We start from the raw sequence: 72,089 nt of genomic DNA, 5'->3' as shown, positions 1-72,089 counted from the left end.
CCATTCAACAGTTTGTTCTCACCAGTTTTCTAATCATCGAAGCACAGCCCAATGTACACCGAGGGACTTCACTTTTGATGGTAATCTTTGATGCGGGACTTCATCAAACGCTTTCAGAAAATCTAAATGGACGACAACTGCTTTACTTTCATCATACAAACCCATTATATCATGGAAGAAATCGAGTATATTGATCAGACATGAACGGCCTGGTCGCAACTCATGCTGGGAATCGTTAATCAAATGTTTGATCTTGTATATCAAATTTACAATCTTGTCTCCGTTAAGTTTACCATCCATGAATAACAAGTAAATAAGGCCAGGATATCTGGGCAGAGACTTGGTTACTTTATTACACTTTTAATCATCTGGATCTTTCATTGTAGCAAGTGAATTATTGAAGAGAAAGATCGCCCATCTCTCTCTCTCTCTCTCTCTCTCTCTCTCTCTCTCTCTCTCTCTCTCTCTCTCTCTCTCTCTCTCTCTTACTTCTTTCACTACTCTTAGACAAACGTTATCTATATTCAATATCAAAATTCACAAACAACATTAACTAGGACTATTCATGACCCTATATCGATAAGAGCAAAGATTTACACACTGGGAGAAAAAAAAAGAAAACGTAAAAGGGGGAAACTAAAGTATGAATTCTCCTGAACTACAAAAAAAGGATAAAGACAAAGACGTGACAGACAGACCTAAAGAACCACCTGAGCAATGCGTGGAAGCAGTTAAAAAGGTAGACAATATCCCCGGAATCATAGGTAAGGCATTCGCATCCAAGTCTACCCACATCAACCCTGAGTGTTTACAACTCACAGGTGCTTCCTAACCTTTAATGTTGTGCTCAGTTTTGTTCATACGACAACTACTACAAAATAAAGTATATAGTGTAGAGATGTCAACATGATTCCAGGACTGAAAAACAGATTCTCAGAACCAACGAAACGACTTAAATCTTATTTATCTTAGAAAAGAGAAAGTTAAGACGCGATTCGATACATGAATACATAATCATCAAAGGTTTTTATAATCTCTTTCTAAACAGCTATTTTCGTCCGATCTGATTACTAGAGATGGACAAAAACTTGTGTGTAAACGTTTTACACCGTAACGAGACGAAGTATTTTTGCTCGTATCGTTAACATTTAGAACGAAACATTATCTAAAGGAACTAAAAAAAAAAAGCACCACAGATTAGTTTCAGAACCAACATAATTGATATTAAAAGTCTATTATTGACATCAACTATTCCTCCTTGATTACATTCAGAGTTAACCTGTACTTCTCATTAAAGCCGTCTGTTTACTTTCGAAAGGATCCAACACTCTATTTCTGTAATTCTTTTGAGCGCGAGAACACTGGGACGAGGATGAGCAGAAGGGCTTTTCATTAGGGATACCCTAAGAGCCCCTTTGAACTGAGAACGCAAGACACGCCATAAATAATTCATGGACTCATCATAATGTACATAAACATGGCGTGCGCCCTTCTGCCTCGTAAGTTGGGACCATTTGTTCAAGAGCATATTTACGTGCAAGTTTACCGAGCCCCCACACCGCCTCATTACTCTGGGTAAACTTAGTAAACGCTGGAGGCGGAGTATTACACAAGATATCAGAGATATATGTATATAACATTAAACCCAGGCTGACAAACCTCATTAGCTATATATCAGTCCATCGTACTATGAATTTATGTAGGAAATTTATATAGGAAAAATTTATATAAGAAAACTGACGCGTTACATCCATTAAAGAGACCATCCTATACACACCTGATATTCTAACCCAAATAAATTTTGATTTTAGGACAACCAGTTTGATATATGGCCATCCATGATATATGGTCATGCATGATATACGGTCATGCATGATATATGGTCATGCATGATATATGGTCATCCATGATATATGGTCATGCATGATATATGGTCATGTACGATATATGGTCATGCATGATATATGGTCATCCATGATATATGGTCATGCATGATATATGGTCATGCATGATATATGGTCATCCATGATATATGGTCATGCATGATATACGGTCATGCATGATATATGGTCACGCATATATGGTCATCCATGATATATGGTCATGCATGATATTTGGTCATGTATGATATATGGTCATGCATGATATACGGTCATGCATGATATATGGTCATGCATGATATATGGTCATGCATGATATATGGTCATGCATGATATATGGTCATGCATGATATATGGTCATCCATGATATATGGTCATGCATGATAAATGGTCATGCATGATAAATGGTATATGGTCATGCATGATAAAAGTGGTTTGGGAATGTCTTGGGAATAAAGTCAGGGGTTAGTGAGAGGACAAGAGCAAGGGAAGGAGGAGCACTACTCCTGAAACAGGAGTGGTGGGAGTATGTGATAGAGTGTAAGAAAGTAAACTCTAGATTGATATGGGTGAAACTGAAAGTGGATGGAGAGAGTTGGGTGAATATTGGTGAATATGCACCTAGGCATGAGAAGAAAGATCATGAGAGGCAAGTGTTTTGGAAGCAGCTGAATGAGTGTGTAAGAAGTTTTGATGCACGAGACCGGGTTATAGTGATGGGTGATTTGAATGCAAAGGTGAGTAATGTGGCAGTTGAGGGAATAATTGGTGTGCATGGGTTGTTCAGTGTTGTAAATGGAAATGGTGAGGAGCTTGTAGACTTATGTGCTGAAAAAGGATTGGGAACACCTGGTTCAAAAAGAGAGATACATAAGTATGCATATGTAAGCAGGGGAGATGGCCAGAGAGCCTTATTGGATTATGTGTTAATTGACAGAGGCGAGAAAGAGAGACTTTTGGATGTTAATGTGCTGAGAGGTGCAACTTGAGGGATGTCTGATCATTATCTTGTGGAGGCGAAGGTGAAGATCTGTAGAGGTTTTCAGAAAAGAAGAGAGAATGTTGGGGTGAAAAGAGTGGTGAGAGTAAGTGAGCTTGGGAAGGAGACTTGTGTAAGGAAGTACCAGGAGAGACTGAGTACAAAATGGAAAAAGGTGAGAGCAAAGGACGTAAGGGGAGTGGGGAAGGAATGGGATGTATTTGGGAAGCAGTGATGACCTGCGCAAAAGATGCTTGTGCAGCAGTGATGACTTGCGCAAAAGTTACTTGTGGCATGAAAAGTGTGGGAGGTGGGCAAATTAGAAAGGGTAGTGAGTGGTGGGATTAAGAAGTAAGATTATTAGTGAAAGGGAAGAGAGGCATTTGGACAATTTTTGCAGGGAAATAATGCAAATGACTGGGAGATATATAAAAGAAAGTGGCAGGAGGTCAAGAGAAAACTGCAAGAATTGAAAAAGAGGGCAAATGAGAGTTGGAGTGAGAGTATCATTAAATTTTAGGGAGAATAAAAAGATGTTTTGGAAGGAGGTAAAATGCGTAAGACATGGGAACAAACAGGAACATCAGTGAAGGGGGCTAATGGGGAAGTGATAACAAGTAGTGGTGATGTGAAAAGGAGATGGGGTGAGTATTTTGAAGGTTTGTTGAATGTGTTTGATGATAGAGTGGCAGATATCGGGTGTTTTGGTCGAGGTGCTGTGCAAAGAGAGAGGGTTAGGGAGAATGATTTGGTAAACAGAGAAGAGGTAGTCAAAGCTTTGCGGAAGATGAAAGCCGGCAAGGCAGCGGGTTTGGATCGTATTGCAGTGGAATTCATTAAAAAAAAGGGGGTGACTGCATTGTTGACTGGTTGGTAAGGTTATTCAATATATGTATGACCCATGATGAGGTGCCTGAGGACTAGCGGAATGCTTGCATAGTGCCAGTGTACAAAGGCAAAGGGGATAAAAGTGAGTGCTCAAATTACAGAGGCATACGTTTGCTGATTATTCCTGGGAAATTATATGGGAGGGTATTGATTGAGAGGGTGAAGGAATGTACACAGCACCAGTTTGGGCAAGAGCAGTGTGGTTTCAAAAATGGTAGAGGATGTGTGGATCAGGTGTTTGCTTTGAAGAATGTATGTGAGAAATACTTAGAAAAGCAAATGAATTTTTATGTAGCATCTATGGATCTAGAGAAGGCATATGATAGAGTTGATAGAGATGCTCTGTGGAAGGTATTAAGAACATATGGTGTGGGAGGCAAGTTCTTAGAAGCAGTGAAAAGTTTTATCGAGGATGTAAGGCATGTGTACGTGTAGGAAGAGAGGAAAGTGATTGGTTCTCAATGAATGTTGGTTTGCGGCAGGGGAGCGTAATGTCTCCATGACTGTTTAATTTCTTTATGTATGAGGTTGTTAGAGAGGTGAATGCAAGAGTTTTGGAAAGAGCGGCAAGTATGCAGTCTGTTGTGGATGAGAGCGTTTGGGAAGTGAGTCAGTTGTTGTTCGCTGATGATACAGCGCTGGTGGCTGATTCGTGTGAGAAACTGCGGAAGATGGTGACTGAGTTTGGTAAAGTGTGTGAAAGAAGAAAACTGAGAGTAAATGTGAATAAGAGCAAGGTTATTAGGAGGGACAAGTCAAATGGGAGTTAAGTTTGAATGGAGAGAAACTGGAGGAAGTGAAGTGTTTTAGATACCTGGGAGTGGATTTGGCAGCGGATGGAACCATGGAAGCGGAAGTGAATCATAGGATGGGTGAGGGGGCAAAAGTTCTGGGAGCGTTGAAAAATGTGTGGAAGTCGAGAACGTTATCTTGGAAAGCAAAAATGGGCATGTTTGAAGGAATAGTGGTTCCAACAATGTTATATGGTTGCGAGGCGTGGGCTATAGATAGAGTTGTGCGGAGGAGGGTGGATATGTTGGAAATGAGATGTTTGAGGACAATATGTGGTGTGAGGTGGTTTGATCGAGTAAGTAATGAAAGAGTAAAAGAGATGTGTGGTAATAAAAAGAGTGCGGTAGAGAGAGCAGAGGAGGGTGTTTTGAAATCGTTTGGTCACATGGAGAGAATGAGTGAGGAAAGATTGACAAAGAGGATACATGTGTCAGAGGTGGAGGAAAGGAGAAGTGGGAGACCAAATTGGAGGTGGAAAGATGGAGTGAAAAAGATTTTGAGTGATCGGGGCCTGAACATGCAGGAGGGTGAAAGGCGGGCAAGAAATAGAGTGAACTGGAACGATGTGGTATACCGGGATCGACGTGCTGTCAATGGATTGAACCAGGGCATGTGAAGCGTCTGGGGTAAACCATGGAAAGTTATGTGGGGTCTGGATGTGGAAAGGGAGCAGTGGTTTCGGTGAATTATACATGACAGCTAGACTGAGTGTGAACGAATGTGGCCTTTGTTGTCTTTTCCTAGCGCTACCTCGCGCACATGCGGGGGGAAGGAGTGCATGAAATATGGTCATTCATGATAGATGGTCATCCATGATATACGGTCATGCATGATATATGGTCATCCATGTTATATGATCATCCACGATATATGGTCATTCATGATATATGGTCATCCATGATATATTGTCATCCATGATATATGGTCATGCATGAAATATGGTCATCCATACTAGATGGTCATCCATGATATATGGTCATGCACGATATATGGTCATCCATGTTATATGGTCATCCATGATATATGGTCATGCATGATATATGGTTATTCATGATATACGGTCATCCATGATATACGGACACACATGATATATAGCCATACATGACATATGATCATCCATGATATTTGGTCATGCATGATATATGGTCATGCATGATATATGGTCATCCATGATATATGGTCATCCATGATATATGGTCAAGCATGATTTATGGTCATACATAATATATGGTCATGCATGATATATGGTCGTACAAGATATATGGTCATGCTTGATAAATGGTTATGCATGATATATGATTAAGCATAATATATGGTCATCCATGATATATGGTCATGAATGATATATGGTTATGCATAATACATGGTCATGCATCATATATGGTCATGCATGATATATGGTCATCCATGATATATGGCCATCCATGATATATGGTCATGCATGAAATATGGTCATGCGTGATATATGGTCATGCATGATATATGGTCATAAATGATATATGGTCATCCACGATATATGGTCATGCATGATATATGATCAACCATGATATATGGTCATGCATGATATATGGTCATCCATGATATATGGTCAAGCATGATATATGGTCATACATGATATATGGTCATGCATGATATATGGTCATGCATGATATATGGTCATGAATAATATATGGTCATCCATGATATATGGTCATCCATGATATATGGTCTTGCATGATATATGGTCATCCATGATATATGGTCATCCATGACATATGGTCATGCATGATATATGGTCATGCATGATACATGGTCATGAATGATATATGGTCAAGAATAATATATGGTCATCCATGATATATGGTCATCCATGATATATGGGCATACATGATATATGGTAATGCAAGATATATTTTCATCCATGATATATGGTCATGCATGATATATGGTCATGAATGACATATGGTCATGAATAATATATGGTCATCTATGATATATGGTCATGCATGATATATGTTCATCCATGATATATGGTCATGCATGATATATGGTCATGAATGACATATGGTCATGAATAATATATGGTCATCTATGATATATGGTCATCCATGATATGTGGGCATACATGATATGTGGTCATGCATGATATATGGTCATCATGATATATGGTCTTGCATGATATATGGTCTTGCATGATATATGGTCATCCATGATATATGGTCATCCATGATATATGGTCGTGCATGATATATGGTCATCCACGATAAATGGTAATGCATGATATATGATCATCCATGATATATGGTCATGCATGATATATGGTCATGCATGATATATGGTTATGCATGACTCATGCTCATCCATGATATATGGTCATCCATGATATATGGTCATCTATGATATATGTTCACGCATGATATATGGTCATGCATGATATATGGTCATCCATGATATACGGTTATGCATGATATATGGTCATGCATGATATATGGTCACGCATGATATATGGTCATGCATGATATATGGTCATCCATGATATATGGTCATACATGATATGTGGTCACGCATGATATATGGTCATGCATGATATATGGTCATCCATGACATATGGTCACGCATGATATATGGTCATCTATGATATATGGTCATGCATGTTATATGGTCATGCATGATATAAGATCATGCATGATATAAGATCATGCAAGATATATGGTCATGCATGACTTATGGCCATGCATAGTATAAGGTCATGCATTGATATCTGGTCATGCATGATATATGGTCATCCACGATACATGGTTATGCATGATATATGGTCATCCATGATATATGGTCATCCATGATATATGGTTATGCATGATATATGGTCACCATGATATATGGTCATCCATGATATATGGTCATGCATGATATATGGTCATCCATGATATATGGTCATACATGATATATGGTTTTGTATGATATATAGTCGTCCATGATATATGGTCATCCATGATATATGGTCATGCATGATATATGGTCATCCATAATATATCGTCATTCATGATATATGGTCATCCACGATATACGGTCATACATGACATAAGGTCATCCATGATATATGGTCATGCATGATATATGGTCATCCATGATATATGGTCATCCATGATATATGGTCATACATGATATATGGTCATGCATGATATATGGTCATCCATAACATATCGTCATCCATGATATATGGTCATCCATGATATACGGTCATACATGACATAAGGTCATCCATGATATATGGTCATGCATGATATATGGTCATCCATGATATACGGTCATCCATGATATATGGTCATCCATGATATATGATCATCCATGATATATGGTCATGCACGATATATGGTCATCCATGATATATAGTCATACATGATATATGGTCATGCATGCATGATATATGGTCATACATGATATATGATCATGCATGATATATGATCATACATGATATATAGTCATGCATGATATATGGTTATGCATGATACATGGCTATGCATGATATATGGTCATCCATGATATATGGTCATGCCTGGTATATGGTCATGTATGATATACGGCAATGCATGATATATTGTCATGTATGCATGATATATAGTCATGAATGATATATGGTTGTGCATGATATATGGTCATCCATGATATATGGTTATGCATGATATATGGTTATGCATGATATATGGTCATCCATGATATATGGTCATCTATGATATATGGCCATGCATGATATATTGTCATACATGATATATGGTCATGCATGATATATGGTCATCCATGATATATGGCCATGCATGATATATTGTCATACATGATATATGGTCATGCATGATATACGGTCATCCAAGATATATGGCCATGCATGATGTATAGTTATGCTTGACATATGGTCATCCATGATATATGGTCATCTATGATATATGGTCATGCATGATATATGGTCATCCATGATATATGGTCATCTATGATATATGGTCATACAAGATATATGGTCATGCATGCATGACATATGGTCATCCATGATATATGGTCATCTATGATATATGGTCATGCATGATATATGGTCATCCATGATATATGGTCATGCATGATACATGGTCATGCATGATATATGGTCAACATGATACATGGTCAAGCATGCATGATATATGGTCATACATGATATATGATCATGCATGATATATGATCATACATGATATATGGTCATGCATGATATATGGTTATGCATGATATATGGTTATTCAAGATATATGGTCATCCATGATATATGGTCATACATGATATATGGTCATGAATGATATATGGTCATCCATGATATATGGTCATCCATGATGTATGGTCATGCATATGGCGATGCACGATATATGGTAATGTATGCATAATGGTCATCCATGATAAACGGTCATGCATGGATGATATGTGGTCATCCGTGATATATGGTCATCCATGATATATAGCCATGTATGATATATGGTTATGCATGATATATGGTCATCCATGATATACGGTCATCCATGATATATGGCCATGCATGATATATGGTCATGCATGATATATGGTCATCCATGATATATGGTCATCCATAATATACGGTCATCCATGATATATGGTCGTCCATGATATATGGTTATGCATATGTGGTTATGCATGACATACGGTCATCCATGATATATGGTCATGCATGATATATTGTCATACATGATAAATGGTCATGCATGACATATGGTCATACATGATATATGGTCAAACATGATATATGGTCACGCATGATATATGGTTATTCAAGATATATGGTCATCCATGATATATGGTTATGCATATATGGTAATGCATGATATATGGTTATGCATGATACATAGTTATGCATGATATATGGTCATGCATGATATATCGTCATCCATCATATATGGTCATAAATGATATATGGTTTGCATAAGGTCATGCATGATATATGGTCATGCATGATATATGGTCATGCATGATGTATCGTCATCCATGATATATGGTCATAAATGATATATGGTTTGCATAAGGTCATGCATGATATATGGTCATGCATGATATATGGTCATCCATGATATATGGTCATACATGATATATGGTCATGCATGATATATGGTCATGCATGATATATGGTCGTACATGATGTATAGTTATGCTTAATATATGGTCATCCATGATATATGATCATCTATGATATATGATCATCTATGATATATTGTCATGCATAATATATGGTCATCCATGATATATGGCCATCTGTGATATATGGTCATGCATGATATATGGTCATGCATGATATATGGTCATCCTTGATATATGGTCATCCTTGATATATGGTCATCCATGATATATAGTCATGCATGATATATGGTCATCCATGATATATGTTCATGCATGATATATGCTCATGTATCATGCATGACCATATATCATGGGTGACCATATATCATGCATGACTATATGATATATGGTCATACATGATATATGGTCATGCATGCATGATATATGGTCATCCATGATATATGGTCATCCAAGATAAATGGTCATGCATGGTTATGTATGATATATGGTCATGCATATATGGTCATGCATGATATATGGTCATCCATGATATCTGGTCATGCATAGTTATGCATGATACATGGTCATGCATGATATATGGTCATGCATGATATATGGTCATGCATGATATATGGTCATCCATGATATATGGCAACGCATGATATATTGTCATGCATGCATGATATATGCTCATGCATTGTATATGGTTATGCATGATATATGGTCATGCATGATACATGGTCATGCATGATATATGGTCATGCATGATATATGGTCATACATGATATATGGTAATCCATGATATATGGCAACGCATGATATATTGTCATGCATGCATGATATATGCTCATGCATTGTATATGGTTATGCATGATATATGGTCATCCATGATATATGGTCACCCATGATTTATGGTCGTGCATGATATATGGCAATGCATGATATATTGTCATCCATGATGTATGGTCATGCATGCATGATATATGGTCATCAATTATATATGGTCATGCATGCATGATATATGGTCATGCATGATATATGGTCATCCAATCAGAGAACTCGTTGCTTCCCGACCCATAACCAGGTTGCCACATGTGTATATCTACGCCACACCTGAAGACCACATCAAGATATATCGACTTAGCTCAATACCAGTACAACTCTAAGCTCATGCGATCAAAGTTCACGGTCACTGAACATCATGAGGCCATTTTGACTGGGCGCTGAGAGCCTATAGTCTATAATAATCCTTTTATCGCATGTCATATACGTTGTGTCCGAGGCCACAGGGTCACAGATCAAAGCGGGTAATCACCTTGGTCGTGCTGGGCAGTTCTTTGAAAATCTCACTCGAACCCACAAACGTCAAGGAACGCTCCATTAAGGACGACGGACTGGGAAGCACCCGTGTGCAAGTCGTCACCTGTGTTGCGGTGATAAGGCATCCCGCGGGCGAAAACTGCTCTCGAGATATCGATTGCAGCTGATGTGCGCCCCCCTCCCCCCCAATTGTGCCCCCTCCTCCCGCTCTGAAAGTGTTGACAGCATTTACCTCAAAAGAAGAAGAAATAAGAAGATAACACGACTTGAGGCGCGGTACAACAGATACGTGACCTGTGAGAAGCATGCCAGTGGTTGCAACGGCGCGAGGCCTTGGGATGGGAGATCTCGCTCTCCCATGGCCAACTTCTGTGTAGGTCTCATGAGGGTTGGGTCTGCTGATACAGACTGTGTAGACCATGGCAGGTATTAACAGACCTGCACTGTTCCTCTACAGACTCTGGTTGTCCTGGGTGGAACGCACGCCTAATTTGTCACCATCTTTACCAATTCTAACTACAATCGTCTTCTTAAATTCAATGGAGATCGTACGTGAATTCCTAAGACAGTCTGGTTTACATCCGAACCTATCTTAAGATCTGATCATATAAACAGGAAGGGCGGGACTCGAAGGGTACATACATAAGATCCTGACTATACACGTATTTTGTGGGACATGTTTGCATCACACTAAACATGAGGGAGGCGGTCTTAACCAAACCTTGTCATTCAGATCCCGGCATCATCATATAACGTATCTTCAAACTCCGTTATTCAAATGGAACGTTTCCTTCAGGCACTGATGTCAAATATGTAAACCGTGTCCAACAAGCCCTGAAGCTGAAGCTGAAAGTGTTCCATAGATTCTGACCCAAGACAGAACGTGTCCTTCAGGTTCTGACACAGAAATAGAACGTATTCCTCAGACTATCACACTGAAATAGAATGTATCGTTCAGACTCTGACAGTGAAACAGAACGTGTTCTTCAGACTCTGACACTGAAACAAAACGTGTTCTTTAGTCTCTGACACAGATACACAACGTGTTCTTCAAACTGACAGTGAAACACAATGTGTTCTTCAAACTCTGACAGTGAAACAGAACGTGTTCTTCAAACTCTGACAGTGAAACAGAACGTGTTCTTCAAACTCTGACAGTGAAACAGAACGTGTTCTTCAAACTCTGACAGTGAAACAGAACGTGTTCTTCAAACTCTGACAGTGAAACAGAGCAAAGTCTTCAGATTGACACAAACTCAGAACATGGCCTATGACCACTGACATTGGCATACCTTTCCCTCAGACTCAGACATTATAACAGAGGGTACCATTCACACTCTCAAACAGAAAGTGTCCTTCAGGTTTTACTATCATAGAAGAGAATGCGTCCTTCACGTTCCGACATCAACATGGCTCGTGTCTTTTCTGGACTGACGCCAAATCAGAACGAGTTCTCGAGGTTTATATAAAAAACAACAGATCACCAACGTATGGCGTTGTCATTCGTGACGAACATCTTCAAATTCGTTCTCGATAAACATCATCTACTTAACATTATCAAGATTATCATTTCAAACACTTGAGGTCCGTAAAAAGGGGCGAATAGCGAGGATCGGAGGATTCTGACGTAACGTAGCCTAGCATACAGCGTTAAGCGTATTTAACCCCAATGGATCTTTAGCGCACCAGAACCACTTCATATAATAACACTTTCCTTTTTTCCCGAAAACGCCTTATTAAATCATTCACTATATCCAGCTGTTTTCCTTCACACGTTCTTCCCTACTTCTAAATGACCTTCAATGAATTTTTCTTCTTTTTCCTTCCAATCTTTATGTATCCATGTCTAAGTGTCCTTCACTGGCTTTCAGTGGCTGCCAGTTAAACGAAAGTCGTTCGATGTCCTCATGTACCTGTTTGCCTTTTGCCTAATATCACATTCAGAAGGTGAACACTGCTGGGCCACAGTGGGTAACACAAATAGTTTTCCTTCCCCATGTTGCCTCTGTCATTACGATCCATTGTAGGGACTCATTTTCAACCACATGGTAACGAGAGAGGATCCATAAACCCATGGCATGTGATGCCTTCACCGTCAGGTGGGTGTTTGCCTGTATTTTCACACAGTCGAATGTTTACGGCCGCTTGACTACAAATAGAGCCGGTATCAAGCGTGCGACCTCAGACATCATGGGCGTTAGGGCTTGGCTACTACTGGTGGCGCTGGTGGGAACCACGGCAGGTTAGTCTTACTCGTACCTCACTCTTAAACCTTAAATTATCAGCTGCTATATGAACTGTATCTCTATGTGGCCTGTGAGGCCAGTCAGTCACTGTTTGCTGATGACACGGCGCTGGTGGAAGATTCGAGTGAGAAATGCGTTTGGGGTGGAAGTATGTTAAAGTCGTTTTTTCATATTTTTCTTTCTTTCAATCCTGAAGGCCTCAACCCCTAATTAATCGCCGTCCAATTCTATTACGTTTAGCAACTACAAATCAACATTATAAAATTAGCTGTATAATTCAGCACTATTATTCATGCAATTAGACAATAAGTAATAAGTAATGCAAAAACAAACTGCATCGGGAATAGCACTAGGAGATTCAGAAGGGTTCACAGTGCTCCATCGGCCGCTTCAGATGTGTAAAGCGGCCATAGAAGACTCAGCAGCTACCACCTACAGCGTTACCCGCTAGCCTAGGCTCAACACAGGAGGGGAGGAGGAAGGTAAACCATCCTCTCCTCACAACCTGAAACCTTCAGGTACTGCAATGAGGCAAAGTGAAGCGTAAATAACAAAAAAAAATCGGAAAGATGGTTTGCCCGAACCAAAAAAAAAAATCGTACGAAAAGGAAATAGAATAAGTGTATACTAGTGGAAACAACCAAGCAGAAGCCATAATTATTTTTGTTCTTAAAAAACACACAGCTATTTCCAGCTTGTCTCCAGAGACAACCATTTATCGTACGAAGACGTCAGTCAGGGAGCGTACGTAGCGGGTGCCACGAGAGGTGAGGAGGCCGGGCTGGAGTGTGGGTCTTCCACACATACGACACCAAGAAGGCTTCCTCCTCCTCCTCCTATTCCTCCTCCTCATGTGATAAACACTACAGTAACAGCAATACACAAAAGGATAAACAACAATAGTAAATCAAACCTAAACTTTTTAAAACCTTGTCATATATAATCACAATCTCAAAACATCTTGCAAGGTTAGGGGAAAAAAAAAGCATATGCAATATAAAAAAAAAGGATTTTCATAATATTCAAACGCTTTACAAAGATTCCTATGTACGGACTCACACGAATTATCGAAAAAAAAAAAAAAAAGATACTTTTTCGAATTTTCCAACTTTCGCGAGGCGGAGGTAGGAACAGAACAACAAGGGATTCAATTGCTTACGTCCGACTCTCCACCTTCTATGTGTAATGAATCGAAACCAGAGCCCATCCTGAATAACCAAGCTTCATAATCATTAGTTCAGCCCACTGATACCACGCAGACCCCTATTCACCACATCAATCCAATTCACTCTGTCCTGTGCATGCCTCTCACCATCATGAACGCTCAGGTCTCAGCATTTTAAAAAGCATTTCTCACTCCATCCTGCCATCTACTCGAACTCCCACACTATCTTCCTCCTTCCTCTTCAGACACGTAAACCCTCATAGTCAATGTTCGCCCATCCTTTCTATGTTTCCAAACCACTTCACCACATTCTGGTCAGCCGTCTCTATAGCACTGTTTGCTACCATACCTCGCTCCTTACACAATCAAGCCGCCCGCCTCACACTACATATTGTCTTCAAGCATTTTAGTCACACGTCCATCTTCTACTGCTCTTTTACATGCAAAACCAAAAACTCATGTCCACACGTGTGACAGCAATGGGATCTTTCCTCCTTCAACTACACCCATCATTATCTTATCCTTCAACTACACCCATCATTATCTTAACTTGCAACTACAACCATCATTATCTTATCCTTCAACTACAACCATCATTATCTTATCCTGCAACTACAACCATCATTATCTTATCCTTCAACTACACCCATCATTATCTTAACCTGCAACTACAACCATCATTATCTTATCCTTCAACTACACCCATCATTATCTTATCCTGCAACTACAACCATCATTATCTTATCCTTCAACTACACCCATCATTATCTTATCCTTCAACTGCACCCATCATTATCTTATCCTTCAACTACAACCATCATTATCTTATCCTTCAACTACACCCATCATTACCTTATCCTTCAACTAAACCATCATTATCTTATCCTTCAACTACACCCACCATTATCTTATCTTTCAACTATACCCATCATTATCTTATCCTTCAACTACAACCATCATTATCTTATCCTTCAACTACAACCATCATTATCTTATCCTTCAACTATACCCATCATTATCTTAGTCTTCAACTACACCCATCATTATCTTATCCTTCAACTACACCCATCATTATCTTAACCTGCAACTACACCCATCATTATCTTATCCTTCAACTACACCCATCATTATCTTATCCTTCAACTATACCCATCATTATCTTAGTCTTCAACTACACCCATCATTATCTTATCCTTCAACTACAACCATCATTATCTTAACCTTCAACTACACTCATCATTATCTTATCCTTCAACTGCACCCATCATTATCTTATCCTTCAACTACACCCATCATCATCTTAACCTGCAACTACAACCATCATTATCTTATCCTTCAACTACACCCATCATTATCTTAACCTGCAACTACAACCATCATTATCTTATCCTTCACCTGCACCCATCATTATCTTATCCTTCAACTACAACCATCATTATCTTATCATTCAACTACACCCATCATTACCTTATCCTTCAACTAAAACCATCATTATCTTATCCTTCAACTACACCCATCATTATCTTATCTTTCAACTATACCCATCATTATCTTATCCTTCAACTACACCCATCATTATCTTATCTTTCAACTATACCCATCATTATCTTATCCTTCAACTACAACCATCATTATCTTATCCTTCAACTACAACCATCATTATCTTATCCTTCAACTACAACCATCATTATCTTATCCTACAACTACAACCATCATTATCTTATCCTTCAACTACACTCATCATCTTATCCTTCAACTACATTCATCATTATCTTATCCTTCAACTGCACCCATCATTATCTTATCCCTTCAAATGCATCCATCATTATCTTATCCTTCAACTACACCCATCATTATCTTAACCTGCAACTACAACCATCATTATCTTATCCTTCAACTACACCCATCATTATCTTATCCGGCAACTACAACCATCATTATCTTATCCTTCAACTACAACCATCATTATCTTATCCTTCAACTACAACCATCATTATCTTATCCTTCAACTACACCCATCATTACCTTATCCTTCAACTAAAACCATCATTATCTTATCCTTCAACTACAACCATCATTATCTTATCCTTCAACTACAACCATCATTATCTTATCCTTCAACTACACCCATCATTATCTTATCCTTCAACTACACCCATCATTATCTTATCTTTCAACTATACCCATCATTATCTTATCCTTCAACTACATCCATCATTATCTTATCCTTCAACTACAATCCATCATTATCTTATCCTTCAACTACAACCATCATTATCTTATCCTTCAATTACACCCATCATTATCTTATTCTTCAACTACACCCATCATTATCTTATCCTTCAACTACACCTATCATTATCTTATCATTCAAGTAAACCCATCATTATATTATCCTTCAACTACAACCATCATTATCTTATCTTTCAACTACACCCATCATTATCTTACCCTTCAACTACAACCATCATTACCTTATCCTTCAACTACACCCATCATTATCTTATCCTTCAACTACACCCATCATTATCTTATCTTTCAACTATACCCATCATTATCTTATCCTTCAACTACACCCATCATTATCTTATCTTTCAACTATACCCATCATTATCTTATCCTTCAACTACAACCATCATTATCTTATCCTTCAACTACAACCATCATTATCTTATCCTTCAACTACAACCAACATTATCTTATCCTTCACCTGCACCCATCATTATCTTATCCTTCAACTACAACCATCATTATCTTATCCTTCAACTACACCCATCATTACCTTATCCTTCAACTAGAACCATCATTATCTTATCCTTCAACTACACCCATCATTATCTTATCTTTCAACTATACCCATCATTATCTTATCTTTCAACTACACTCATCATTATCTTATCTTTCAACTATACCCATCATTATCTTATCCTTCAACTACAACCATCATTATCTTATCCTTCAACTACAACCATCATTATCTTATCCTTCAACGACAACCATCATTATCTTTTCCTACAACTACACCATCATTATCTTATCCTTCAACTACACTCATCATTATCTTATCCTTCAACTACATCCATCATTATCTTATCCTTCAACTACAACCATCATTATCTTATCCTTCAACTACATCCCATCATTATCTTATCCTGCAACTACAACCATCATTATCTTATCCTTCAACTACACCCATCATTATCTTATCTTCAACTACAACCATCATTATCTTATCCTTCAACTACACCCATCATTATCTTATCCTTCAACTGCACCCATCATTATCTTATCCTTCAACTACACCCATCATTACCTTATCCTTCAACTAAAACCATCATTATCTTATCCTTCAACTACACCCATCATTATCTTATCCTACAACTACAACCATCATTATCTTATCCTTCAACTACACCCATCACTATCTTATCCTTCAACTACAACCATCATTATCTTATCCTTCAACTGCACCCATCTTTATTTAAATACACACTGATCTCTCCTCCTAAACTCAACGTGCCATTGGCCTTCGTCCTATCTCCGACCCTATGACCCACCTCAGCCTTCATGGTTCCCTCCACCGTGCCCTTTTCTAAGAACATGAAGTAAACCACCTTCTCCAGATCCTTCCTTGATCAAACTCACACTCGGACCAATCCCTTCTCGCCAACCCTGCTAAACCTCACTATCTTAAGTGTATTAACTCATACCTTCCTCCATACAATCCCAGATTAAGAAACCAACTTCTGCAGTTTCTTGCTTGAATCTACCACCAGAGCCGTGTCATCTGCAAACCTCTCTTCCCTTCCGTAGGTGAGCAGTGCTACCCGCCGTACCAGCCACAGGGTGGTATGTGTGTCTATATCAACAAAGACATGCCCCTCAGCTGGCAGGAGGCGCGGGACTTTTGCGCCAGCATGGCTGGTGACGGCGCCACCTCCGACCTGGCCATCTTCCCGACATGCGATGCCTTCACGATCTTCGCTGGCTACCTCGGCTTCACTGGTGAGTCTTATTCCTAAACCTACGACTACGACTCTTTTCCTCACCTCATAACTTGAGGATTCTGTGCAGTGTAATCACATTTGCCACCTGCGACGTAAGATATCATCCTACCAGGCCTTGGAAACAGACTCGTTAAACAATCAAACGATCTTAACAAGTGTAACCCATGGTTCACCCATCCCCCCCGCCCCCTTTGCTGTCCAAGGTTAGGTTAGGTTTATTCACAAGACAACATCGATGTTTTCAATGGTAAATACACCAGACACCTACACGTTGTACGAAAACAGGTACTACTGGAAAAAATATTTATACAAAACCTGATCATGAATACATTGTACGAAAACAGGTACTATTGGAGACAATATTTATACAAAACCTGATCATGAATACATTGTACGAAAACAGGTACTATTGGAGACAATATTTATACAAAACCTGATCATGAATACATTGTACGAAAACAGGTACTATTGGAGACAATATTTATACAAAACCTGATCATGAATACATTGTACGAAAACAGGTACTATTGGAGACAATATTTATACAAAACCTGATCATGAATACAGTAATACAGTATTAGAAACATCTCTGGTCAACCAAACTTGAGTTCGTCCCGAACTGTTGTGATGAACCACCTCAGACCTTGCTAATGATCCGACAATGATTATTGCACATCCAGTACTTAAGCTTTTCATCCTTAAAACAATAGTGAGTCAAAACAAAATTTAATGATTCATATTATTCAGTCGAGTCGTCGGGTAAATGGTATAGGTTCGAAGCGTCATTCAATTTTGGCTTCAATAAGATTCCCAGACAGTCCAGAGGCTGCAAGCTCGACCTGGCTCTATCCTAGACAACACCATAAAAAAAAGTACAGCCACAAATTCCCTAACTATTTCGATAAAAATCTACTTGATACATAGAAGCAGCTCTTGCACATTTGGTTGGCTAACCTTAGGTGATGCTGGAAGGAACGTGGTTCCCTGAATCGGCTGGAGTGGACATGTCACGTTGCACATTTAGTATAGTAACTATAACCTTAAACTGTCTTAACCACCCGGCGGCGCACGACGCTCTGGTTTCCTCGCGTGGAAGATCCAGAGTTGCCAACTCAAAATTTCAGATCGCGCTAGACTCAATCGCGAAAAGCGCTAAACTTGCTAAAATGACAGCGAAACGAATGCTCTTAAAATTATTTCAGCTCTTTGACGTGCCATATTATTAATAAAAGGTACGACTGACAGCTTTAACACCAGAACACTCACTATTACTCCAGATCTGCTAAAACCGCAACTCTTCGTCCTCGGTGTCCTGCAGTTGTTGTAGTGGTGTGTGTGTGTGTGTGTGAGGGTCATGGATGCGGTTGCGATGACTCGTATGCTTTCAGTGACCCAATACTATACAGTACTTCCTAAGGCAGTTTATAATCATAACAGCTGTTTCAATTTCTTAGTCCATACTTGACAGTTATTATTGCGTTTAAGCTTTTGATCCTCAGTCTATTTCGAAGCTTTGATTTCACGATGTTCATATGACTAAAGATACGCTCTACATCAGCGTTGGAGTGAGGCAGTCAGCACAAAGCCAACTTAGAAAGGTCGACTGAAGGCATTTTTTCCTGTTGCATCCCTGGACGAGGCTGTTTCAGCCCAGAGTGCTAGGGTGACAGTGTTCTGTTTCCACAATAAATGATGAAGCTTCCACCATTGGAACTCAATGCGCTTGTGATTTCTTCGTTATCAGTGCACGTCTTTGTTAATTCCAGTATTCCAGGCTTTGTGTGTTGCAGGCATCCACTTGCACTCAGTGATGACATGAACTGTGACACTTGACTGTCTGGCAAACGTTGACGAAGCTATTTCACCAACTCCACTACAAAGTGTATGCGTCTTCCTCGAATATCCGTTTCATGAGGAAACTTACATTGTGCCACCTTTTTTTCATACTCGTACCCCAAGTACGGATGTGGGTGTAAGTAGTTCTCTACTGAATCCCCTTCCTTGAATCTTATGGAACCAATAAGTTGCATAAGGTCACTTAGCAGTTTGGTAGGATCCTGTACCTAAGCTTCAAATTTCTCATTCACACGCTGAACCTCTCCAAGAATATCCTTCAGGAATATCAGGAGGGAATAGTTTTTCCTGTCACAAAACAAGTCGTCGAAGATCTGAGCTGTGTAACACCTTTCACCATTTCTTGCCGTTTCAAAGTGAAGTCTTAAGTTTAACCCACTGCTGCAGTATTGTGACAACTGATGAATTAACTGAGAGTCATCAAGTCTGGCTTAGCTGTAGTAATTTAATGGAGTCTGACCATCATTGATCAAAGAGAAGATCTCCTTGTACCTTGACTGGCGAATGGCTGAGCGGGAGAACCATTTATAGGTCTCTGATCATAAAATCTAGGTTCTTCGGGAGACGCTCTGCTGCAGCATAAGACAAAGCTAGCTGTAGAGAATTACACACACACACACACACACACACACACACACACACACACACACTTGATCAGTATCAGATGAGGAACTTGTAATGTGAGTTTCAGCAAACACTCCATTGTTAACACCTGTCATCACAGAAGCATTGCCGGTGCCACTTGCAACAAGGTTTAGTAGCTCCAACCCATTATTTTTCAATGACTTCTTGATGGCATCACATATCCCATTAACATTACAGTCAGTCAGCTCAACAAGGTCCACGAAAGTCACTACAATCTTCTACTTACTTTCAGAACAGAACCGGATAGCGAGACCCAATAGTTTCGTTATCGTAATGTTACTACTCATCAATTAAGAGGCTAAACTTCTAATTGTCTTTATCACTTTTGAAGTCACTTAAAATGCGAGGCAATCACATTGCACAGAACTGCACTACACTTCGACCTTTTTAACTCGTAACACGTAATGAACAGATGAGATGATCAACAACACGTAATGAACAGCTGAGATGATCAACATCACGTAATGAACAGCTGAGATGATCAACAACACGTAATGAACAGCTGAGATGATCAACAACACGTAATGAACAGCTGAGATGATCAACAACACGTAATGAACAGCTGAGATGATCAACAGCACGTAATGAACAGCTGAGATGATCAACAACACGTAATGAACAGCTGAGATGATCAACAACACGTAATGAACAGCTGAGATGATCAACAACACGTAATGAACAGCTGAGATGATCAACAACACGTAATGAACAGCTGAGATGATCAACAACACGTCATGAACAGCTGAGATGATCAACAACACGTAATGAACAGCTGAGATGATCAACAACACGTAATGAACAGCTGAGATGATCAACATCACGTAATGAACAGCTGAGATGACCAACAACACGTAATGAACAGCTGAGATGATCAACACGTAATGAACAGCTGAGATGATCAACAACACGTAATGAACAGCTGAGATGATCAACAGCACGTAATGAACAGCTGAGATGATCAACAACACGTAATGAACAGCTGAGATGATCAACAACACGTCATGAACAGCTGAGATGATCAACAACACGTAATGAACAGCTGAGATGATCACAACACGTAATGAACAGCTGAGATGATCAACAACACGTAATGAACACTGAGGTGATCAACAACACGTAATGAACAGCTGAGATGATCAACAACACGTAATGAACAGCTGAGATGATCAACAACACGTAATGAACAGCTGAGATGATCAACAACACGTAATGAACACTGAGGTGATCAACAACACGTAATGAACAGCTGAGATGATCAACAACACGTAATGAACAGCTGAGATGATCAACAACACGTAATGAACAGCTGAGATGATCAACAACACGTAATGATGTATTCTGCAATGAATAGTGATACATTTCCTTCAGTCTCCCGTGCGTCATGACTCACTTTTTCAAGCGGCATTGTGGTTTGTGTTTGAGTGCTGAATGACTCTTCAGCTTTCTTGTGTTTAGCTGTTTTGCTGCGTCTTTCAATGTCACTAACTTTGGCAGACGATGAACTGTGGCAGTACTTGCAAAGACATTTTGTCTCATCCTCCTCTACTTTTCTTACCCACTTTTCATATTCAGGGTCTTTCAGCCACTCTGCTATAAAATGCTGAGTATATTTCTTACTCATTGTTAGCGGGATGCTAACAGGCCAGTTGCTGGTTCAAGCTCTGCTTACCACAATCAAGTTCCTCATCAACATCTCTCTCTAGTGTCTTGATAATGCCTAGATACTTGGCGTCTGACAAAAGATTCGAGTTACTTATCCTCATATATTGCTTCTGAAGTTGGTGGAATACAGCAAAACTAGATCGTAATTTACTCATGAAAAAAGATTCGAGTTATTTATCCTCATATATTGCTTCTGAAGTTGGTGGAACACAGCAAAATAAATCGTAATTTACTCATGAAAACGAGAGCGCCAGACTTTTAGGGTGATGAGAATGAATATTTGGAGGTTAAGAGGAAAGGTGCAATGCAGGTTTTAGTGGAGTTGTTTCAACGTTCTGAGGAAAGTGCTCGGCAGCAGGAGGCCCACACCAATGACATCATAGACCATGACCTAAGAGGACAAAGCAAACTGAGAGAAGATGAGAAGATGAAAGATGAAATAGAGGAAACTGTTGCTAAGTTACGGCAAAACGGCTGGCCATCACCTGGAAGACATGCTCATTGCTGTATACACCGCACTGCTCACTGGTTACTGCATAATGGAAGATGAGTCATGTGAAGCACAGTGTTCTGCTCCCTGATGTCAACTTTAGTTTGATGGTAACAGTGCTGAAAAAGTTTCTCTGCTTCATGGACTTGACAGCATCTACAAGCCTATTGCGAAGCCCGAGGCCCACAGAACGTGTGGTAAAATAGTTGGAGAAGTTGGATAGCAATCTCGAAGAAGAGGAGGAGATGGACAGAAAAAAAGCAGGAAAGCCAAAGAGTTGGACTTTGATGCTTTTGGTTTAAAGAACCTTGAACAAATGCCTATCTCAGTAAAGCTCAGCTTATGCTCTTAAGTTTATTTCATGCATTCATAATCAAGAATTACCATAAAACTTTACAGAACTGTGAATGACTTGCGGTCTTAAGAATTCTCGTGTAAGAAAATTTTCAGACTTGTGGCGCTTATTGCAAATAACGAAAATTGTTACTGTCCTTCATGGCCCACGGGTAGTTCTGACACCAACGAGAGTTCGACTGAACCTGAACTGAGAGAGAGAGAGAGAGAGAGAGAGAGAGAGAGAGAGAGAGAGAGAGAGAGAGAGAGAGAGAGAGAGAGAACTTAAGGAGGGGGAGCCCGCACAATACAACCGAACTGAACCTGTTCAAAAAATTCTCGAACGTGTTCAACTTCGATGAAAATTAACTACGTGTAATATCTGTATTGTTTTCCTTGTCATCTTAATAGGTTTCGATTTAACTTCCCAAATCACATTAACATATCTTAATTAATATTAGAATTTCCTTATATATTGAAAAACAATAAGTTTGGCGCTAAATACAAAAAAAAAAAAAACGAAAAACGCACTAAGGCGCTAAACACGAAATCTAGGCGCTAAATCTCTATGAAAAGCGTCAGATCTAGCTTGTTTGATGTTTATCCTCCCTACAACTCAGGAGGTGCAGGCCCTATTCTCTAGGCCGGCCCAGCGGTGGTGAGGGACCTTAACGCTGGGCCACCATGAAAGTCAGGATCCCTCTGTACATCTAGTGCCAAAAGCGCTAAGATGGCAACTATGGAGTCCTGGAAATCGTGTTCATGGCGCATGGATTGTAACCAAGTTCTTAATACCAATTCAACTTAAATCGCTATGATCTGTCGTACTTTATAATAGTTATTCCTGTAAAGTGATGTATAGAATAAATTGAATAACTCATTATATTAAGCGGCTACAAGATTTACACTTACAGGTTAAGAAAATTGTAGTGAGAATAGGATACGTGGCATCATGAACTGTTAAGTGGAAGACTTGCCTTTGGGTCCTCTTGCCTTGACTGTTGTAACAAGTGTATATGATACGTCAACAGTTTATTAATACAACACGCAAAACTGCAATACATGCCTCAATATATATATATATATATATATATATATATATATATATATATATATATATATATATATATATATATATATATATATACACTTCCCACACATTCCTCACGTGTCGTAGAAGGCGACTAGAGGGGACGGGAGCGGGGGGCCAGAAATCCTCCCCTCCTTGTATTTTTAACTTTCTAAAATGGGAAACAGAAGAAGAGTCACGCGGGGAGTGCTCATGCTCCTCGAAGGCTCAGACTGGGGTGTCTAAATGTGTGTGGATGTAACCAAGATGTGAAAAAAGGAGAGATAGGTAGTATGTTTGAGGAAAGGAACCTGGATGTTTTGCCTCTGAGTGAAACGAAGCTCAAGGGTAAAGGGGAAGAGTGGTTTGGGAATGTCTTGGGAGTAAAGTCAGGGGTTAGTGAGAGGACAAGAGCAAGGGAAGGAGTAGCAGTACTCCTGAAACAGGAGTTGTGGGAGTATGTGATAGAATGTAAGAAAGTAAATTCTCGATTGATATGGGTAAAACTGAAAGTTGATGGAGAGAGATGGGTGATTATTGGTGCATATGCACCTGGGGATGAGAAGAAAGATCATGAGCGGCAAGTGTTTTGGGAGCAGCTGAATGAGTGTGTTAGTGGTTTTGATGCACGAGACCGGGTTATAGTGATGGGTGATTTGAATGCAAAGGTGAGTAATGTGGCAGTTGAGTGAATAATTGGTGTACATGGGGTGTTCAGTGTTGTAAATGGAAATGGTGAAGAGCTTGTAGATTTATGTGCTGAAAAAGGACTGGTGATTGGGAATACCTGGTTCAAAAAGCGAGATATACATAAGTATACGTATGTAAGTAGGAGAGATGGCCAGAGAGCGTTATTGGATTACGTGTTAATTGACAGGCGCGCGAAAGAGAGACTCTTGGATGTTAATGTGCTGAGAGGTGCAACTGGAGGGATGTCTGATCATTATCTTGTGGAGGCTAAGGTGAAGATTTGTATGGGTTTTCAGAAAAGAAGAGTGAATGTTGGGGTGAAGAGGGTGGTGAGAGTAAGTGAGCTTGGGAAGGAGACTTGTGTGAGGAAGTACCAGGAGAGACTGAGTACAGAATGGAAAAAGGTGAGAACAATGGAAGTAAGGGGAGTGGGGGAGGAATGGGATGTATTTAGGGAATCAGTGATGGAGTACGCAAAAGATGCTTGTGGCATGAGAAGAGTGGGAGGTGGGTTGATTAGAAAGGGTAGTGAGTGGTGGGATGAAGAAGTAAGATTATTAGTGAAAGAGAAGAGAGAGGCATTTGGACGATTTTTGCAGGGAAAAATGCAATTGAGTGGGAGATGTATAAAAGAAAGAGACAGGAGGTCAAGAGAAAGGTGCAAGAGGTGAAAAAGAGGGCAAATGAGAGTTGGGGTGAGAGAGTATCATTAAATTTTAGGGAGAATAAAAAGATGTTCTGGAAGGAGGTAAATAAAGTGCGTAAGAGAAAGGAGCAAATGGGAACTTCAGTGAAGGGCGCAAATGGGGAGGTGATAACAGGTAGTGGTGATGTGAGAAGGAGATGGAGTGAGTATTTTGAAGGTTTGTTGAATGTGTTTGATGATAGAGTGGCAGATATAGGGTGTTTTGATCGAGGTGGTGTGCAAAGTGAGAGGGTTAGGGAAAATGATTTGGTAAACAGAGAAGAGGTAGTGAAAGCTTTGCGTAAGATGAAAGCCGGCAAGGCAGCAGGTTTGGATGGTATTGCAGTGGAATTTATTAAAAAAAGGGGGTGACTGTATTGTTGACTGGTTGGTAAGGTTATTTAATGTATGTATGACTCATGGTGAGGTGCCTGAGGATTGGCGGAATGCGTGCATAGTGCCATTGTACAAAGGCAAAGGGGATAAGAGTGAGTGCTCAAATTACAGAGGTATAAGTTTGTTGAGTATTCCTGGTAAATTATATGGGAGGGTATTGATTGAGAGGGTGAAGGCATGTACAGAGCATCAGATTGGGGAAGAGCAGTGTGGTTTCAGAAGTGGTAGAGGATGTGTGGATCAGGTGTTTGCTTTGAAGAATGTATGTGAGAAACACTTAGAAAAGCAAATGGATTTGTATGTAGCATTTATGGATCTGGAGAAGGCACATGATAGAGTTGATAGAGATGCTCTGTGGAAGGTATTAAGAATATATGGTGTGGGAGGCAAGTTGTTAGAAGCAGTGAAAAGTTTTTATCAAGGATGTAAGGCAAGTGTACGTGTAGGAAGAGAGGAAAGTGATTGGTTCTCAGTGAATGTAGGTTTGCGGCAGGGGTGTGTGATGTCTCCATGGTTGTTTAATTTGTTTATGGATGGGGTTGTTAGGGAGGTGAATGCAAGAGTTTTGGAAAGAGGGGCAAGTATGAAGTCTGTTGTGGATGAGAGAGCTTGTGAAGTGAGTCAGTTGTTGTTCGCTGATGATACAGCGCTGGTGGCTGATTCATGTGAGAAACTGCAGAAGCTGGTGACTGAGTTTGGTAAAGTGTGTGAAAGAAGAAAGTTAAGAGTAAATGTGAATAAGAGCAAGGTTATTAGATACAGTAGGGTTGAGGGTCAAGTCAATTGGGAGGTTAGTTTGAATGGAGAAAAACTGGAGGAAGTAAAGTGTTTTAGATATCTGGGAGTGGATCTGGCAGCCGATGGAACCATGGAAGCGGAAGTGAATCATAGGGTGGGGGAGGGGGCGAAAATCCTGGGAGCCTTGAAGAATGTGTGGAAGTCGAGAACATTATCTCGGAAAGCAAAAATGGTTATGTTTGAAGGAATAGTGGTTCCAACAATGTTGTATGGTTGCGAGGCGTGGGCTATGGATAGAGTTGTGCGCAGGAGGGTGGATGTGCTGGAAATGAGATGTTTGAGGACAATGTGTGGTGTGAGGTGGTTTGATCGAGTAAGTTATGTAAGGGTAAGAGAGATGTGTGGAAATAAAAAGAGCGTGGTTGAGAGAGCAGAAGAGGGTGTTTTGAAATGGTTTGGGCACATGGAGAGAATGAGTGAGGAAAGATTGACCAAGAGGATATATGTGTCGGAGGTGGAGGGAACGAGGAGAAGTGGGAGACCAAATTGGAGGTGGAAAGATGGAGTGAAAAAGATTTTGTGTGATCGGGGCCTGAACATGCAGGAGGGTGAAAGGAGGGCAAGGAATAGAGTGAATTGGATCGATGTGGTATACCGGGGTTGACGGGCTGTCAGTGGATTGAATCAGGGCATGTGAAGTGTCTGGTCTGGGGTAAACCATGGAAAGTTGTGTGGGGCCTGGATGTGGAAAGGGAGCTGTGGTTTCGGGCATTATTGCGTGGCAGCTAGAGACTGAGTGTGAACGAATGGGGCCTTTGTTGTCTTTTCCTTGTGCTACCTCGCACACATGAGGGGGGGAGGGGGATGGTATTCCATGTGTGGCGAGGTGGTGATGGGAGTGAATGGGGGCAGACAGTGTGAATTGTGTGCATGGGTATATATGTATGTGTCTGTGTATGTATATATATGTGTACATTGAGATGTATAGATATGTATATTTGCGTGTGTGGACGTGTGTGTGTGTATACATTGTGTATGGGGTGGGTTGGGCCATTTCTTTCGTCTGTTTCCTTGCTCTACCTCGCAAACGCGGGAGACAGCGACAAAGCAAAATACAATAATATAAATAAATAGAATATATATATATATATATATATATATATATATATATATATATATATATATATATATATATATATATATATATATATATATATATATATATATCCCTGGGGATAGGGGAGAAAGAATACTTCCCACGTATTCCCTGCGTGTCGTAGAAGGCGACTAAACGGGGAGGGAGCGAGGGGCTGGAAATTCTCCCCTCTCATTATTTTTTTTTAATTTTCCAAAAGAAGGAACAGAGAAGGGGGCCAGGTGAGGATATTCCCTCAAAGGCCCAGTTCTCTGTTCTTAACGCTACCTCGCTAACGCGGGAAATGGCGAATAGTTTGAAAGAAAAGACATATAAATATATATATATATATATATATATATATATATATATATATATATATATATATATATATATTCTTTTTTTTTTTTTTCATACTATTTGCCATTTCCCGCATTAGCGAGGTAGCGTTAAGAACAGAGGACTGGGCCTTTGAGGGAATATCCTCATATGTATTTATTTATTGTTATTTATTTTGCTTTGTCGCTGTCTCCCGCGTTTGCGAGGTAGCGCAAGGAAACAGACGAAAGAATGGCCCAACCCACCCACATACACATGTATATATTTACACGTCCACACACACAAATATACATATCTATACATCCCAACGTATACATATATATACACACACACATATACATATATACATATGTACATAATTCATACTGTCTGCCTTTACTCATTCCCATCGCCACCTCGCCACCCATGAAATAACAACCCCCTCCCCCCTCATGTGCGCGAGGTAGCGCTAGGAAGACAACAAAGGCCACATTCGTTCACACTCAGTCTCTAGCTGTCATGTAATAATGCACCGAAACCACAGCTCCCTTTCCACATACAAATCCATTTGCTTTTCTAAGTATTTCTCATACATTCTTCAAAGCAAACACCTGATCCACACATCCTCTACCACTTCTGAAACCACACTGCTCTTCCCCAATCTGCTGCTCTGTACATGCCTTCACCCTCAATCAATACCCTCCCATATAATTTCCTAGGAATACTCAACAGACTTATACCTCTGTAATTTGAGCACTCACTTTTATCCCTTTTGCCTTTGTACAATGGCACCATGCAAGCATTCCGCCAATCCTCAGGCACCTCACCATGAGTCATACATACATTAAATAACCTTACCAATAACAAATTCCACTGCAATACCATCAAAACCCGTTGCCTTGTCGGTTTCATCTTCCGCAAAGCTTTTACTACCTTTTCTCTGTTTACCAAATTATTCTCCCTAACCCTCTCACTTTGCACACCACCTCGACCAAAACACCCTATATCTGCCACTCTATCATCAAACACATTCAACTAACCTTTTTTAATAAATTCCACTGCAATACCATCCAAATCCGCTGCCTTGCCGGCTTTCATCTTTCGCAAAGCTTTTACTACCTCCTCTCTGTTTACCGAATCATTCTACTTAACCCTTTCACTTTGCACACCACGTCGACCAAAACACCCTATATCTACAACTCTATCATCAAACACAACAAACCTTCAAAATACTCTCTCCACCTCCTTCTCACATCACCACTACTTGTTATCACCTCCCCATTAGCCCCCTTCACTGATGTTCCCATTCGTTCCCAAGTCTTACGCACTTTATTTACCTCCTTCCAAAATTTTTTTTTATTTTCCCTAAAATTCAGTGATACGCTCTCACCCCAACTCTCATTTGCCCTCTTTTTCACCTCTTGCACCTTTCTCTTGACCTTCTGTCTCTTCCGCTCATTTGCATTATTTCCCTGAAAAATCGTCCAAATGCCTCTCTCTTCTCTTTCACTAATAATCTTACTTCTTCATCCCACCACTCACTACCCTTTCTAATCTGCCCACCTCCCACGCTTCTCATACCACAAGCATCTTTTGCGCAAGCCATTACTGCTTCCCTAAATACATCCCATTCCTCCCCCACTCCCCTTACCTCCTTTGTTCTCACCTTTTTCCATTCTGTACTCAGTCTCTCCTGGTACTTTCTCAAACACGTCTCCTTCCCAAGCTCACTTACTCTCACCACTCTCTTCACCCCATCATTCTTTTCTGAAAAACTCTACAAATTTTCACCTTCGCCTCCACAAGATAATGATCAGACACCCCTTCAGTTGCACCCCTCAGCACATTAACATCCAAAAGTCTCTCTGTCACGCGTCTGTCAATTAACACGTAATCCAATAACCCTCTCTGGCCATCTCTCCTACTCACATACGTATACTTATGTATATCTCTCTTTTTAAACCAGGTCTTCCCAATCAATGTATAATATATAATGCATTATATATAATACTTGATATATAATACCAATATATAATACCTGCCCAAGACCCTTTGCATGAGTTCCTACAGTTCAGGGGCTGCACTGGATGAAGGAGAAAGCAAATGATGGATTTCTTTCGGGCGAGAAGGTTCTCGATGAGACTCTGTCACTCCTCTGAGGCTGAGGAAAGATCGTTTATGGGCTGAAGAAAAGAGTGTGAGCTAAAGGGAAGACTCTGAGGGACTCTTGCAATGGTGCAGCCTTGGAAAGAAGATTGTGCAGTAGAACCAGAGTTTGGCAGAATAGCCAAAGGCAGGAAACTTAGCAAACAAAGACTTCTAGCACACGCTGTCAGATGACTCGGTGATGTGGCGACCTGAGAGAGGAGGATTAGAGGTGACTGACATACGAAAGAACATCACCAGCTCCATTTAAGATGTTCTAATCTTAATTGTTACCCTTGTTGTTTACCACAAACTGATATCTGATAACACATTTCATTCCCAGTTTTCATGAGAACTCTGATGGCACCATGGAGATTAGCACACCAGCCTCTATCTCCTACGTGGCAGCGTGGGATGTGGTGTTTTTCCCTGTTTAAGAAAAGCCGTTCGTAAATGTACAGCGTCTTCCTTGAGTCACCTTCTATGTTGTATATAAGACTCTAATTATAATGTCACGCCTCACCTAACAGTTTCACATACACATACTCTCCCTGCCACACACACACACACACACACACACACACACACACACACACACACTCACCTCCCTTGCCAGACTAACATGGTGGTGACCCTCCACAGCTCCGCCCAACTCCACCTTCTGGGTGGGCGCCCACACAGAGTTCACAGTCAACAACTGGCGCTGGCTGGACGGTGAACCGCTGGCCACGGGCGTCCCCTACTGGGCCTACAGTGAAGGTCATGATGAGGGCGAGGACTGCGCCGCCATGGATAGCAAGTCGTACTTCCAGCTCGCAGACTTCAACTGTGACGGACCAAGGTGAGGGGCTTGAGTCCTTTGGGGGAAGTCACAGGAACCATAATAACTGATGATTTATGTGAGTGTAGGAGGCCAGTCTGTATCATCTACAGACCTGATAGATCTACTCAGCTAGTCTGCTGAGTCTAGACAGAACACAGAACCTTCTTCTTTAGTTCCCCGTATGAACGTGTTCAATTAAGACATTGCCCTTTTCATAATTCCGTCTTTCCTTATGCTACAGTCATTTACCCTCCAAACTACTAAATGAGGAGCACCCGGCACTGTATGTATACTTGTATGCCTCTTGAGTGTTGACAAGGCCTAAGGTGGAGTGCTCCCACAGTCGCCCCGGTGTGACCACGTCTTATGAACCGCATTTTGTCCTCAGGTTCTCCATTTGTTCGATGCCCATGATGCCTCAAGCCTCCGTCAAGGATGACCCAGAATACCCGCAGCTGAACTGCCCTTACGACAGTATCCAGGTGGGTGATGCACAGCGCTAGGTAAGGTGGGTCACACCACCACACACCTCTGCTTTGATAACGGGTGAAGCAAGACCGCGCTAGATCGTAGGGAGCGTACGCACGTCGATGTAAATTTTAGCTTTTTTGTGTCTGATAAGATTAAAGAAAGCAACATTTCTCACTCTGTCTCTCTTTCTTTTGATCCTTGTAACTTGTTGTCAGATTGGCGAATATTGCTACTGGTTCAGCTCCAGCCGGAAGTCTTGGACCAGCGCAGAGGACTACTGTCGAACCCACTACTCGTCCAACATGGGCGAGCTCTTCTCCCCGAGTTCGTGCGACGAGTTCACCAAGATGGCCAATCACTTGGAGGTCGCCGGTACGAACACTCGCCATGTCATGTTAATGCGTCTCTTTTGTTCTGCTGAAATACTATTTGCATCTTTCGTAACTCGCGTGGAACAGAAGAATCAAAGTCTTTTACTTACGGAGTTTTTTTCTTACTTGCCAGAGCGGGACAAGAGCCACTGGGTGGGCGCCGCCGACATCAGCGGCCACCAAGAATGGTTCTGGGTGAACGGCGATCCTGTGCCCGGCGGCCCGCCCTTCTGGGCCACAGACTTCCCCCTCAACCACCCGGCCAGCGGCCCTAACGACTTCTGTGGCCTCATGTCCAGCACCAAGCGCTTCTACCTGGTTGACAAGAAATGCACCGACTACAATTACTTCATCTGCAAACTGCATATTGTGGAAGCGATACCTTAACATGCTGACTTAAATGCTTTTCTGTACACTACAATGCATAAGTGAAATTCTAAATGATTAATCCACATTTATTTTTCGTTTGATTTGTGCAAACCAAAGTTCAGGTCATCTCACACAGTGGTCCCCACCATCTCACTCAGTGGTCCCCACCATCTCAACAGTGGTCCTCACCATCTCACTCAGTGGTCCTCACCATCTCACACAGTGGTCCCCACCATCTCACTCAGTGGTCCTCACCATCTCACACAGTGGTCCCCACCATCTCACTCAGTGGTCCTCACCATCTCACTCAGTGGTCCCCACCATCTCAACAGTGGTCCTCACCATCTCACTCAGTGGTCCCCACCATCTCACTCAGTGGTCCTCACCATCTCACTTAGTGGTCCCCACCATCTCACTCAGAAGTCCCCACCATCTCACTCAGTGGTCCCCACCATCTCACTCAGTGGTCCCCACCATCTCACTCAGTGGTCCCCATCATCTTACTCAGTGGTCCCCACCATCTCACTCAGTGGTCCTCACCATCTCACTCAGTGGTCCCCACCATCTCAACAGTGGTCCTCACCATCTCACTCAGTGGTCCCCACCATCTCACTCAGTGGTCCTCACCATCTCACTTAGTGGTCCCCACCATCTCACTCAGTGGTCCCCATCATCTCACTCAGTGGTCCCCACCATCTCACTCAGTGGTCCCCACCATCTCACTCAGTGGTCCCCACCATCTCACTCAGTGGTCCCCATCATCTCACTCAGTGGTCCCCACCATCTCACTCAGTGGTCCTCACCATCTCACTCAGTGGTCCCACCATCTCACTCAGTGGTCCCCACCATCTCACTCAGTGGTCCTCACCATCTCACTCAGTGGTCCCCACCATGTCACACAGTGGTCCCCACCATCTCACTCAGTGGTCCCCACCATCTCACTCAGTGGTCCTCACCATCTCACTCAGTGGTCCCCACCATCTCACTCAGTGGTCCCCACCATCTCATTCAGGGTCCTCACCATCTCACTCAGTGGTCCTCACCATCTCACTCAGTGGTCCCCACCATCTCACTCAGTGGTCCTCACCATCTCACTCAGTGGTCCTCACCATCTCACTCAGTGGTCCCCATCATCTCACTCAGTGGTCCCCATCATCTCACTCAGTGGTCCTCACCATCTCACTCAGTGGTCCTCACCATCTCACTCAGTGGTCCTCACCATCTCACTCAGTGGTCCCCACCATCTCACTCAGTGGTCCCCATCATCTCACTCAGTGGTCCTCACCATCTCACTCAGTGGTCCCCACCATCTCACTCAGTGGTCCCCACCATCTCACTCAGTGGTCCCCACCATCTCACTCAGTGGTCCCCACCATCTCACTCAGTGGCCCCAACCATCTCACTCAGTGGTCCTCGTATCAACACTCCTCCTCAGCGATGACACACGAGTGAACAACCAGAATATCGTATCATGGGATTTGGGACATCACTCCTCGATGAATCTAATTATGACTACGAACGTTCATTGCTACAAGTCAAACAGGAACTTGAGGACATTAAGTTATATGAGAGGGAAATGATGTCTTGGGTATTCTTCATTATGTGCTACCGCAAATAATGTTCCTTCTGTTACAAGTTTTGTAACCTAAACTCTGTCATGGTAAACGCATACCTTTTCTCCCATGGTAGACGCATACCTTTTCTCCCATGGTAGACGCAGACCTTTTCTCCCATGGTAGACGCATACCTTTTCTCTCATGGTAGACGCATACCTTTTCTCCCATGGTAGACGAATACCTTTTCTCCCATGGTAGACGCATACCTTTTCTCTCATGGTAGACGCATACCTTTTCTCCCATGGTAGACGCATACCTTTTCTCCCATGGTAGACGTATACCTTTTCTCCCATGGTAGACGCAGACCTTCTCTCCCTAGGTAGACGCAGACCTTTTCTCTCATGGTAGACGCATACCTTTTCTCTCATCGTAGACGCAGACCTTTTCTCTCATGGTAGACGCAGACCTTTTCTTCCATGGTAGACGCAGACCGTCTCTCCCATGGTAGACGCAGACTTTTTCTCCCATGGTAGATGCAGACCTTTTCTCCCATGGTAAACGCAGACCTTTTCTCCCATGGTAGACGCAGACCTTTTCTCCCATGGTAAACGCAGACCTTTTCTCCCATGGTAGACGCAGACCTTTTCTCTCTTGATAGACGCAGACCTTTTCTCCCATGGTAGACGCAGACCTTTTCTCCAATGGTAGACGCAGACCATTTCTCCCATGGTAGACGCAGACCTTTTCTCCCATGGTAGACGCAGACCTTTTCTCCCATGGTAGACGCAGAACTTTTCTCTCATGGTAGACGCAGACCTTTTCTCTCATGGTAGACGCAGACCTTTTCTCCCATGGTAGACGCAGACCTTTTCTCTCATGGTAGACGCAGACCTTTTCTCCCATGGTAAAGGCAGACCTTTTCTCTCATGGTAGACGCAGACCTTTTCTCTCATGGTAGACGCATACCTTTTCTCTCATGGTAGACGCAGACCTTTTCTCCCATGGTAGGCGCAGACCTTTTCTCCCATGGTAGACGCAGACCTTTTCTCCCATGGTAGACGAAGACCTTTTCTTCCATGGTAGACGCAGACATTTTCTCTCATGGTAGACGCATACCTTTTCTCCCATGGTAGACGCAGACCTTTTCTCCCATTATAGACGCAGACCTTTTCTCCCATGGTAGACGCAGACCTTTTCTCTCATGGTAGACGCATACTTTTTCTCCCATGGTAGACGCAGACCTTTTCTCCCATGGTAGACGCACACCTTTTCTCCCATGGTAGACGCAGACCTTTTCTCCCATGGTAGACGCAGACCTTTTCTCCCATGGTAGACGCAGACCTTTTCTCCCATGGTAGACGCAGACCTTTTCTCCCATGGTAGACGCATATCTTTTCTTTCATGGTAGACGCATACCTTTTCTCTCATGGTAGACGCAGACCTTTTCTCCCATGGTAGACGCAGACCTTTTCTCCCATGGTAGACGCAGAACTTTTCTCTCATGGTAGACGCAGACCTTTTCTCTCATGGTAGACGCAGACCTTTCCTCCCATGGTAGGCGCAGACCTTTTCTCCCATGGTAGACGCAGACCTTTTCCTCCCATGGTAGACGCAGACCGTTTCTCCCATGGTAGACGCAGACCTTTTCTCCCATGGTAGGCGCAGACCAGTTTAATGTGGCAATAGTCAGCAGGAATTGTTCAGTCTCCATCACTGCGGGCTGTTTGTTTACACTGGAATCGCTTGGCTGAGACGGTGGTTCTCGTGTCAGTGTGAACAGGACGGATGGCTAACACTTCCCTCAGGTGTTAAGGATAATTCTAAGTCCTCCGTGGTGTAGCGGTTAGTGTTCATGGCCGTGAACGCATTCAGGGCCGAGCGTTTAGGTTCGAATCATGGTGGCGACAGTCGGTCCGCAGTCTGCACAGCTGTTCATCCACCCCTAACGGTTAGTCGATCGAATGGGCATATGGCTCATGGGGCTTCAGTCGCTCGTGCTGCCTTCGGTAACATAAAAAATAAGAAACTCGCTGTGCACAAGGCCTTTCTCTAGGTTACAAGGATGTGGTTCGGAGCGGTGTATCTTCTCAAGTCACTTTGGGAAGCCATGCACCAACAGACACCTCCCCCAGTAGGATCACCTCCCTCAGAACCCTAAACCCGCCCAAGTGGGGAGTAATGTCCCATGACGAAGCCAAGCAGGTACTACGGACTGAACAACGTCTACACCAGTCTTATATAAAGTACAGTAATGACGGTGGATAACACCTAATACGACTAGAAGTAGAATCAAAATATAAGGGCGTGCGACCTCCCTCTCTAGCCACTCCTCCAGATCCTGGAGAACGACTTGTAGCAACCCAGGCCCTCCACAAGGCCTCACCTTCCTGACGACGATCTAACGTGATGGCAAAACACTGCGTTCCACCTCACCTGACCTTCTAATCTCCAGGGAAATGAACTCAGTGGCCCTACACCCACGGACGCACCAGTCAGCAACGTTCCCAATTCCTTATACGAACGCCTCCGCCTCCGCCTCCCCTCCAGACCGCCTTCGTGAGGTGTCCCTTGTATACCCGAGCACCACCGTAGGACAGCAGTCAGGCAGGTGGTTCACCTCTGGACCAGTGCACCACCACTCCGGCACCTGAAGTCTTGGTCGTGTGACTAAAGAGGTTGACTGAGGAGGTCGTCAAGATTCCCAGCCTGAAATCCAGGTTCGTAAAGTTCAAGATGGCTAGCAATACCAAAGGGAAAAACGACTCAAAATCCACTGTCGTTCTTTCAGGTCAAGTCAAGTGTTGCAGGTTCGACCATTTGGCGAGCGCCTAACCTACCTCCCTAATGCTAGGATTCTGAATGCGCTCAGGTTGGACTTACTTTCTGAGACTCAAAAAGATATAATAATCCTAAATGTCTTAAACACAGTGGAAACCATAATATACACTAGCCATAAGGTGCCGTTTATGTAAGAACATAGCCAAAGAACAAGGGGAAGTACGAAGAGGAAAAAAAATATCTTTAAAAAAAGATGAAAATATGGTCTTGTTCTTGTACAGGTAGAATCATCGAAACAAAAGCATCCATCATGTAAATACCTGACAACCTATTGGTGAAAGTCATGACTCAAACTGTAACTGTAGTTATTGTCCCAGACAACGAAAAAAAAAAGAGCAATGTGTGACCCCAGTGGACCAGACCTGATGGTATTCCTGAAGATATTGATTCAGTAAACGAAAACTCAACTCTGTAATCCCATCTGAGGCACAAGACATCAGCTTTCAAATGCCATCTTAAGTCTTTCGAAGTACAAGCAATCCTTCCGTCTCAATAGAGAAACATTCTTAAAAGAAAAGGTTACGATAGAATATAGCTACGAAGAGAAAAATTTTAAGGAGAGAACCTTCAACAACTGAATTCAAACGGCAACAGACCAGTGGGGTCCTAACGAGGCTCTTTGTCATGGTGAAGGGAACAGGAACTCATGTAACAACCTGGTAGGAGGAGAAATATATACAAAATTGTTCATACAGGAACAACTGGAGACCTACTACTGCAGTTACGACCACTGACGACGTAACTGAACGAGAGAAGAGGCCCTTGGGTCAGTCCACACCGGTAGAGAGAAGAATGAAAGTGAGACGTGATAATTGCATCTAAATGTCTGTGAAGTCGTGGCACAGACGTTGACACGGAACACTGAGGCGAGAGCTAGAGTCCAGAGCAAGAGGACACCACTGGTAGTTGAGGCAAGAGAAGTGTACGGAGGGATGTGAGGGGTATCATTCCTCCAGCAGCAGAGTCGTGTGGGTGGACTCACGCAGCAAGGAACACCTACTGAACAGTTCTGAAAACTATATCAACCAGGAGACGGAGCCCTTACGAGTGTAAACCTCTCTCCCTGTATGGACAAATGAGCCATAAGAAAACAGTAACAGCACGAATGTTGCAGCAGTTGGACCCGACAGTGCAAAGTGATAAAGACGAACGTAGAATATAAACCTTGAGATGAAATTACATTTGATATCAGCAGTGTAGCCTGTCTGTAGGTCTGAGAACCCAAAACAAAGAACACCATATTGAAGGAGACGGGTTTTATAGGTATCAAGAATGTTATCAGAACCAGAGTGACTGTTGTGAAGATTCACACGCTAATCAGTATATAGCCCAGATAGGACAATTCCCATGGGGTTATCACCAGAGGTCAGTTGAGGTCAAGGGCACCACATTGTTTGTCCTGGTCACAGATGTTTTACAACTGTGAATGAAACTGAATAAACACCGGTGCTGGTGACAGTTTCAGCACACCTGTGAGGGGACCGACCACGCATAACGTTAAAAGTTGGTGAGTGAGGATGTAGAGGATACAGTGAGGTGGGTACAGTAGGTTGTGCACTGGGTACAGTACCTGGTGGAATGGTTACATTAACTAATGGGGGAAGAACAGAGGTGAAGTACATATGATGGGGACGTGGAGTGGGTACAGCAGAGATAGTGTGGATACAGTAGATGGGATTGGATACAGTAAGCGGTAGGGCCAACACCAAGGTGGGTACAGCAAGCAGCATGGGCTACAGTAGTCTGTGAAATCTGGACAGTAAGTCATGGAGTGGGGTAAAGGGTGATGTAATGGGTACAGCGAAGCGAATGGAGGCGTCTGGATCTGTTCCCTAGAGGCCATAGGGTTGGGTAAAATTGGTGATGTAATGGGCATAGTGTAGATGGGTACACGGGACACAAATAGGGTAGACACAGCCAGGTGTAGAGTGGGAGTGTAACTGATTGTAATCAACGGGTGTTAGATACATCAATATATCGATGATCTTATCGGGTGTGTGTGTGTGTGTGTGTGTGTGTGTGGAGGCAGTGCTTCCCCCAGCAGGAGGACGTGTAACGTAGGGCCCCAGGCCGCCTGCTGCTGGAGTTGCCTCAGTGAGGGCGGTGGCTGGGTGACGCTGGCCCGTCATTACAGAAGCTCTGACGCAGGAGGTGATCAGGGGCCACACTGGTCATGCAAATAGACCATTAGAAAGGAATTAAAACCATATTCTTTTTTTTTCACCTTTTTTTGATTATTTTTTCAAGGTATTTATGACCGACTTGACTTTACCTAAACATACTGTTTTTTAAAGTGTGAAACGGAGAGTTGAGGGAGGATGTATCAGGGAGTTTGAATGGATAATATCATCTGAATTGACTCTACATCTTGATGTTAGTCTCGCTTGACACATGAATAGCGGCCATACACTGACACAGATCCAGTGACTGAGAATGTGACAGACGTCAGCAGTGTCTCTCCAGTTGTACCTTCTCAACATCTTCTCTGCTGGTGTGCCATCCTCACCTTAAGGAAATGCTGAGCCGAGGCTTGGCGTGACCCCCTGGTCGAAGATGAAGGAATCGTTCCAGGATGGTAAGGTGGATGGCAAAAGGAAGTATATATTCACAACCTCCAGTACGTTGAACAATCTTCCTCACTACAACATGTGACCAATAATGACGACTCAAGATCCCTTACGTCAACTTCTTCACGATGCAAAACACACCTTATTCAACTGAATAACGTAATGCGGTGCCATACATCACAACAAACAACAGATGTATGTGTCTTACGGCCACAAATTCCTTGTCACAGAAAGAGATACATGAGTTGATTTGGGAGGAAAATATTGTCGATAGTGAGATGTCCTCATTTACAAGTGGGCGACAATAAATGAAGACATATACTTCTGGTACTGACACACGTAGCACCGGAGACTGCACCTTCGGTCACACCCCCGTCGGTTGAGACGTCCTCCTGCATAAGAAGGTTGTGTCCTGCCTGGTTGGGTGAATGAATGATGTCCTTTCAGATGATTTCTCAAGTTGCTACAAGGATTAGTAGAAAAGAACAATGCTTATTTCCATTACCTCTACCTTTTGGTAGCTTTGATTTAGTTATAGATGCCGCCCGCCAATCCTTGTCGAGGACAAACGCGCTCCAGCGATCCGCTCGCCGACCCAGCTTCAAACTTTGTGTCGCTTAGTAACCCACTTGAATCTTAGTGAATCCTATGAATCTAAAGGAAATCCTTTGAATCTTAGTGAAATCCTAGAAGAAGGTTCTAGCTTCTCGAGTTGCCTGCCCTGTATGATATCGGGAGTTCACCAGGGACTTTCTCCTCAGAGATGAAGGAGAGTACACTTCTTGTTTGTTCTGCGACGTATTTCATTGGCCTTTGGTAGGTGTTGGGAAAAACAGCAAAGCCTTGGAGAAACTAGATGTCAGAATGGAAGGGTGGGAAGAGGAAGCTGGGTTCTTGGCAGCGAAAGCGGTTGCGATACAGTCAACAGACACAGGCATATCATCCAGGGTAGACAGCTGAGAGGAAAACTTGTTGCTGCATAACCCAACAGCTTACCCGCAGCGAACTCTCCACTCACAATAGGTTTAGCATACAAGATGATGAAGTACAGGAGCATCGGAGCATCATCCTGGTCAGACATCAGGACCAGGAGTTCAATGCAAATGGTAGAAATAGGAAGACCTGTCGTTATCTAGGTGCTGGGACAGAACATGTCCTACATAAGTTTGACGACATAGTCTCAAACAATCCCGAGAATGTGATATCTGTCGTTCAGGTGGGGACAAACAATGCAGTTAATGGGAAATCAGAAGAAATATTAGCGAGGTATAGGTAACTTATTAGCAAGTTTAAAGAATGTCGTGGGAGGCTTATGATACTAGGATTGCTGCTAAGGTATGACGTCGATTTCTGTCCCCTCAGTAGAATGCTGGGGATAAACAGAAGAATCGATGCTCTCTGTAGGGAGGAGGAGAGTGTTTTTAGTGTAGACCTGTGGGACCATTTTAGTCATGATAGATCTGTGTACGCTAGGCATGGTCTTCACTTAAATGAAATGGGGAAAGCCCGCCTTGGCAGAGTACTGGAGGAGAGTATTAGGCCTTTTTTTCGATAGAGGTAAACTGCTAAGGAAAGCAAATCACAGTCGAGCTAACGAAGGAACTAGGAGAACGGAGGAGGGTGAGGAGGTAGCTGTGGGAGATGGGTCGGTGCTGGGGGAATATGAACGTGAACGGGATCAGAGGAACAAGACGTCCAGTTTGACCACTGTGAGGGTAGCGGTGGAGGATGGATAGGACCTTAGCGGTAGGGATCCTTGGCGACTAGCAGTAACCTCAAAGGCAGAGGAATTAGCAAAGAAAGGTCAACTACGGTCAGTTGGGGACAACTCATGCAGTATAAGCAGCGGGTTAGCACAGCTACAGGTTAACTCTCAGGTAACTTCCAGGATCAAAAGTTGGCAGGGTCCAGTGTAGGGTCAGAGTAAGGCGGCGAATCCAAAACATATGGAGAACCATCTCTCCCGCTGCTGCACACGCAGACATTAACAGTGATAATACAGACACGAATACCAACAAAAAAAGAAAAGGCAAATTCAGTCCAGAAATCAACTCTAAAGAAAATAATTTCAATATACACAAATGCTCGGAGAATCATTACGAAAAGCAATTAACTTATGTCCTATACACTTACTGAAAAACCAAACATTATTGCAATAAACACTTAATCGCCGGATGAGCCATACCTGCATACAAACTATTTACGAGAGATCGCTTGTCCAGGGTAGACGGTGGAGCTTTCATCTACGTTGATGACAATCTTAGTGCTATTATGATCAGCAAAGTAGACACACTCACTTAACACTCTATAATGACATTACCGATAAGTTCAAAAGCAAAGTACGTCTCGGCGTTATTTATAGAACTCCAAAGCAAAAAGAATACGACTATAAGATGCTTTGCAATTAAATCAGAAATATAGTGAAGAGGTTATAACAGTAGAACACTTTAACGGTCCAAACATAAACTGGAACACGTTCACAGGTGACCGAGAGGGAATGAGGCTAACGGAACTGATTGAAGACGCTTTTCTAGAAGAGTTATCAAAAAAAAAAAAAATAGAGGTAAAAACATTCTTGATCTTGTCCTCACTAGTAACACAAACTTCATCAACTCTTGCGAAGTATGCTAGTTTGTCAAGCAGCGATCACAGTTTGATTAGATTAGACATGAATTACATTTTTTTGAAGTAAATGACCACAAACTTTTGATCCCAGATTACAAGCGAGCAAATTTTGAAAACAATAGACACGAAATTCGCTATACCAATAGGACAAAACTTCTTGACGTTCACACAGTAGAGGAAATGTGGAATAATTCTAAAAGAGACACTACACGAGATTGAAAATAAACATATTCCACAAATTACGAAGAAAACTTGCAATATTTCCAAACTATCAAGGATGAATAGAAGAATAGGACTAATTTGTCAATAGAATAAAGAACGTCAAAAGAATAAAAGAAATTCAAAAAATGGGAACCAATGAATATCACTAGGAATTAATCAAAATCCAGAGAGAATGTAAGAAGTTCATAAGACAAAGTAAACGCAGGGAAAAAAAAAAAGAATCTTTGAAAGCTAAGAATAATCCTAAGGAATTCTTCAGATATACAAGACAAAGGAAGACAGTAAAAGAAGGAATTGGCCCTTTACGGAACGAACATGACACACTAACTACTGATGAAGGAAATGGCTACCATACTAAATTATTCCTTTAATTCCGTATTCACAATTGAAGAAACATCTCGAATACCACAACCAATTAAGATGTTTCAAGGAACTGATGAAGAAGAGTTGAAGGTTAGAGAGATAAAGAGCTCCGACCAATTAAATCCTAACAAATCCAACGGCCCAACTTACTTTGTTCCAAAAGTGTCAGGAGACTGTCAGGAGACAACTGATATACCTCCATAACAAAAACATTTAACAAATCTCTTTCGGACGGTCAGGAACCAAGTGACTGGAAGGTAACATATAGACAAAAAGCGTGCCTTGATCTACCGCCCAATTAGCCTTACGTCAGTGTTAGGTGAAATGATGGAAAAAATCAAGTAAAATTGTCACGTTTCTAGATCACAAAATTTTATCGAACAACCAAGACGGTTTCCACAATAGAAGATCCTGCCTGTCAAATTCGGTGGAATTTTTTACGTTATTTATCAGAACTGGGACGAAAAAGTACCGTCTAATGTAGTATTTTAGATTTACAAGAGGATTTGGATACAGTACCTCACAAGAGAGACTTTTACATAAACTCAAAACACACGGAAACGGTGAAGAACTCTGTGCATGGCTTACCGTAAGAAAGCAGCGTGTAGTATCAAACGGCGAAGCCTCAAACTGGCTAGGCGTAACGAGTGATGTGCCACAGGGGTCGGTCCTAGGCCCAATTCTTTTCATAATATACATTAATGACCTAAAACTCGGTCCCATATGTAAGATCCCCAAAGATGCTGACGATGCTAAACTAGGAGGCAGCGCTGTAAACAGGTGTGACTGCTAAATGAAGTTTAGCTAAATGAAGTTTAATGTAGACAGGTGCAAAGTTATAAACTTCGGAGCCAAAAGATATACGTTATGACTATAAACAATTCGGAAAATAAAATTAGTGATGAACAGGACCTTGGAGTTGTCATTAGCAACAATTTGAAGTACACTAAACAGTGTCACGCAGCAAGTAGAAAAGGCAACCCAATGTTAGGTTTCATAGCCAGGAACATAGTTTACAAGACACCGGAAACCATTCTCACACTTTGTAATTCTTTCGTAAGACCACACCTTGAATATGCAGTCCAGTTTTGGTCCCCAAACTATAAAAAAGAGAAGGAAAAATTAGAGTAAGTACAAAGACACCCGACAAAATTGATCCCATCCCTTAGAAATATGGTATACGAAGAGAGGCTAAAAGTACTGGATCTCTTCTCCCTTGAAAAACGTAGACTTCGCAGCGACTTAATTCAAGTGTTGAAAATTATGAATAAGTTCGAAAAAGTAAATCACAACCATCTTGTCGAAATACAAGAAAATACGGTTACGAAGACAAATGGAATAAAACTCAAATCTAAAAGATGTAGTACTAACGTGGGAAAAAGCTTGTTTTCCTGTAGGTGTGTTGAGCACTGAATGAGTTAACCGTCAAACGTCGTGAATGCTAAGACTGTAAATACCTTCAAAAGTCGTTTAGACAAATACTTCATAGATTCTGATATACTTTGAGAAAAACGCCAGAAATAAACTATAAACAACAGCGATACCGGGAACAGTTTAAAAAAAAAACTGCTGACCGGAATTACATTTTCTTAAACTTTTTGTTTCTTTCTTTAATCAGACAACCCAGTCGTTGGCCAATCAGGCCTCCTGTCGCCTGTCTTTCTCATGTAAACTCATGTAGAATATAATGGGAAAAGCCATAGGCGTAGAGCTGTGAATCACATACACTGGATTAAGTTGAGGGATTTCGTTAATTTGCTGCTGTGAACTCCGATATGGTCAGGTCACTGGGTAAAATCGTACGATATTACATCATTGTGATCACGTCTACTCCGACCAGCAGCAACATCCATCACCTGTAATTGCAATCATGTATATCTGGACCCGCAAGCATTCACTGTTGTCCTTGAAGAAAACATTGTAACATTCTTAGTAGCTGTAGAAAAGCTTTTGATAATTCATTTTCAACCACGTAGTAACAAGGAGATCCACGTCATTACGTATGATGCTCTCACCATCAGCTGGGGCTAGGTTGTGATTTCCCAGACCCATTTGCTGGCTGGCCTACAAATATTATCAGCATTGTGGCTACGACCTCAGACCGTGATGCATGTCAGGACGGTGCTACTGGTGGCTCTGGTGGGGGCCGCAGCAGGTATTTCCTATTGTTGAACAACTTCCTTGTAATACAGTTCACTTTTCGTCCGCCTATCTTCCACACACACACACACACACACACACACACACACACACTTAATCCTCTTTTTTTCCGATCTTGAGGCCGTAAGCCTTAGCATCTCTTAGATTAATATATTGGAATCTTACATCTACACATTTCGCAACTAAAGCGGGCAAAATCTAGCATTGAAGAGTTGTATCCCGTCGTACTCTTTGGTATTTACACGTGGATTTACTGTTAAAAGCACTTATGCAACTCATGTGAGCATATGATCACGTCAACACAATTTGTACAGACAGGTAGAACAGAAAATCCAAACGTTCTCCAGTGGTCTTAAAATGTGTCGTGAGCCTAGCCCGAGGACCAACGTTACCCACCAGCCTTGCCACAACAAAGGAGAAGGAAGCCATCCTGTCCTCACAACTTGAAAACTTCAGATACTGAAATAAAGCAGTGACTAGTTTAACTTATTTGTGTCTGTATTTAACAAACAAGGATAATGGAATGGATAAAAACAGCAACACGTAGAAATTAAAGGAAAAGTGAGAAACGAGAAAAAACGCTGATTTCAAAATACACGGAAGCACAACAGCGTATCACCGACAATAACCAGGTGGATGGAGCAAAGATATCTTTGTTCTTTTATGATATACAACTAAATTCAAACATCAGCAGACCACTCTGTCCTAACGGGGCTACTTGCGATGGAAGAAAATGACAGAAATTTATCGATGAATGTGGTAAGAGAAAGACAAACTTATTTTTCTTAAGGGGTGGAAATATCGTTAAGTCGTGGTTATGAAGCTGAATACTCACAAGTTTATGCTTAAACGGCAATCAACTGTTCTAGTTGGTAAATCATTGTGTTAACAATCCTGTTTAAGAAAAGTATTTCGCCTCATTCGAGGTAAAACGTTTACCCACAAATTCATTACTTCGAGTCAAATCAGGCGACTCTATCTTTAAGTAGCTCGTTAGATTGTGATTATCGAAGCATTTAATGATTTTGAATACCTGTATTTTAGATCACCTCTCAATCATCTTTTTAAGCTCAATAGATCTAATTCTATATTGGCTCTCAGAGGATTCATTTCTCGGTTCTGTAATCATCTTGATAGCTGCTCGCCTCTGTATTTCTCCATTTTGTTTGTCTCTCCTCAAGTAGGTGACCAAAACTAAACACAATATTCAAGATGTGGACGTGAGTTGTAAAGTTGTAAAGTTGTGAGTTGTAAAGAGTTGTAAAGAGTGAGAATAATTTTCCGATACTTAAATCCGAGTCCTTCCTAGGAATTCAAAAATTCTGTTCGCCCTTTTTATTGCTTCTGTGTGCAATTTGCTTGGCTTTAGGTCACTATAGAGTATTACACCCAGGTCGTTTTCCTCATTAACCCTCTGTAGCTCAACTGAATTCATGTTGTATCTTGCCTTGTCACTTACTACCGACTTGCAAAACTCTGCATTTATTCATTTGGCCACCTCTATCCCCAGCCCATCAGTTCCTCTGTTAGTTTGAAGCTGCAGGCGTTCATTTTCTGTTGTAGATTTATTTCCGCGAATCTAGAGATCTTACAGTCAAGCTCATTATCAATATGGTTAATATATATGAGGAAGACAACCGGTCCCAAGCATGTTCCCTGTGGAACCCCACTTCCCTAGTCCACCACTCTGATGCCATCAGGCAGTATCCTAACCATCGAAGCACAACTCCGTCAATGCCAATTGACTTAACTTTTGTTAGTAACCTTTGATATGGAACTTTATCAAATGCATTTTGGAAATGTACATAGATGACATCAACTAATTTATTACTTTCATTATTCATGTTGATAATTTCATAAAAGAAATCAAGCAGATTTCTGAAACATGAGCGCTATCGTCGAAAACAATGCTGAAAATTGTGTATGAAGTAGTGGTGCTCTATATGGTTTACAATCTTGTCCCGAATGACAGTTTCCATTAGTTTACCAACTACAAACGTAAAGCTAATTGGACGATGATTCCCAAGCAGCGACTTATTTCCTCTTTAGACTATCGGTGTTGCACTGGCAGATTTCCATTCCTCTGGAACATTTTCCGTTGCAAGTCACTTTTCGAAGAGCAGACAATAATTTATATATCTTTTTTTTTTTGTCTCTAGTGTCCAGATAGAATTTACCCGGGCCTGACAATATATCTTTATTTGTTATATGTATATGTTGCAAAACGTTTTCCCATCTTATCAATGGAACTGGACTCGGAACATGAGCTGTATCTTTAACTGTAAGCACATGTAAAGAAATCGTTTAAAATCTTTTGTCATAGCTTCTTTGTCTTAAATTGTCACCATTTTCTGTATTGAAAGACCCAACTGATTGGGTAATGACTTACTTACTTCTGACTTAACTATAAAACTCTTTAGGGTTTCTTTTGCTATTTTCAGCAACAAACGCTTCATGCTAACGTTTACTTTGACGTATAAATCTCTTATTTCCCTCTATAAATTTACGTAAAGTACTCTGTCATTGTGTTTATGTGTCTTCTTGAGCTTTCTAAGTGCAACTTTCTTAGACGATAAGCACTTTTTTATGTCGCTGTTCCACCACTTCTGCTTCGTTTTGAAAGAAGACAGTCTTATACGCACAAGTTAATACGTTCCCACCACTACTCTGAAAGTATTACTAAATCTTTTCCAATCCAAATCCAAATCGTCTTCATTAACGATATCGCCCTAGGTTTGCCTGTCAAGAGCAACGCGAAGACCAAGTCTAAAATCTGGTATTTTTTGCGGCCTTCTTGTTGACCAGCATGACAGGCTATGTTGAAAGTTACCTCAACAGTAATTTGTTGCCGATTACTTGTACCAAACATTTTTCCCGTTTCAACATTCCGTGCGAGATCCTCATTTGCAGTTTGAGCTAAATCAGTTTCCATCGCGGGTAGGTCTCTCAACTGATTCTGTTCGGGCACCATCAAGCAAATTTAGGTATAGCCCACGCCCCGTGCAATATACTGGAAATGGATTCACCCCAGTGAGATGCCTGTATGTTAAAGTCTCCCATCATCATCGAATTTCGTTCATTACACATTTCTTTCGTCTACCTCTGGCGTCTGCGCTGACGGCCTACAAACTAATCCACCTGTTATTTTCCTGCAGTTCTTATGTGTAATTTCAACAAAAGTGGAAGAGATTATATCAACAGCTACAACATCTTCTAGTACGGGTTTAAGATTAGATTTGAAGAAGAGCAAGACCCAACCGCCTTCTTTATTATTTCTATCAGTTTTAAAAAGACTGTACCCAGCCAGGATTTACATATTCTAAGAGAAAATCTTTATTTCAAATATCTAACCAAGATTTCGAAATGCCTTAACATATCATAATTTTCCTTCCAAACAATATCCTGCAACTCTGATACATGACTGATGCTTTCCGTCAATGGCACGTTTGTGTACAGCAGTGGGTACAGGGAGCCCGTCTACCGTACCAGTCTTGTCCTGTTCGTTTACCTGAATTGTTTCTTACTTCTCCCTGGAAAGTAACGACAGACCGACCTATTCTGCCTTTTTCCTTACCTGCCTCGTTTCCAACCTACACCAGCCGATCCGTCCTGCTGTTTACCCTCACTGCCTTGTTCCCTGTCTCCATCTGTGAGGTGACTCCTGCTACCCAACTAGTGATCCATACCTATCCGCCCCACTCTTCCATGTTCCTTACCCACCTGTACGTGATCCCTTATTTCTAACTGACCTATCCTGCCATGTTCCTTATGAGTTCCAGTTCCTCTCTGCTCCTCATTGGCGAAACAAACATATATATTTCTATCTTTATATTCATAAATCACTATCAATGATGCAAAAAAAATATAAGGTCATTGAGTAACTTCAACGATATATATATATATATATATATATATATATATATATATATATATATATATATATATATATATATATATATATAGAGAGAGAGAGAGAGAGAGAGAGAGAGAGAGAGAGAGAGAGAGAGAGAGAGAGAGTGTGTGTGTGGGCCTAGCGGTAGCATTCCCGCTTGTGCCACAGAGGTCCCGGGTTCGATCCTGGCTGTTGGAGGTTAGTATGTTCTATAAAGGTGCGCGTTCATATGCACTTTATTCATATATATATATATATATATATATATATATATATATATATATATATATATATATATATATATATATATATATATATATATATATATATTAAATATATTTTTTTTTTTTTTTTTTTATACTTTGTCGCTGTCTCCCGCGTTTGCGAGGTAGCGCAAGGAAACAGACGAAAGAAATGGCCCAACCCCCCCCCCCCCATACACATGTACATACACACGTCCACACACGCAAATATACATACCTACACAGCTTTCCATGGTTTACCCCAGACGCTTCACATGCCTTGCTTCAATCCACTGACAGCACGTCAACCCCTGTATACCACATGACTCCAATTCACTCTATTTCTTGCCCTCCTTTCACCCTCCTGCATGTTCAGGCCCCGATCACACAAAATCTTTTTCACTCCATCTTTCCACCTCCAATTTGGTCTCCCTCTTCTCCTCGTTCCCTCCACCTCCGACACATATATCCTCTTGGTCAATCTCTCCTCACTCATTCTCTCCATGTGCCCAAACCATTTCCCAAACCATGGGAAATTAAATATATATATATATATATTATCCCTGGGGATAGGGGATTAAGAATACTTCCCACGTATTCCCTGCGTGTCGTAGAAGGCGACTAAAAGGGGAGGGAGCGGGGGGCTGGAAATCCTCCCCTCTCGTTTTTTTTTTTTTTTTAATTTTCCAAAAGAAGGAACAGAGTGGGGCCAGGTGAGGATATTCCAAAAAAGGCCCAGTCCTCTGTTCTTAACGCTACCTCGCTAATGCGGTAAATGGCGAATAGTTTAAAAGAAAAGAAAAAGATATAAATATATATATATATATATATATATATATATTTTTTTTTTTTATACTTTGTCGCTGTCTCCCGCGTTTGCAAGGTAGCGCAAGGAAACAGACGAAAGAAATGGCCCCCCCCCCCCCCCCCCATACACATGTATATACATACGTCCACACACGCAAATATACATACCTACACAGCTTTCCATGGTTTACCCCAGACGCTTCACATGCCTTGATTCAATCCACTGACAGCACGTCAGCCCCAGTATACCACATCGCTCCAATTCACTCTATTCCTTGCCCTCCTTTCACCCTCCTGCATGTTCAGGCCCCGATCACACAAAATCTTTTTCACTCCATCTTTCCACCTCCAATTTGGTCTCCCTCTTCTCCTTGTTCCCTCCACCTCCGACACATATATCCTCTTGGTCAATCTTTCCTCACTCATTCTCTCCATGTGCCCAAACCACTTCAAAACACCCTCTTCTGCTCTCTCAACCACGCTCTTTTTATTTCCACACATCTCTCTTACCCCTACGCTACTCACTCGATCAAACCACCTCACACCACACATTGTCCTCAAACATCTCATTTCCAGCACATCCATCCTCCTGCGCACAACTCTATCCATAGCCCACGCCTCGCAACCATACAACATTGTTGGAACCACTATTCCTTCAAACATACCCATTTTTGCTTTCCGAGATAATGTTCTCGACTTCCACACATTCTTCAAGGCCCCCAGAATTTTCGCCCCCTCCCCCACCCTATGATCCACTTCCGCTTCCATGGTTCCATCCGCTGCCAGATCCACTCCCAGATATCTAAAACACTTCACTTCCTCCAGTTTTTCTCCATTCAAACTCACCTCCCAATTGACTTGACCCTCAACCCTACTGTACCTAATAACCTTGCTCTTATTCACATTTACTCTTAACTTTCTTCGTCCACACACTTTACCAAACTCAGTCACCAGCTTCTGCAGTTTCTCACATGAATCAGCCACCAGCGCTGTGTCATCAGCGAACAACAACTGACTCACTTCCCAAGCTCTCTCATCCCCAACAGACTTCATACTTGCCCCTCTTTCCAAAACTCTTGCATTTACCTCCCTAACAACCCCATCCATAAACAAATTAAACAACCATGGAGACATCACACACCCCTGCCGCAAACCTACATTCACTGAGAACCAATCACTTTCCTCTCTTCCTACACGTACACATGCCTTACATCCTCGATAAAAACTTTTCACTGCTTCTAACAACTTGCCTCCCACACCATATATTCTTAATACCTTCCACAGAGCATCTCTATCAACTCTATCATATGCCTTCTCCAGATCCATAAATGCTACATACAAATCCATTTGTTTTTCTAAGTATTTCTCACATACATTCTTCAAAGCAAACACCTGATCCACACACATATATATATATATATATATATATATATATATATATATATATATATATATATATATATATAATCATACTTTGCCGCTGTCTCCCGCGTTAGCGAGGTGGCGCAAGGAATCAGACGAAAGGATGGCCCAACCCACCCACATACACATGAATATACAAAAAACGCCCACACACGCACATATACGTACCTATACATTTCAACGTATGCATACATATACATACATAGACATATACATATATACACATGTACATATTCATACTTGCTGCCTTCATCCATTCTCGTCGCCAACCCGCCACACATGAAATGGCACCATCCTTCCCCCAAGCGCGTGAGAGGTAGCGCGCGGAAAAGACAACAAAGGCCACATTCGTTCACACTCAGTCTCTAGCTGTCATGTGTAATGCACCGATACCATAACTCCCTTTCCATATCTAGGTCCCACAAAACTTTCCATGGTTTAACCTGGTTCAATCCATTGACAGCACGTCGACCCTGGTATACAACATCATTCCAATTCACTCTATTCCTTGCACGCCTTTCACCCTCAAAATCTTTTTCACTCCATCCTTCCACCTCCAATTTGGTCTCCCACTTCTCGTTCCCTCCACCTGTGACACACATATCCTCTTTGTCAGTCTTTCCTCACTCATTATCTCCATGTGACCAAACCATTTCAAGACACCCTCTTCTGCTCTCTCAGCCACTCTTTATTACCACACACCTCTCTTACCCTATTATTACTTACTCGATCAAACCACCTCACACCACATATTGTCCTCAAACATCACATTTCCAACACATCCACCCTCCTCCGCACAACCCTATCTATAGCCTGTGCCTTGCAACCATATAACATTGTTAGAACCACTATTCCTTCAAACATACCTATTTTTGCTCTCCGAGATATCGTTCTCGCCTTCCACACATTCTTCAACGCTCCCAGAATCTTCGCCCCCTCCCCATCCTGTGACTCACTTTCGCTTCCATGAATCCATCCGCTGCTGAATCCACCCCCAGATATTTAAAACACTTCACTTCCTCCAGTCTTTCTCCACTCAAACTTACCTCCCACTTGACTTGTCCCTCAACCCTACTGAACCTAATAACCTTATTCACAGTTACTCTCACCCCTCTTCTTTCACACATTTTACCAAACTCAGTCACCAGCTTCTGCAGTTTCTCACCCGAATCAGCCATAGGCGCTGTATCATCCGCTGACAACAGCTTACTCACTTCCCAAGCCCTCTCATCCACAATAGACTGAATACTTGCCCCTCTCTCCAAAACTCTTGCATTCACCTCACTAACAACTTCATCCATAAACAAATTAACCATGGAGACATCACGCACCCCAGCCGCATACCAACATTCACTGGGAACCAATCACTTTCCGCTCTTCCTACTTGTGCACATGCCTTACATCCTTGATAAAAACTTTTCACTGCTTCTAGCAACTTACCTCCCGTACCATATACTCTTAAAACCTTCCACAAAACATCTCTATCCACCGTATCATATTCCTTCTCTAGATCCATAAACGCTACATACAAATCCATTTGTTTTTCTAAGTATTTCTCACATACATTCTTCAAAGCAAACACCTGATCCACACATCCTCTACCACCTCTGAAACCACACTGCTCTTCCCTGATCTGATGCTCTGTACATGCCTTCACCCTTTCAATCAATACCCTCCCATATAATTTCCCAGGAATACTCAACAAACTTATACCTCTGTAATTTGAACACTAACCTTTATCCCCTCTACCTTTGTACAATGGCACTATGCATGCATTCCGCCAATCCTCAGGCACTTCACCATGAGCCATACATCCACTGAATATCCTTACCAACCAATCAACACCACAATCACCCCCTTTTTTTATTTAAATTCCACTGCAATGGTATCCAAACCCGCCTCCTTGCCGGCTTTCATCTTCCGCAAAGCTTTCATATATATATATATATATATATATATATATATATATATATATATATATATATATATATATATATATATATATATATATATATACATATATATATATATATTTTCATACTATTCGCTATTTCCCGCGATAGCGAGGTAGCGTTAAGAACAGAGGACTGGGCCTTTGAGGGAATATCCTCACCTGGACCTCTTCTCTGTTCCTTCTTTTGGAAAATTAAAAAAAAAAAAAAAAAAACGAGAGGGGAGGATTTCCAGCCCCCCGCTCCCTTCCCTTTTAGTCGCCTTCTACGACACGCAGGGAATACGTGGGAAGTATTCTTTCTCCCCTATCCCTAGGGAAATATATATATATATATATATATATATATATATATATATATATATATATATTTAACAACGCGGTACTGTATGGTCGAAAGAACTCATTAACTCGTCTGCAGATGAAGTTGAAAAGAATGATGTCATACTCCGTCATCTGTATACGAGAGAACTAGTTGCCAACTCACCAGAAGTGTTGACAAAACAAGAGGGATTGCCTATCACTCTCAGACAAGAGTTAAAGTCAAGAAAATGACCTGGTCTTTATCTCCACGAGCCTTGGGGCACACTCCAGTCTCACTCAGGTCCTTCTTACAACCCTCTCTCCGTTACCTTGTACACCACACGCAAGAAGCAGGCAGGGTAACCTGATCATTGCCCTATTTCATAATTTTACAGGCGTCTATACTTGCGTTGTGGCGAGGCTGGTGTGAAAGATCGTTGGGTATACGCTGTGGTGTTTACTGCTGGGTCCTCCGTACAGGGGTACTGATAGCAGCATTTTGAGATAAGAACACAGAACACTGCACGAGGCCCACTGGCTCATGCTAGGTAGGTTCTGAGTCTGTTCACCCTGCAACTAACCGCCTGAACCCATAAACACATCCAACCTTCGTTTAAAGCCAGATTCTCATCATCGATTCCCAGTTAGTGATGGGACGTGCTGGAAAGGCTAACTACAAACTACTGTGTATATCTTTTGATCTAATGGGGAGTGGTCAGTAGGTGACCTATACTACATGTTGATAGTGAAAGTCGTTACTTGAAGGAAGGGATGTATGGACACACCAAGAGGAAGATGGTAGATCAGACTGCTGATAGCAGAGATAGAAGTAAGTTGAGAGCGGCAGTTAGATGATGGTTCAAACATACTCTTACCTTACTGACTGACACAGTAGAACCCTCCATCACCGCTCACCTTCCAGTGCGGCCTGTCGTACGGGAGTAGCAGACGACCCTGCCAAGGCGGCCACCGCTCGCTACGACAACCTGCCCTCAGGAACTGGTACCTGCCCTTGGAGCTTCGGGAGAACAGCCTAATCCCGCTCAACACAAGCACACAAAGGGGGAACCACCCTCACCAGCCAGACGGCCAACCTGTGCTAACCTGTGCTCTTGGACCACATCCTGTAAAGGGAGTGGGTCCAGGTTGGGGCTTTTACTGAGCACACCTCTAAGGTCCCGGTAAGTACGCCCTAACCCTCTGAGAGCACTCGCACTTTCTTGCCACCATGCGCCACGCCACTTCAATGTGGCAGATGTCACATGCGGTGTGCCTCTCCCGGTGAAATCCCGTACGCCCTGAAGGACTTCCGGGGAGCCGTAATAGCTGCACTTGTGTTGGTGTGCAGCTGAAAGTGCGAAATGGACACCAGAGACTTGGGGGGTCGATGATAAAAGCTTCCGTGCCTTTGGAAGCCACGATGTCCGGCTTCCTAAAGGACCCCACACTCGGAACGCGAGGCTCACAGGACACTTCGTACCTCATCTGTCTCAATCGTCCAGCCAAATCGACACTGATGTTGTCGTGCCTCTTTACCCTCCCACCATGGGTACGTGGGCACATCTGTGCGATATGCCCAAGCTTACTGGGCTTATGACAGGTGTCACAGAAGTCGTTGATCTCGAGCCGGCCTCTGGAAGCCCTGGCAGGAGTGGGTAAAGCGCCAATCCTCACTTGGACGGCCTTCACATAATCAGACCCGGACAGGAAGCGGTTCCCACTATCAACCCATCTACTAACCTGAGGCAAGGCAGTAGATGGAGCGAGATCCGCACCGTCAGTGGTGCTGATCAGATTAGCCCTCCATACGCGATGGCGTTCGAGTTTATTACTCGTCTGCCGACCAGCAATGCACGCGGATCCAGTCCAGCGCTGCAGGCTTGCTCAACACTGCAGGCTCTAGGACAGCCGCCTGAATCACCGGGTCGGTCGAGGTGAGCAATTTCTCGAACCTGGCTTGTATATTTAGTCGGACGGTTGAGACAATGTCCGGTATACCAAGCCCACCATCTCCTGCCGCCGAGTGGAAGTAAGTACAGGGCACGTCATGGGCTAGACGGAGCCAGCGGCGAACCGCGACTCGCACTTGTCTGCCATGCGTGCTAGCTGTGTCTTACACACTTCCCCCAGCACCAAGCGAGGCATGAGCTTTGGCACTAGCTGTCCCACGAGCAACGCAATCCGCAGTTGAAGTTTTAGAGGGGCACTGGTGATGTTACAGAGCCCCTCGTCTAGCAGGGCACCGTAGGAATTTTGCCTTCCTCCTGCTGCGACGAGAATACCGAGGTACTTATTGTCGTCCTCAGCGCTCATGGAGCCGATAGCGTTACCCAAGACTTGAACGTTCTACTTTTGTTGACGTACCAAGTCTTGCGCTTGACGTCGACCTCCGTGCTGAGGGAACAACACTTTCACGGGTTTACTCGTAGTCCACCACCCCCCCCCCCCCCCCTTCCCCCACAAGAGTCTCCGCCATCATGTTAATTGCCTGTTGCAGGCCAGTCGGCGTCTTCGCTACCAAAACCAGATCGTCGGCGAATGCCAGTGATGACACCTTTTGGTCTCCGAACCCATTTCCTACACCAGATTCCATAACATTTGTGATTCCCTCGTCAATTACAAGGTTGAAAATGTTTGGTGATAACGGATCGCCCTGTTTGACCCCACGAGTCATATTCATCCTTTCCGACATCTCGCCGCTGCCTTCAATATCAGTGAAGGCTCAGTCGTACGTCGGCATGATATATGTCCTGACGAGGGCTGGAATGCCCTTCCGCGACATGGCCCGCTCGATAGTGCTATGATTAACACTATCGAATGCTTTGGCCATGTCGAGGAATGCCAGGTGCACACCGTGGGCGTGTGCCCGCGCACGACCGATGATCACGTCCAGGATCGTGAGGTTCTCAAGGCAGCCGTCCACAGGAACGAATGTCTTTTGAGCTCCATCGATCTGTACGAGGCTCGAGATGCGGCTCCTCAGTATCTTATGGAGCAGGCGGACTATGACACAGGAGATCGTAATAGGCCTGTAGTCCTTGGGTTCTGTTGGGTTTGGTACCTTAGGAATCAGCGCCGTTCTGGCAACGTTGACGTGGCAAGCCACAGGTTGAACATTCTACAGAGAATTCTTGGAGGAATGGACTTCAACAAACGAGTCGGCATTCCGTCAGGACCAGGGGCAGATGTCTTCCTGGCTTTGAGGTGGTGTGCTACCTCACCTACGGTAATAACCTCTGCAAGTTGTCCATGTTCTGAGTCACAATTGGTATTGACACGCTCATCCGGCTCAGATGGGCGAGAGAAGAGGGCGCCCCAAAAGAGGTAGAGGCTTTCCGGCCCAACTGTACCTGGCACCTTGTTCCATAAATCTACTACTCAATTCCCCAACCAATATTTACCCACATCCGACCTGAATCTATTTCTTCTTATTCAAATCCATTATTTCTTGTCCTATCCGGTGGCACCATTTTAAAAACTTTATTCATGTTACCTTTATTGATTCCATTCACCCATTTAAAAACCTCAATCATATGCCCTCCTCCTCTTGAGTGTATGTTCAGTCTTTTTCACTTTTCTTCATAAGTGAGGTTTCTAATTCCAAGGATCATTTTCGTCATGCACTTTTGTGGTCTCTAAACAATCATTATCAACTACATAGTATGGAGCCCAAAACTGTGCCGCATAATCCAAATGTGGTCTTACCTACGCAAGATAAAGTTGTAATAATACTCTAAGAGTTTTATTGCTAACAGTCTTATCAATGCATCTTAAAATCCTATTAGCATTATTACACACTTTAATATATTTTTGCCGCGGCTTAATATCCTTGCTCACCAGGACTCCTAAATCTCTTTCGCGTTGTTTCACCAATAGTAATAATGTCCATTTGGTAATTAGTGTTCCTGTCTTTACCCACACGAAGTGTTCTGCACTTATCTATGTTGAATTCCATCTTCCATGTAATTACTTGATTGGAAGCCCAACTGCGTCAAGACTTCAGATACTTTTATGACGACTCTCAACTTGGGAGTCACATTGAATTATAACCTGCAATGCGTTACGTGAGCTGTAAAGTAATTTTCATCAACTTTTAACTGACATTTTATATATATATATATATATATATATATATATATATATATATATATATATATATATATATATATATATATATATATATTCTTTGGCGTCCACCCTCTCCTGTTGATATAAACAGCGAGTTTTAGCGGACTTTTAAGTTTCATCTTGGGTTCTCTTTCCTTCGTGTGGCGACGCTATTGTTCTTCTCTGACCCATCCTGCGAGCTCTTTTATTCAAGTATCCATCGTTCTCCAGGGCAAGTGTGCTACCCGCCGTACCAAGTAGTAGGTGACGTGTGCATCTACCTCAACACAGAGATTCCCTCCACCTGGCAGGAGGCTCGGGACCTGTGTAGTAGCCTAGCTGGTGACGGCGCCACCTCCGACCTGGCTATCTTCCCTTCATGTGATACCTTCAGCAACTTCGCTGGCTACCTCGCCCTCACTGGTAAGTATCATTACAGATCTGCGAGTAAGTACGCGCCTGTAACTCACCTGTAGTTATCTTCGACTACTAAAATATATTACAGACTAAACAGTTGAACACAAAAATGATGAAAAATTAATATTATCTCGATGCCTTGCCTCATTTTCATTCCGAACGCTTACTTCACCGAGAAATATAAGCATGAATCTTTCGTACTGGAGTATTAGTGTTTGGTTTAGGCTAAAAACTTGGTGTTTATTAGTTATTGATTTACTAATCACGTTCTCAGTTTCCTAATCGCATCTAGGAATTTATCAATGAACCACATCCAGGATTTTGTTTCTTGCTTACCATGTATAACTCACTTCTAATTTGATAATTGCTTCTCAGACAGTGTTTGTGTACATTCTACGCCTAGAATTCTGAGAGTTGTTAACCATGTCTAGGACGAGTAAAGATATTTGTCTCGATGACCCATCCTCGCCACCGTAACACAAACATCCACCTCGACAGCTATGTGCTCTGTAGGTGCACTACTACCGTGTGGAATGTGACCCAAAGTGGGCCCTGTCACTAGGCTTTTCTGGCAACCTTTGAGAATCCCGGACGTAGTAGATCTATGCTTGTATCATTTGTCGATACTGCAGTAGAAATTCCATGTTTTACCCTCATGAGGAGAACCGGGAATTAAAGCAATATTGCCATAGTAAGGTCAAGGCGAAACAGGACTATTCTCGTTGTCCTGGACACACAGGATGTGGAAGGACAAATTGAGTGTGAGTGAGTCATGCACCGCTGTTTGTGTGACTGACAACAGCTGGGTTTAGGCGGTGATGCCAGAGGTGCATAGCCTTAGACCTTGAGTTTAATAATTTGACATCCCATTACTGTCCCAATATTGGGCCGACATATTTCTAGATTGTATGTACAGTGTTGCCAAATCTAGCTAAACTTACATGAGTTATTGTGACTGGTATGTAGAAGTGAATCTTTAGAACGAGATAAAGTAAAAATATTCTCTGAGAACTTAATGTACAGCATAACTTTGGACAACGTACAGTGGAAACGCTGATACACATATAATTACTTCATTTGTGACATTAAACATTATGGTGCACTCTATTTCCATAGTAATTATCATACTGTTAAAACCTATCAGTATTGCAGCAGTAATAAAACAACCATTTTCAGCAAAATTTGGATCAAACATGTAAAGAGGGTTGGAAAATGATGTAACATATGAGAGTCACCAGCAATTTTGTTGGAAACGAGGATATCCTAAAAACACAGTCCACTGCACGAGGAGTTGGTAACTTTATAGTATTTCGACGTGTTTACATAGTTTACGTCAATTTTGCCTCAGTTGCTGAAATATCTGGAAGTCTATGTAAACAGTTAGAAGCTGAGTCATACATCAGCTTAAAACAACACGATTGAAATTACAAACAGAAGATATGCAACGCCATAGTTTAAACAGGATATCACACCCTGACACTTCGTAGCCACAGCCTTACGTATACGTTACGTTCTCAGAAATATAATGACTACCGTCAGTAATGAACCTAGTTTTATTATAATTCATGTAATGACTATCAGCCCACTAGGTTCTGACAACGACCCTTTGTGACCTCTATCATCCTTTTGCACTGCCGTTCACAGAATGAGCCTGGGTTGCTCAATAAACTTGACGATGATACCAGCAGAAATCAAATCAAATTACAGAGGAGGTTCACACTATCCGACACACACACTGTATACGCACTGGCATCTTGGTTGGTTGGTTGTTGTTGTTAGGCCTATCGACTCCCAAGGTCATCAAACAAAATAATTATAAGACCATAAACACTTGCTGATAAGTATAGAATCCTTGTCCCATCCACCATACCCCTATCGTCTCTCCATACAATACAAGAACCTCACTGCGTAAGGCAAACGCTGAAGCAGTCAGTGCGTCTTGCTGGCCTTCTATTATGAAAGTCATAACGTAACGTACGTTTAGTTTGGGCATCCCCTCCTACGACATCTATTGCCCCAATAGACTACTATCTGATCATGTTGTTGACAAGAACTATTTACTATGACAAATAGCAACATCAAGCAAAACAAAAGACCTAACGTAAGCAGTACATTATGAATGCAAAATGGCGTCTCTCTCTCTACCTCTGACGTCTCAATTATTCATGGAAAACTAACCCGCGGTGGCCGCTGATCCGGTCCTGGGGTGTCCGCTGATCCGGTCCCAGGTGGGGTGTCGGTCCATCATGGCACGTCAACGTCTGCCGCGATAGATGACATCCGTGTCCTAGAGATGGTCTGGAGACTCCTCAGTAGCACCGGTCACGTCACAATCTTCACCTAGGAGTATTTCCCTGTCTTTGGTGCCGCCACAACCGTTGTGCTGCACTAGTCTAGGCTTCCACACCATTATCCAACGGCTGAGGTTACCACATTGCATCAGATGCTGACTTGGCTTGCACATTCCGCCCAATGGATGGTGTACATAGCATTAGATAACTTCTCAAGGATGCGGTAGCTTAACTAGGCTTGCATATCCCCTGTGCAGCGGATGAGGTGCGTTACAGCAAATAGCACTTACGCGTTCGCGATAGTCTTCTCCATGCGAGGGGTAACACAGCCACACATTATCCAGCACCGGGGAAGTATTTTACGGAAGATTTAACGTCATTCAGCCAATACATAACCTCGTCAGTTACCTTAGGCTCTCATATACCACTTGTATAACTCCTCGACACTGCAGTGTTGCCGCCGATGTTCCTTCATTATCCACTCAGGATAATCAGATGCCCGGCCGGTCACCTATCATCTTGACTGGTCACAAAAGATGATGCATTACGAGAACACTGGTTACGTAATGCTATCACTTGGCTGATGCAGTCACTGGCGTCCAGCTCGCTCCGCCAACAAGTCAAACCGAAGGATATATGTACACTGCGAATTAGCAATATGTCGTTCCATTGTTTTTGTTCGCCTTAGCCTGCGGGTTGGTGTTGCTAAAGTATTTTATGTGTCAAGGTTCACATGAATAATCTGAGTTTTCCATTGTTTTTGTTCGCCTTAGCCTGCGGGTTGGTGTTGCTAAAGTATTTTATATGTCAAGGTTCACGTGAATAATCTGAGCTTAAGACACATGCCACCACTGCGTGTATGATGCCACCACTGCGTGTATGATGTAGCACTGAACTTTTCCAGAGTGACATGAAATTAGGTTTGTACAGAGTACAGTTCACCAGGGAAATTTCCCATTGACGGACGCCTTCCTAATCACATATATCTGGTGTACAAAAAAAAAATCCACTTTTGGTTAAGTTACACTAAATGATGTTACGTACACTTGGTTCTTAAGTGTTGGGTTAAGACTGGCTCACAGTGCTTGCAACATCCTCAAGATGGACTGCTTCCCGCTGCTTGACACACACGTCACGGTTCTTGTCACAAAACTGACTGCATTCTACCTGTGTGTGAGGTGTCGATAAACTTACTAGCACTTGCCTACCGAATGTTCATCATATCAGGAAATGTTTACAAGCGTTAAACATGGGAAGGTGTAAGAGAAAGTTTCCTTATTATCATTACTATATTATTATTATTATTATTGTAATTATTATTATTTTTTTTTTTTTTTTTTTGCTTTGTCGCTGTCTCCCGCGTTTGCGAGGTAGCGCAAGGAAACAGACGAAAGAAATGGCCCAACCCACCCCCATACACATGTATATACATACGTCCACACACGCAAATATACATACCTCCACAGCTTTCCATGGTTTACCCCAGACGCTTCACATGCCTTGATTCAATCCACTGACAGCACGTCAACCCCGGTATACCACATCGATCCAATTCACTCTATTCCTTGCCCTCCTTTCACCCTCCTGCATGTTCAGCCCCGATCACACAAAATCTTTTTCACTCCATCATTCCACCTCCAATTTGGTCTCCCTCTTCTCCTCGTTCCCTCCACCTCCGACATATATATCCTCTTGGTCAATCTTTCCTCACTCATTCTCTCCATGTACCCAAACCATTTCAAAACACCCTCTTCTGCTCTCTCAACCACGCTCTCTTTATTTCCACACATCTCTCTTACCCTTACGTTACTTACTCGATCAAACCACCTCACACCACACATTGTCCTCAAACATCTCATTTCCAGCACATCCATCCTCCTGCGCACAACTCTATCCATAGCCCACGCCTCGCAACCATACAACATTGTTGGAACCACTATTCCTTCAAACATACCCATTTTTGCTTTCCGAGATAATGCTCTCGACTTCCACACATTCTTCAAGGCTCCCAGAATTTTCGCCTCCTCCCCCACCCTATGATCCACTTCCGCTTCCATGGTTCCATCCGCTGTCAGATCCACTCCCAGATATCTAAAACACTTCACTTCCTCCAGTTTTTCTCCATTCAAACTCACCTCCCAATTGACTTGACCCTCAACCCTACACATTATTATTATTATTATTATTATTATTATTATTATTATCATTATTATTATTATTATTATTATTATTATTATTGTTTTTATTATTATTATCATTATTATCATTATTATTATTATTATTATTATTATCTTTTTTTTTTTTTTTGCTTTGTCGCTGTCTCCCGCGTTTGCGAGGTAGCGCAAGGAAACAGACGAAAGAAATGGCCCAACCCACCCCCATACACATGTATATACATACGTCCACACACGCAAATATACATACCTACACAGCTTTCCATGGTTTACCCCAGACGCTTCACATGCCTTGATTCAATCTACTGACAGCACGTCAACCCCGGTATACCACATCGCTCCAATTCACTCTATTCCTTGCCCTCCTTTCACCCTCCTGCATGTTCAGGCCCCGATCACACAAAATCTTTTTCACTCCATCTTTCCACCTCCAATTTGGTCTCCCTCTTCTCCTCGTTCCCTCCACCTCCGACACATATATCCTCTTGGTCAATCTTTCCTCACTCATTCTCTCCATGTGCCCAAACCATTTCAAAACACCCTCTTCTGCTCTCTCAACCACGCTCTCTTTATTTCCACACATCTCTCTTACCCTTACGTTACTTACTCGATCAAACCACCTCACACCACACATTGTCCTCAAACATCTCATTTCCAGCACATCCATCCTCCTGCGCACAACTCTATCCATAGCCCACGCCTCGCAACCATACAACATTGTTGGAACCACTATTCCTTCAAACATACCCATTTTTGCTTTCCGAGATAATGTTCTCGACTTCCACACATTCTTCAAGGCTCCCAGAATTTTCGCCCCCTCCCCCACCCTATGATCCACTTCCGCTTCCATGGTTCCATCCGCTGCCAGATCCACTCCCAGATATCTAAAACACTTCACTTCCTCCAGTTTTTCTCCATTCAAACTCACCTCCCAATTGACTTGACCCTCAACCCTACTGTACCGAATAACCTTGCTCTTATTCACATTTACTCTTAACTTTCTTCTTTCACACACTTTACCAAACTCAGTCACCAGCTTCTGCAGTTTCTCACATGAATCAGCCACCAGCGCTGTATCATCAGCGAACAACAACTGACTCACTTCCCAAGCTCTCTCATCCCCAACAGACTTCATACTTGCCCCTTTCCAAAACTCTTGCATTCACCTCCCTAACAACCCCATCCATAAACAAATTAAACAACCATGGAGACATCACACACCCCTGCCGCAAACCTACATTCACTGAGAACCAATCACTTTCCTCTCTTCCTACACGTACACATGCCTTACATCCTCGATAAAAACTTTTCACTGCTTCTAACAACTTGCCTTCCACACCATACATTCTTAATACCTTCCACAGAGCATCTCTATCAACTCTATAATATGCCTTCTCCAGGTCCATAAATGCTACATACAAATCCATTTGCTTTTCTAAGTATTTCTCACATTCTTCAAAGCAAACACCTGATCCACACATCCTGTACCACTTCTGAAACCACACTGCTCTTCTCCAATCTGATGCTCTGTACATGCCTTCACCCTCTCAATCAATATCCTCCCATATAATTTACCAGGAATACTCAACAAACTTATACCTCTGTAATTTGAGCACTCACTCTTATCCCCTTTGCCTTTGTACAATGGCACTATGCACGCATTCCGCCAATCCTCAGGCACCTCACCATGAGTCATACATACATCAAATAACCTTACCAACCAGTCAACAATACAGTCACCCCCTTTTTTAATAAATTCCACTGCAATACCATCCAAACCTGCTGCCTTGCCGGCTTTCATCTTCCGCAAAGCTTTTACTACCTCTTCTCTGCTTACCAAATCATTTTCCCTAACCCTCTCACTTTGCACACCACCTCGACCAAAACACCCTATATCTGCCACTCTATCATCAAACACATTCAACAAACCTTCAAAATACTCACTCCATCTCCTTCTCACATCACCACTACTTGTTGTCACCTCCCCATTTGCGCCCTTCACCGAAGCTCCCATTTGCTCCCTTGTCTTACGCACTTTACCTCCTTCCAGAACATCTTTTTATTCTCCCTAAAATTTAATGATACTCTCTCACCTCAACTCTCATTTGCCCTTTTTTTCACCTCTTGCACCTTTCTCTTGACCTCCTGTCTCTTTCTTTTATACATCTCCCACTCAATTGCATTTTTTCCCTGCAAAAATCGTCCAAATGCCTCTCTCTTCTCTTTCACTAATACTCTTACTTCTTCATCCCACCACTCACTACCCTTTCTAATCAACCCACCTCCCACTCTTCTCATGCCACAAGCATCTTTTGCGCAATCCATCACTGATTCCCTAAATACATCCCATTCCTCCCCCACTCCCCCTTACTTCCATTGTTCTCACCTTTTTCCATTCTGTACTCAGTCTCTCCTGGTACTTCCTCACACAAGTCTCCTTCCCAAGCTCACTTACTCTCACCACCCTCTTCACCCCAACATTCACTCTTCTTTTCTGAAAACCCATACAAATCTTCACCTTAGCCTCCACAAGATAATGATCAGACATCCCTCCAGTTGCACCTCTCAGCACATTAACATCCAAAAGTCTCTCTTTCGCGCGTCTGTCAATTAACAAGTAATCCAATAACGCTCTCTGGCCATCTCTCCTACTTACATAAGTATACTTATGTATATCTCGCTTTTTAAACCAGGTATTCCCAATCATCAGTCCTTTTTCAGCACATAAAACTACAAGCTCTTCACCATTTCCATTTACAACACTGAACACCCTATGTATACCAATTATTCCCTCAACTGCCACATTACTCACCTTTGCATTCAAATCACCCATCACTATAACCCGGTCTCGTGCATCAAAACCACTAGACCGGGTTATAGTGATTATTATTATTATTATTATTATTATTATTATTATTATTATTATTATTATTATTATTATTATTATTGTTATCATTATTATTATCATCATCATCATCATTATTATTATCATCATCATCATTATTGCTGTTATCATTATTGAAGAATTACGTAGAGCGAAGTGTTAACATGAGAGCGATGGTGGTACCCTGGTGGTTAGGTATGAGCCACAGCTGAACCAGTCCCTGGCCTATATGGTTGACCACACGCCAGGAAGCCTTCCCGTTGCTCGTACACTTGGCCACGATAGACAGCCTCTCCTTCTGTACTGTATGACTATGTAAGACATGTTACTCATACACCTTCCCTCCCAGTCACACATACACCTCCCCAGCCAGAGCCACACATACACCTCCCCAGCCAGAGCCACACATACACCTCCCTTGCCAGAGCCACACATATACCTCCCTTGCCAGAGCCACACATACACCTCCCCAGCCAGAGCCACACATACACCTCCCTTGTCAGAGCCACGCATACACCCTCCCATCCAGAGCCACACATACACCTCCCTTTCCTGAGCCACACATGCACCTCCAGAGCTAGAGCCAAACATACATCTCCCTGCCACATCCGTGCGTACACCTCCCCTTCTACAGCCACACATACACGTCACCTGCCAAGGCCACATATACCCCAACTCCGCCACAATCACACACACATACTCACACCTCCCCTGCCACATACACACTTCTCCTACCACACACACACACACACACACACACACACACACACAAACACACACACACACACCCCTCCCTTGCCAGACTAACATGGCGGTGATCCTCCACAGCTCCGCCCAACTCCACCTTCTGGGTAGGCGCCCACACGGAGTTCACAGTCAACAACTGGCGCTGGCTGGACGGTGAACCGCTGGCCACGGGCGTCCCCTACTGGGCCTACAGTGAAGGTCATGATGATGGCGAGGACTGCGCGGCCATGGATGGCAACAGAAGGCTCCAAGTCGCCGACTACGACTGTGAGGAACCAAGGTGAGGCCCGAGTCTTCAGTGGAGTCGCGAGGACGACAAACAACTGACGATCTTAAGTATTTTTACTGTACAACAGCGTCCATCACTTACTGTCTCTTGATACATCACATCTACTGAGATAATCTCTTTACTGAGTCACAAGAGCCTATGCAACCAAGACTGTATTCTTTATGTATGTATTGGTTCAGTCTTGCTCAGAAGGTAGAACAATACTGCATAGCACCATAACGAACCTCTGAGTGTTGACAGGAAAGAGGGAAGCGTTTCCACAGCACCCTTGGTGTGCCCACGTCCATCTGTTGTGTCCTTTGTCCTCAGGTTCTCCATCTGCTCGATGCCCTTGTTGCGCCAACACGACACCACACACAAGAGTTCCTCCCATCATCGTGAATGCCCATATGGCAGCGTGGAGGTGAGTGACCTGCTGGGTAATGCTGAATGGCATTATAGAACATACTGTAATGCACTGAGAGGTGGGTGTGGGGTCCAGGGCGTAAATGGCAATGGTTTGAGAATCCGTAGAATGTATTGCGTCAGCCGGCATGAGTGTCACATGGTTAAAAGATATCCATAGATGTACGTGTCAACAGTGTCTTCCCACATGCAGCACAGGGTTAGTACTTTAGGGAAGAATGAGGGTCACACGGGAAAGACACGACTCATAAGACGACGACCGATTTGTTTGACAAGAAGGAATATGACTAGTAGCGTGCATGATATGCGGCCCAGGGGAGAGTAGGGGAGGAGTCTGTCAGTTCATAAGGTAACATTACTTAGTTGTTGTTTTAGGTGGCACAGGGATCGAAATAAAGTACTGAAAAGGACAAAATTGAAAAGCTAAGAGGATCCGAAACTCTACTGAGTGAGGTTGAGCTGATGTGAAGGCAGTTCGTGAATGCATCACTCGAGGCTGCCAGTGTGTGTTGCGACCTGTATAGGTTGTGGACCCACAATGTAGGCAAGTGGAGGAACGGTCATCAGCCGCTCCCCCTTGGCTTCTGTTGGCACCCGACGTACCAACAGTGGCTGGTACGATGTTCCCGAAGCACTTTTTTTTTTTCTAACGTTACGGGAGCCACGGTATTAAACCCGTGACAAGGGTAGACGTCCCGAAAAAGTTCACACAGTCCTGCCACCCGTAGGAAGCAGAGGACCACGGTCAAGTGTTGGAGGCTGCCCCTGTGTTCGGTCCTTGGGACCACCTCCCTTTAGCAGTTGTGCTACTCCACCAGCAAGCAAAGCTGGACAGCTCCCGACTCTCAGCTGTGAAGTGGCTCATGCTGGATCACCACAAACGGAGCCAAGGTTTCAGGCGTCGCGATCACACTAGTCACACAGCGGAAGGCTTAATAGTGTGACAGTATTCGCGACCCTCTAAGAGATTTAGACTTAGAAACAAAATTTGGTGTTGGAAAAAAAGGCGTTTTGGATGTAGGTGAATCTACTACAAATTGACGATAAACGAAAGGCAAAGAATATAGAATATAAAGTATTTGATACAAAAGGAAATCAAAAGCGAAACATATGAAACCAAAAAAGAATAGTGGGCTGTTCAGGACGAAAGTATATATCAATACAGTGGGAAAGAATGGCACAAGTCTGGGTAAATAACCAATGATGAAGGAAGGATCTTGAGGAAATGATTCGAATATTAGGGTAAAAAAGACAAATGAATTGGTTCAGTAAGATTAGAGGTAGAGACAGGAGCAGATATATGTGAGCGAGGATGATATCAAAAAGGAGAAAGTAAGAAGAGAAATAACATCTAAAAGAACGAGCAAGTTTGAGAGAGTAGGGGAGGTGATGAGCGAGATAGTGAGAAGTGGAGGTGAAATTGCCCTGGGAGTGGATCTGTGAAGTGTGCCTGGAGGCATGGGAAAGTGGTGAGGTGTACCTAGCTACTGGACGAAGGTAGTAACTGTTCCAATGTAAAAAGAAGAAGACGGTATAGACCTGGGTGTATGAATTATCCATGAATAAGTCTCCATCGACCTCCGTGGTGTAGCAGTTAGCCTTTCTTACCGTAACGAATTCACGGGCCGCCCAGATCGAGCGCATGGGTTCGAATCCTGGTTGTGGAAGTCGGTCCACACTCATCTCAGCAGTTCATCCACCCTTAGATGTTAGTCGATATAATATATATATACATATATATATACATATATATATATATATATATATATATATATATATATATATATATATATATATATATATATATATATTATCATTTTTTTTTTTTTATTATACTTTGTCGCTGTCTCCCGCGTTTGCGAGGTAGCGCAAGGAAACAGACGAAAGAAATGGCCCAACCCCCCCCCCCCATACACATGTATATACATACGTCCACACACGCAAATATACATACCTACACAGCTTTCCATGGTTTACCCCAGACGCTTCACATGCCTTGATTCAATCCACTGACAGCACGTCAACCCCGGTATACCACATCCCTCCAATTCACTCTATTCCTTGCCCTCCTTTCACCCTCCTGCATGTTCAGGCCCAGATCACACAAAATCTTTTTCACTCCATCTTTCCACCTCCAATTTGGTCTCCCTCTTCTCCTCGTTCCCTCCACCTCCGACACATATATCCTCTTGGTCAATCTTTCCTCACTCATTCTCTCCATGTGCCCAAACCACTTCAAAACACCCTCTTCTGCTCTCTCAACCACGCTCTTTTTATTTCCACACATCTCTCTTACCCTTACGTTACTCACTCGATCAAACCACCTCACACCACACATTGTCCTCAAACATCTCATTTCCAGCACATCCATATATACATATATATATACATATATATATATATATATATATATATATATATATATATATATATATATATATATATATATATATATATATTATTAGGTACAGTAGGGTTGAGGGTCAAGTCAATTGGGAGGTGAGTTTGAATGGAGAAAAACTGGAGGAAGTGAAGTGTTTTAGATATCTGGGAGTGGATCTGGCAGCGGATGGAACCATGGAAGCAGAAGTGGATCATAGGGTGGGGGAGGGGGCGAAAATCCTGGGGGCCTTGAGGAATGTGTGGAAGTCGAGAACATTATCTCGGAAAGCAAAAATGGGTATGTTTGAAGGAATAGTGGTTCCAACAATGTTGTATGGTTGCGAGGCGTGGGCTATGGATAGAGTTGTGCGCAGGAGGATGGATGTGCTGGAAATGAGATGTTTGAGGACAATGTGTGGTGTGAGGTGGTTTGATCGAGTGAGTAACGTAAGGGTAAGAGAGATGTGTGGAAATAAAAAGAGCGTGGTTGAGAGAGCAGAAGAGGGTGTTTTGAAGTGGTTTGGGCACATGGAGAGGATGAGTGAGGAAAGATTGACCAAGAGGATATATGTGTCGGAGGTGGAGGGAACAAGGAGAAGAGGGAGACCAAATTGGAGGTGGAAAGATGGAGTGAAAAAGATTTTGTGTGATCGGGGCCTGAGCATGCAGGAGGGTGAAAGGAGGGCAAGGAATAGAGTGAATTGGAGCGATGTGGTATACCGGGGTTGACGTGCTGTCAGTGGATTGAAGCAGGGCATGTGAAGCGTCTGGGGTAACCATGGAAAGCTGTGTAGGTATGTATATTTGCGTGTGTGGACGTATGTATATACATGTGTATGGGGGGGGTTGGGCCATTTCTTTCGTCTGTTTCCTTGCGCTACCTCGCAAACGCGGGAGACAGCGACAAAGTATAATAATAATAAAAAAATATATACAATTGACACTTTTGTAGTATAATCAGGTCTAGTATCATGAATCAAGGGATTGGTATATGGGTACGGTATAATCTAGCTGCCGCTCGCGTCCTCGAACAGGTGAGTGCATCACTTACCATTGCAACGGAGAGGTGAACAAATGTGCAGACTGCAGAGGACCTCAGAGGAAACAGTCTTACGAGCGTCAAAATCCACAGTAATTATGATGATTCAAAAAAGCGTTTGGTATGGTTAACCTCATTAGTTTGAACTAAATTAACTTACGTATAGTATGTGTATGTCTTCGACTGTACTACACATTGTAACCACCTTCTACCATGATCTTAGTGTTAAGGACAACGTGAGGTGTCATTTATTTATGCACAGATGACACCAGAGGTGAATGGCTGACGCTACCAGCTGCTTGTAATGTCCTTTAGAGATGAGGCCACAAGGTGAGAGCTGGACAACATGACAGTGCCTGAAGTGAGGGAGGGAAGGAGACTCAACATACAGCGTCGGTAGGCACGGTGGGGCATCATCAGTGGGGCTCTTGCTCCTTACTTGTGCTTTGGTTATTGCAGGTGGGAGACTTCTGCTACTGGTTCAGCAACGACAGGACGTATTGGTGGGATGCAGAGGACTACTGCAGAACCCACTACTCGTCCAACATGGGCGAGCTCTTCGCCCCGAGTTCCTGCGACGAGTTCACCAAAGTGGCCCACCACATGGAGGTCGCCGGTACGAACACTCCCATAACACAGGCCCCCCCCCCCCCCCCCTCTCTCTCTCTCTCTCTCTCTCTCTCTTCTCTCTCTCTCTCTCTCTCTAGGGGGGGGGAGGAACTGTTTACTAGGCATTACTAGCTTATGTCTTACAAGCGTTGGATATACAACAATAGCCTTTTAATTGGTAGTACATTAGTTGCACAGAAAGAGAAGGTAAAACCAAAATTTCAGTTTATCTTGTATGGTAAATTCAAATAATTGAAGGATCATAATAGGAAGTACAGCGCTACATCCCGTACTACAGTAACTGATCTCGGACTTTCTTACTTGCCAGAGCGGGACAAGAGCCACTGGGTGGGCGCGTCCGACATCAGCGGCCACCAAGAATGGTTCTGGGTGAACGGCGATCCTGTGCCCGGCGGCCCGCCCTTCTGGGCCACAGACTCACCCAGCAACCACTTGACCAGCGGCCCTAACGACTTCTGTGCCCTCATGTCCAACACCAAGCGCTTCTACCTGGTAGACGGGAAGTGCAACGACGAGAACTACTTCATCTGTAAACTTCATTATGTGGAATGATACTTTGAAAATACTGCAAATGCTTTCCTTTATCTTATATTTAGAACAGATTAAGATCGAGTTAAGCTCAAACGTTTCTCCACTTTGTGTTTACTGACTGGGGAATCTTTATGAATTATATGGACAAAATATGACGTAGGTGGAACAACTGTTTGTTATTGTGGATAAGATGACTCTGTTGGTGTCGAATCCGCGGCCGGTCGACCACGAACCAGCATGACTGTGTGGGACACTCGACGGGAGCAACGCCGCCAGACACATTCGACGTAGTCAGTCCTTTTCTCTGGTATACCTCGAACTGGTGAATACCTGGTGCGATTACCAGTGTATTTCTCTCTTATCTAATTCAACATCACCTTGCAGGAGAGGAGTACTCACGTGACCTCAGCCGGTTCAAGGGGCTTGCAAGAGTGCCGGGGGCCACTAGAATCTTCGGTTATAATAATATACAACAGGGCTATTCAATTGGCGGCCCGCGGGCCAAATCCGGCACTTGAATGGTTTTTCATTGGCCCTTTGACAGACTCAGAAGAATTAAGATAAATCAATGAAATTATTTATTCATTCAAGCGCTTACGAAATTTTACATAAATAGGTTTTTATCGTGACCAACTGTATCAATCAGCTGAATGAAAAGTGATCAATTCTTATAATAAGTTAAACGAAATGTTTAGAAAAAAAATGAGGTA

The 72,089-nt window shown here is 42.5% G+C and overlaps 2 protein-coding genes across 2 annotated transcripts; both read left to right on the top strand.

Moving 5' to 3' along the window:
* The first annotated feature begins 12,981 nt into the window (after window positions 1-12,981).
* Window positions 12,982-32,624, top strand: LOC139760245 (uncharacterized). The gene is made up of 6 exons (XM_071683163.1): window positions 12,982-13,165; window positions 18,148-18,339; window positions 31,144-31,342; window positions 31,713-31,806; window positions 32,011-32,167; window positions 32,300-32,624. The coding sequence occupies exons 1-6, from the start codon at window positions 12,997-12,999 to the stop codon at window positions 32,551-32,553; spliced, it is 1,065 nt and encodes a 354-aa protein (XP_071539264.1). The 5' UTR covers window positions 12,982-12,996; the 3' UTR covers window positions 32,554-32,624.
* Window positions 32,625-44,722: 12,098 nt separating this feature from the next.
* Window positions 44,723-71,414, top strand: LOC139760244 (uncharacterized). The gene is made up of 6 exons (XM_071683162.1): window positions 44,723-44,861; window positions 57,822-58,013; window positions 66,185-66,383; window positions 66,702-66,795; window positions 70,678-70,834; window positions 71,156-71,414. The coding sequence occupies exons 1-6, from the start codon at window positions 44,813-44,815 to the stop codon at window positions 71,398-71,400; spliced, it is 936 nt and encodes a 311-aa protein (XP_071539263.1). The 5' UTR covers window positions 44,723-44,812; the 3' UTR covers window positions 71,401-71,414.
* The last annotated feature ends 675 nt before the right edge of the window (window positions 71,415-72,089 follow it).

The sequence above is a fragment of the Panulirus ornatus genome, chromosome 36 (assembly GCF_036320965.1).
Source record: "Panulirus ornatus isolate Po-2019 chromosome 36, ASM3632096v1, whole genome shotgun sequence".
Lineage (NCBI taxonomy): Eukaryota > Metazoa > Arthropoda > Malacostraca > Decapoda > Palinuridae > Panulirus > Panulirus ornatus.
This window is presented reverse-complemented; position numbering and strand designations above follow the sequence as displayed.

What these genes read in the sequence shown, in the direction of transcription:
- LOC139760244 (XM_071683162.1), top strand. Translation starts at nt 44,813, where the DNA reads ATGCATGTCAGGACGGTGCTACTGGTGGCTCTGGTGGGGGCCGCAGCA. An exon ending in TGGCTACCTCGCCCTCACTG is followed by an intron (nt 58,014 to 66,184) that starts GTAAGTATCATT and finishes GATCCTCCACAG; the next exon opens with CTCCGCCCAACTCCACCTTC. An exon ending in GCCCATATGGCAGCGTGGAG is followed by an intron (nt 66,796 to 70,677) that starts GTGAGTGACCTG and finishes TGGTTATTGCAG; the next exon opens with GTGGGAGACTTCTGCTACTG.
- LOC139760245 (XM_071683163.1), top strand. Translation starts at nt 12,997, where the DNA reads ATGGCATGTGATGCCTTCACCGTCAGGTGGGTGTTTGCCTGTATTTTC. An exon ending in TGGCTACCTCGGCTTCACTG is followed by an intron (nt 18,340 to 31,143) that starts GTGAGTCTTATT and finishes GACCCTCCACAG; the next exon opens with CTCCGCCCAACTCCACCTTC. An exon ending in GCCCTTACGACAGTATCCAG is followed by an intron (nt 31,807 to 32,010) that starts GTGGGTGATGCA and finishes ACTTGTTGTCAG; the next exon opens with ATTGGCGAATATTGCTACTG.